The following is a 72,089-nucleotide window of genomic DNA, read 5'->3' as shown; positions in this document are numbered from 1 at the left end:
CTCCCACTCCAGTTTATGAGATGAGGGTTGGCCTATTGGCCCATATTCCTCTAAAGCAGCAGTGTCACCACAGAAATAAATAAATGTAGAAATAACATCAAATAATCAGGTTCTTCTGACAACACCTGGGTTGTCTTTTATTCCTCAATTGAAGGATACTTTCTAGTAGTGTGAGTGGGGTGACAGAGAAGCAAAAGAGCCACTTCTTCTCTGTTTCCTGACTGATAGACAGAGGGGTCTACTGGTTGATAGCCATCCTTCTGTCCTTTGAGCTGGAAATAATTTTGAACTCAATATTTGACTAATGGGGAACTTGAAAAAGTTAGTATTATTGGATGATGCTTCGTTGCCCAGAAACTCTTCATTTCTTTTTTCTCCTCCATTCCTCCCTTCTTTTTAAATGTTGGCTGTAGACACTTCAGAAGCTGAGTCATGGATTGATACAGATGAATATGTGAAGGTGTAGAAATTCATTAGTTTTTACTCTTGGAAATCTGGTCTCCCTACTTCAGAGGCAGAGAGACATGCCTTTTATTTTCCACAGACATTTGCAAAGTTTTTTTTAAAAAAAAGCAGCACAGATGTCTGCTGCAAAACAGGATGATGAACGGAAATAACAAAATGTTCATCTCAATATAGCAAGACATTCTGGTGTGTCTTCTGCTTGTGTGGAACATCAAGCACAAAATGCGTTTGCAAAGATCTGAACTCATATGCGCTACATTTCAAAAGATTGGTTTTTTTCAGGTCAATAATCTATTTTGTCACACCATCACTTGAAACGTATGTTGTCATCCTATGTTATCATCCTTTGCTTTCTCAAATCTGAGGGTAATCTATCTTTGGAGCGGTGGGGAGAGAGAAAGAAAGAATATTGTGTTTTCCCAACCCAGAACAATCCCAGCACATGCTTTCTAATACAAAAGTATTATTGTATTTCTTGCATGAATCAATATTTCTTGCATTATTTTTTTGCATGACAAATGCTCAATCTGGATGGGGTGAGAAAAACAGAATAATGGAATAACAGAGTTGGAAAGGATCTTAGAGGTCTTCCAGTCCAACTTTCTGCTCAAGCAGGAAATCTATACCATTTCAGACAAATTTGTCCAATCAATTCTTGAAAACCTCCAGTGTTGGATCACCCACAACTTCTGGAGGCAAGTGGTTCCACTGATTAATTGTTCTTTCAGAAAATTCCACCTTAAGTTCAAGGAGAGATCTAACCTAAAACTAAGGCAGAATTTCTTGACTGTTAGAACAATTGATCAGTGGAACAACTTGCCTCCAGACACTGTGGGTGCTTCAACACTGGAGGTTTTCAAGAAGAGATTGAACCCTCTCATGCTAATTCTCTGCCATTACAGAATATATATTTACTTAACATTCATACGCTTCTGCCCAAAAAAGACTCATTCTCACTCAGTGACGTGCTGTGAGGTTTATGGCTGGTGAGGCTGGTGACGTCATCAGGAAGGCGGGGAATGGGACCACGTGTGCTGGAAGCCTCCAGCACACATGATCCCATTCCCCGCCTTCCTGAGCGTGCTCTGCCGGTTCGCGCTCCGCAGTCCTCGAAAGCGACTGGGGAACGACTAGAACCTTTGCAGTCCAGCAGAGGCAGGAAGGTTCTCGTTGTTCCCCAGTCGCTTTCGTGGCTTCGTCATCCAGGAGCGCCGACAACATTTCTGCCTCTGCAGCAGAAGGTAGCCAGAGTGGCGCCGAGGCAGTCCGGCAGGCGAGCGACCGAGGATCTCCATCGCTCTCTCGCTCGCTCTTTAATCCGCCCGGACCGCCTCGGCGTCGCTCTGGCTACATCCGTCCGACCGCGCCCGGGAGCTGGGGAGACAGAAATGTTGTTGGCGCTCCCAGATGATGAAGCCACGAAAGCGACTGGGGAATGTGGCTTTGTCATCCGGGAGCGCTGACAACATTTCTGCCTCCGCAGCTCCCGGGCGCGGCCAGGCGGATGTATATAATATTATAATATACTACTATACTATATACTATTATTTCATGAAGAGAGGTGAGGCTCTGCCTCCCTTGCCTCCCCTGACCGCACGTCCCTGTTCTCACTCATTATCAAATAACTACTGAGATGACTGAAAGGAATTCACTCTGTACATGGTCAGTATTGTCTTCATGCTTCTATGTAATATAGCTCCCCAGCACCCACCCTCCCATGTTGTGTCTTAATTTTATTCCTGCTCCTAAGAGAAAATATTCGAAAAAGAAAAGATGAGGGGCTGTATGAGAAGAGGAAGAATAAACAGATTGCTATTAATCCATGTTCATCATATTTATATCCCATATTTTACAAGAAGCTCAAAGTAGTATCCACTAAATAATTCTTGTTTCCCTGTTCTTATTTGAATGGCATAATCCTGACCTTGTGAGATGTTTACACTCAAAGTTAGTACTTCAGCATGTCAAGAGTAGGAGAACCTGTGTTTTCTTTGTCCACATCCAATATTCACTCTATTTATATTTCCTAGAAAGAAGCTGAATCTACTGAAAGACAGTGAACAAGAACAAGGCAATAGAGGGCTAGGGTGGGTAAAGAGAAGGGTTCAAGAAAGGTGTTTAAAAGATGGAGAAATTAAGACAACCAGGAGAAGATCTCAGTCACCACTGTAAGTCAATCTCCACTCAGCAAAGCAATAGTCTAAGCCAACCACACTCTAATTTGAAGCCTTCCATATCTATCAAAATACAACTTCCACATTGCCTGCACATAATGCTTGCTGCTGATTCAAATGTTATGAGATGTCCCAAAGGTGCTTTTTCAAGAGGCAACTGGACTTTCTGGTTTTTCTTTAAAGACGTTTCACTTCTCATCCAAGAAGCTTCTTCAGAAAGTCCAGTTGCCTCTTGAAAAAGCACCTTGACCTAAATGACTGAGAATCTCCATAGACAGTTGGGAGATGTAACAGAACAGGATTTTGCTAGATTTGGAAGGATCTGAGATGTAAAATAAGCCACCTACTTGTTCTGGGTTTCATCACCTCCAATTGTTTGGGATGGCAAAGTAATGAAAAGTATAGTTCAACATCTCTAAAAGGCACCAGAATGAGAAAATCTGTGCCTGTGTTCTATTGAGCAACACAGGTGCCAGGGCCAAATCTCACATAGTTGTCATGGAATTTCATGCCTTGCTTTGCACTGGGTGAACAATTCCATTGCTTCCTCAGTCCATTTCTTTCAGAGTTGCCCTACTAGAAACTGTGGCAGAATCTGTATCTGAGTGAAATTACAGCAACGATACAAAGGTGTGTTGTCAATTATCAGTCTCTTACTTACCTATATCAATGGATCCCCCCTGCTCTGGCACCAGGCTGATTTTTGGCAATAAACCAGACCTCCAGCCCAACTGAACATCAAGGATAGTCAACCAGGATTGTTTTGTTTCAATGTCTGTAGCTTCTAACATGAAGCCAGCAGGATCTCATTTAAGGATCAGCTGCAGAAGCCACCAGGGACATTTCACAGGCAGTTAAGCAAGTCAACAGGAATTCGTATCTGGTGAGTGGTGGTCCTGTGGAGACCACAGAGAATGGTTGTTATTAAAACCAGGAGTAAAAATGCAGAAAAGTACCATTCTCTAGCACAAGTAGCACACTCCAGAAATTGGAGGAAGCAGGATGAGCTTTGAGAGAAAACTCTCTGGGGAGAAATAAAGAAAGTGTTTGGAGGCCAAAGAAAGACACAACAATGCAGAGCTTTCCATGAAGGTTGGCAAGCTTACTAAAGCTAAACTCTAAAGAAGCTAAACACCTTTTTCAATTCTATCAGGCTCTTTTAACTATGATACCTCAAAACTCAGGAGTTGCTGCCAAAGCTTAAGTTCATCTAGAAGATTAATATGTTTCTAGGGCAGATGCATATGGTGCCTTAACAGAGAAGACCAGATTGAGAAACAATTTTAAGATGCATTATGTAAGAATGGGTCTAATTCTCTTAATGGCAGGTTGGCATTTTGAAGAATATGAAGCTCGAGATAGCAGAACTGTAAGAATGAGAGGGAAGGAATCCTTAAATTAGACAGATGATAGATAGATAGATAGATAGATAGATAGATAGATAGATAGATAGATAGATAGATAGATAGATGATTGATAGATAGATAGATGATAGATAGATAGATAGATAGATAGATAGATAGATAGATAGATAGATAGATGATGGATGGATGATGGAGGAGAGAGAGAGAAAGAGAGAGAGAGAGAGAGAAAGAGAAAGAGAGAGAGAGAGATTACAGTATATACATAGAAGTATGGAGACCATGTACAGAGTGAATTCCTTTCAGTCATCTCGGTAGTTATTTGATAATGAGTGAGAATGAGTCCTTTTGGGGCAGAAGCATATGAATGTTAAGTAAATACATATTCTGTAATGGCAGAAAATTAGCAGGAGAGGGTTCAATCTCCTCTTGAAAACCTCCAGTGTTGAAGCACCCACAACTTCTGGAGGCAAGTTGTTCCACTGATCAATTGTTCTAACAGTCAGGAAATTCTGCCTTAGTTCTAGGTTGCTTCTCTCCTTGAACTAAGATGGATTTTTTTGACAAGACAATTAATCAGTGGAACCACTTGCCTCCAGAAGTTGTGGGTGATCCAACAACCCCCCCTCAAACAGGAGCACTCCTGATGTATTCAGCTCCCATCATACCCAACCAGGCTTGATACACCCAGGTTTGTGAGGGCTGTTATAGATTAAAAATCAGAGTAAATAAATATTTGAACATACAGCTAATCATAAACTGGAATGCCTATGCCAACAACATATAACAAACTTAGGGGTTCAGGGTTCTTTTTGCTCTGCTGGAATGGATAGTGTGCAATGTATATATGTTTCCCAAAAAATAAGACCAGGTCTTATTTTCTTTTGAGCTCCAAAATAAGCCCTAGGGCTTATTTTGGGGGTTGTCTTTTTCCATGTATGGGAAGCCTACTTCTGCTTGCTCATGGCAGGGCAAGAGGCCACACGACACACCAGTGCTGCCCCACAAGGTGAGGGTGGAGCTGCCCCATGCACCCTGCACTGGCTTACCTCAGGGTGCCCACAGCCAGGCCAGGCAGGCCCCGACACCTGCCTTACCTTGCAGCCATGGGTGGGTAGGGGGAGGGAGAGAGAGAAAGAGGTAGAGGTAGAGATAGAGACAAATAGAGATACTGTATATAGATAGAAATGATAGCTAGATAACTAGATGATAGCTAGGTAGGTAGCTATAGGTAGGTAGGTAGGTAGGTAGGTAGGTAGGTAGGTGTGTAGATATGGCACATAAACATTTGCATCACAATATGTCTGTTACAATTTTAGAGGATATGTTTCTTGAAATATTATTCCTGGGAAAATGAAAAAAGATCTTCGAAATATTGTGACTAAGATTTGACAGAATAAGCACAATTCATCAATTTAGCAAGTATTTTTGAATTTGGGTATTGCAATTCAAGAGTTTCAAAGAACTTCATATATTTTAAGTTGGATAGTGTTTACATTGGTTGGAATGTGCTCTCAGTTTCTGCATTTTTCTTTTTTTATATGATTTTTTTTTTCATTTTGCAAAATCTAGGTCAAAAACACAGAACTCCTAGGATGCCGAGGACTGCACGTTATTTTGCCCATATGTGACAAAATGTCCAATGTTGCTTTTGCCAACTAAAACCATTATATATAAGTGGGTATGGCCAAAGTGGTTGAAGTGATTAAAATGAAATACCAGTAGGTATAAACACATAGACACAAACAGAGGGGCACATGTGCACAAATGCACAAATTTAATCAAGGATACTCTTTAGTGAATATGTAAATGATTAGGGGGATCTCAATGCCAGGTATTAAATTCAAGACCACATCCATGTGAAATATTTTATTCATTCATTTGTTCATTTATTTATATTAGTTATAGCTGTCCAGATTTGGCTTACCAAAAAAAAGGCAATAAAAACAGTTTAAAACATACAACAGTACAGACGGTCTGGGTGAAACCAGAGGTGGGTTGCTCCAGGTTCAGCCCAGATTGGGCGAACCGGTCGTGGTGGTGGTGGGAGGCTCTGCCCACCTGCCTGGACACTTCTGTGCTTCTGCACGATCACAAGCAAACGGGTAGCCCCAGGATTTGCAACCTACTTCTGGGTGAAACCACCATAACAATAACATGCCAGGGGCTCACAAACACATTAACCCCAAAACAGAGGGTTATCTCACTACCCTGGGAACTGCAGGAGAGAGGGTGCTGTTCATATGTCAATGGGATGCAGTTACAGAGTCAAGGGCTGTGACGGAGAAGGCAACTTGCTGTTTTTTTTAAGAGGACAATGTTTAATAGAAGGGACCTCCAATGTACCCATTCTGCTGGAACATATCAGGTGAGCAGATAAAGTTGGAATAAGGTGGTCTCTCAAATATCCAAGCTCTATGCCTGTAATGGTGAACCTATGGCCCATGTGCCAGAGGTGGCACGCAGAGCCCTCTCTGTGGGCATGCGCACCATTGTCAGCTGGTCTTCACGGGGGCTGGAGCACTGGAAAATGGCACAGAAAGCAGCGAAAAATAGCCCAAAAAACGGTCCTTTTCAGACCATTTGGGGGGTATTTTCAGACTGTTTTGGGGCCATTGTCAGGCTGATTTTGATCCAAAAATGGCCTGAAAATGCTGCGAAAAATGGCCAAAAAACAGGCATGCGTGTGCCGGCCAGCTGGTCTTTGGGTTTTCAGCACTCCGGTGTGTGCAAACGCATGTGCATGCACACGACTTCCAGATTGGGCACTCGGTGCCAAAAAGGTTTGCCATCACTGCTCTATGCCATACATGGCTTTATAGATAATGACAAGGACCTTGAATTGCCTTCAGAAATTGACTGGCAACCAATGCAGTTCATGTAGCAGTAATGACACACGGCCATACAGGTAGTTCACAATTAGCAATGACAATTGGGATCAGAATTTCCTTTAAGTGACATGGTCATAAACTGTGATGTCAGGTGAAAGCAGTTCTGGCACTTCTAGTTGCCATTGTTACGAGTCCTATACCATTGTTAAACATACCGTGTTGAGATTTAAAGCTAGGTATCATCAGAATACTGATAATACCAAATCCTGTATTGACAACTGCACTGAGAGGTTACCTGTAGATGTTAAACAGGGCTGTTGATCCCTAAAGCACCCTACAAGTGAAGGGCTGCGGAGATGATCTCTCCCTCCAATCAACGATGACCGAAATCAGACTCTGAGCAAAGAGACAAATTACTGTAATACAGTGTCTCCCATGCCCAACCCTTGCAGTTGGTCCAGAAGAATATCATGGTTGACAGTATTGAAAGCTACTGAAATCAAGGAGCACCAACATAGATGCACCCCCATCCCCAATGCAGACTCTGCCAGAGGTCAAGCTGGCTCAGCAATGGCTCCATACTACATAAAATATATATTTCAGGTGGGCACACATTTATGTATAAAGTCTAGGACAGTGATGGCGAACCTTTTTTGGCTCGCGTGCCACAAGTGGGGGGAGCGCAGGGGGGTTGAGTGCAGGCATGCTGCACCCATAATGCAACGCGTGACCCCCCCCAGTGCGCATGCGTGCACAACGCGCGACACCCCCCCCCCCATTTTTACATGCTTTTTTCGCCCTCCCAAGGCTCCAGGGGCTTTATAGGAGCCTGGGGAGGGTGAAAAGAGCCTCCCCCGACCCCTCGGAGGCCCTCCGGAGGCTTCAGGGACCGTCCGGAGGCTTCCCTGAAGCCTTCGAAGCGCTTAAAACCGCCCTCCGAGCAAACCGGAAGTGACTTCCGGGTTGCTCGGAGGGTCGTTTTAAGAGCTCCGAAGGCATCAGGGAAGCGTCGGACGGTCCCTGAAGCCTTCGGAGTGCTTAAAACCACCCTCCAAGCAAACCGGAAGTGACTTCCGGGTTGCTCGGAGGGTCGTTTTAAGCGCTCCGAAGGCATCAGGGAAGCCTCGGACGGTCCCTGAAGCCTTCGGAACACTTAAAACGACCCTCCGAGCAACCTGTAAGACACTTCCGGTTTGCTCGGAGGGTGGTTTTAAGCATTCCGAAGGCTTCAGGGACGGTCCCTGAAGCCTCCAGGGGGACGGGGGAGGCTCTTTTCGCCCTCCCCAGGCTCCTATAAAGCCTCTGGAGCCTGAGGAAGGCGAAAAATAGCTTTTAAAAAGGTGAACTAAGCTGGCCAGCACGCACATGCGCGCTGGACAGCTGACAGGGCAGCGCCTCGCGTGCCCTGACGAATGGCTCCGCGTGCCACTTGTGGCACACGTGCCATAGGTTCGCCATCACTGGTCTAGGATATATTACCCTATTAGCCCCTCCACTCATGAAAAGGGCCCAGTATTAAGCCTCCACTTTATGGTTACTCAGCTGCACTGTGGTTGCCAAGAGATGCCCAGTATTAAATCCAAGATCATTTATGTGTGAAGATTATGTTCCATCAATATGGGCAGCCCTTCCTCTACTCTCACCTCAAGCCAGCTAGAAGGCAGCTCTATGGTAGAGCCAAGTTCACTATCAGTTTTGAGAAAATAGGGATCTTCTCAAGAGATTTCTCATAGCATCTTTCACTTCTTTATTCCTGAGGCTGTAGATATAGGGGTTGGACATTGGGGTGATGACTGTGTACACCAGAGCAAAAACTGACCCTCTCTGAGAGGAATAGCTTGAGGTGGGCAAGAAATAAACAGCAATAATGGCTCCATAAAAGAGGCCCACTATAGTAAGATGAGAGCCACAGGTAGAGAAAGCTTTGCGCCTCCCTGAAGAAGTGAACCTCCTTATAGCTACTACGATACGAATGTAGGTGAGGATGATGAAGACAAAAGGTCCAAGGATGATGATGACACCTTCAAAGAAGATGACTGCCTCGTTGACACTGGTGTCTGAGCAGGACAGCTGCAGCAAGGGCTGATGGTCGCAAAAGTAATGGGCCAGGTGATTTTTCCCTTGATAAGTGAGACGCAGGAGCAGGCCGGCATGCAGCATGGAGTGTAAGGTAGAAACGATACAACACCCGGCCACTAAATTCCCACAAACCTTCTGATTCATCACTGAGGCATAGTGGAGAGGATTACAAATGGCTACATAGCGATCCAGGGCCATGACACTCACGAGAAGGAGATCAGTGACACCAAAAACGTAGAAGAAGAAGAACTGAGCCATGCAGGAATAGAAGGGGATGGTCCTGGAAGCAGATACGATGTGGACTAGCATTTGGGGCACCGTGACTGTGAGGAAGCCAAGATCAATGACTGAGAGGCTACGCAGTAAGAAGTACATGGGGGTTTGGAGTCGCGCGTCCAAAGTGATGAGAAGGATCATCATGGAATTGCCCAGAAATCCAGCACCGTACATCAGCAGAAAGAGGAGGAAGAAGAGATATTTGTTTTCGGGCTTGTAGGAAAAGCCCAAAAGAACAAACTCTTTAATGTCTGTCCTGTTTTCACAGCCCATGAGACCTGAAGAAAAATAACTTCATAAAATTAGAAATCAACATAATCACTAGGAAGAGCTTTGCAAACAAATCTCACCAAATGATTTAAGTATTAATTGTCAGCTGCCAAATGTCCAACTGAATTTGAAAATTTCAGTATTTAATGGCCAAAGTTGTTTTTATAGTTGTTAGGGAGCAAAGTTTTTTTTAAAAAAATATTTCAGATAGGCTCTTGTTTATTTGAAATGAGTACACAATTAGCAACGGGTGTGTGTATGGGAGAAAAATTCCAAGGATTCTTGTAAAACTGAGTTCATTCAATTTACATTTAATTCAATATAATCCAATTCCTCTTCAGTTAAGTGCAGTTCATCCTGATCATATTCAGTTGTTACCTAGGATGCATTTAATCCAGAGTTATTCTCCCGACCCTACTGCTAAGCCAAAAAAAGAACAACTGAAGAATTCTTTTGTATACCTTGTTCATTTCTTGAATATAAAGGCTTATGATTTGTGCTGAATAGAAACTTATTAATCTTTCACTCAAACCTGGCTCGTGATATCATCATAAAAGGACAGTCTTTTCCAACTTTACAGTTTATCCTAAGCAGTGATCTCTAATATCCATGTATTGGCTAGATCAAACTCAATTTAATTCCCAAGCCCAGACAAACTCAGCCAACATCATCAAATGAAGTCAACAGGCCTTAAGTGTTCACAATTTCAACAGGTCTGTTTTTCTTCAGGCAAGAAACTGGGCAGTGGCGAAATTCAAATTTTTTTACTACTGGATCTGTGGGCGTGGCTTGGTGGGTATGGCAGGGGAAGGATACTGCAAAATCTCCATTCCCTCCCCACTCCAGGGGAAAGATACTGCAAAATCTCCATTCCCACCCCTCTCTGGGACCAGCCAAAGGTTGCATTTGCCGGTTCTCCAAACTACTCAAAATTTTCACTACCAGTTTTCCGAAATACTCAAACTTTCCGCTACCGGTTCTCCAGAACCTGTCAGAATCTTCTGGATTTCACCCCTGAAACTGGGCAATCGAAACATTACAGAAACAAAAATTGATTTCATGTAACCTGAGCATCAGAATCTAAGACTGGCCAAATTAAGGGTGTTACTCAGTTTAAGGAAGCGACAAGATTGAATGTATGGATTTATGTTGTTGTTGTGGGGAAAATAGAAAGAGGAGCATTATGTATCTTACCCATCTTGAATTATTTGTAAAAAGAATAAAGGTGGGATGAAAAGAAACAAACTTGAATGCTGTCTTTCTAGCCAAATTTCTTGATGTTCTTGTTAACAGATCAGGGACATCTACTGTAAGTTCTTTCATCATCTCCATGATTGGGATCAGAATCTCTTGTAAGATTTGAACAGTTTCCTTTCTTGAACATTTTAGCCAAGGAGGATATTCTTTAGATTCCAGAGGTTACTCAATGAAAAAGAAGAATTAAATGGAATGTACCTGTTCCTCGAAACCCAGTGTATCTATTTTCGTAGGTTTGCTGTTGGGGTTACCAATGCACCAGAATGAATAGAAAAGATGAACCTTCTCTAATCCTTTCAGGCTTTATTTCAACTGAAGTTACTACCAAACACAGAACTTCAGCACTTCAGAGTATGTCAATGGTATAAAGTTCAAATTATGCCTTTCTTGCATTTTGTTATCAGTGAAAAAAAAGAGCTGATGCACTCCATGAAAGTGAGTTCTAAATCTGGCCAAGAATAGCCATTGGCCTCCATATTCTTTGTGAAGGTAGAAGACCTTCCCCACGGTAACTCTTTCCAAATGCCAACTTATTTTTCAAAATTGGTAGAAAAAGTTGGTTTGCAGTGGGATCTTTGTGTGCAGAAAATCCCAAGTTTAATTCATGGACTGTCCAGATAAAGCTTGAAAAGGCTCTTGTTTGAATCCTGTAATGAAATTAAACTAAACAGAAAACAGGGAGATAGATGGACTCAAGCCTGGTTGGGCCCAGTTCCTACTTTAAATCTTTTTTTGCAGCAATTGAGGAATTTGTAAACTTGTGGAAATTGTAAACGTTATGAAAATGCTGGCATTGTCTCCAAATACCAAATGAGAAGCATCTAAGACAAATGGTAAGGTGTGCTTTTCCTGTGGGATGCTGTGTACTTGCATTACATTACAATCACTCCAGAAATTCCTGCAGATGACCCCTTTCCTTTCCCATTTCTCCAGCCTTGTTCTATGTCCCCCATGGTTCCCATCTGGATCCATAAGGAAAAATAATGTGGCCTCTGAGAAACAGTAGTTTGTTTTCATTTCTTAGGCTTGCAAGTCAGACTGTCAACTGAAGTAAAAGGCAGCCAGTGGAGGGAGGGGTGGCCCATGTGGGGTTTTTAAATAGGTTGCATGTGCTTTGCTTGCCTGGGTTGGGATGAGCAGTAGAGAAAGTCTTCTTGCACCCCATTTAATTGTTAACGAACTAAGGACTTGTAAAACTGAATCCAATCTGATACTCTTACCTGCTGCAATCACATCCTCTGATGGGAGACCACTCACAGATCTAACTTCAAATCTATCTTTTCCATCAGTCTTTTCTAGCTGCTGCCATTTATGCCCCAGGTCCTTCTCCACAAACTTGTCCTTGAGATGAAAGTCCGCTGTTAGTGGGGAGATTATGAGCTTTCACCTGCTGAATTGTTATCCATTGGACATCTCTTAAAAGGCATTGCAATCTGCCTGGAGAAAGATGGCACCCTTTTCCAAAAGCTACCTATTATCCCTCTCTTAAAAGATGTGAGAACTGATTGGGGCTGATCTTCATCTCACTGCTCCTGCTTAGAAAGACTCCTTGGGCTTTCCCCCATTGCTTCCACCCATGGCCAAAGCATGCAACATATTCTTTGTTTCATGCTGGTCCCCATAATGGTCCTTTTCTCATTGATAGCCAGTTAGACTGCCTTAGTTTTTCCTTGACCATGCCAATACTAAAATAGTGTTTTCCTGTTACTCCAACAACATCCAAGGGCAGCTTCAAGGTGTATAAGAACTTGAGGCTTTGTTATCTGCTATTTGGATGGAAATCAGGGGATTGCAGAGTCAGTTGCGGCAGTCCATTTCTGGCTAGTACTGTCTTCTGCTGACTACAGGGCGGCTGAAGAGCACCATAGCCTCTTTGTCTTGTGTTACCATATGCTCCAAAGTTTTCTTAAGGGGACATTCTTAAATTTCCATCAGTACCTGTTATAAGACTTCAATGTATGATTATTGTTTCAGGGACAGAGTAGCCATCCAATGTTCCACACATAGTCTTTCAATGCACCCTCAAACCACAATGGATTTGCTATTGCTAATACTGTCAGTCATGTCCTAGTTTTATATTGCATTTCTAGTGTATAATGCCTCTTCCCCTTCTATAACATGCTAAATCATAAAAGTCTGACAATCATCTGTTTTCCTGTCTCCTATTATCTGGGCTCTAACAGTGATTCTCAAATGGTCTACCTACAGCAGTGCCTGGGGAAGAAGCCAAGGAAACTGTGTATTGTATTGATCTCTCTCTTTTGTGGGGAGGGGTGCGTTTTAGTTATTCTTGAACTTTTAATCCCATGAACAAGTCCATACCTTTTTCTTGGCAACATTTTTTGCAAATGTTTTGCTATTGTCTTCTTCCTAGAGAGACTGACTGGAGAAAGTCACCCAGCTGACCTCTGTGCCTAAATAAGACCAGAACTCATAGTCTCCTGGTTTCTAGCCTGGTTCCTTTAACCACTACATCAAACTAGCCTTCATGTGGGCCACAGTTATACTGAAATCCCAGGTATAGCCCATAAAAATGATCATAGCAAAATCAGCAATCTCTACCTTGTAATTGGCTAATCATCTCACAGAACAAAGTCATCTGTCTCTAGACCAGTTACTGCTAGCTTGGGGTACCCAGACACGCATGCACACACATACACATTTGAAGGGGTCCATAAGCTTGAATGGTAAAAAAAAAAGTTTATCTTCACTAACCTCTAACTGAAATTAAAATTTTCAATTATTGTACTGTAAGTATGAACACAGTCAAATTCCAATCATGTCCATTACTTAGTACAGTATGGTATTAAATGGTTATTAGTTTAATAATTTAATAAAAAATAATAAAGCTATTATATTGATGTATTTTCATATTTTGATAACTATTGTGGATAATTGGTTGTGTGTCTGGGCACACAAATATATATTTGTGTGTGTGTTTGTGTTTATGTGTGTATGTATATCTATACATACATACATACATACATACATACATACATACATACATACATACATTTTATACATTTAGGTGCTTTTTCTGAGAAAAGATACATAGGATTCATCCTTCTCTCAAAAATGTCCATGTCACAAAAAGATTAAAAACTCCTGCTCTAAACATGAAGAAAAAGTCATCTACTGTTCTCCATATGTATGCAAATCAAACATTTTTTATCGTCATGCAGATCTAGATGCATACCAGCCATGCTTTGGATTAACTAGTAACCCCAAAGCAGATACTCTTATTCATGGCAAAAGTTCAAGCATTATTCTTTCTCATCTTTCATGCTAGGTTATCCTTCTGTTAGAATTATGGCTACTCTTTTTAGTCATCTTCAAACACATGCAACTTCTCTGTCTACTTCCATCAAGATGGATATGGCTTTAGAGCAGTGGTTCTCAACCTGTGGGTCGGGATCCTTTTGGGGGTCAAACGACCCTTTCACAGGGGTCACCTAAGACCATTGGAAAACACATATTTTCAATGGTCTAAGGAACCAAGACACCAATTTTATGGTTGGGGGTCACCACAACATGAGGAACTGTATTAAAGGGTCGCGGCATTGGGAAGGTTGAGAACCACTGCTTTAGAGGTAAGACAGTGTTGGTAGCATTATGTACAAGCCAAAACATCAGAGATTGCAGCAAACCTTAATGATAGCAATTCTACTCGTGTTTACCTCTATCCAGATGCTCTTGGTTTTTCTCCTGGGTGTGATCTTCAACAGTGGATCAAAGCACTGGATAAAATAGAATAAAGCCAGGTGGATCTGACTTGGTTGAACAGCTCAAGCTTCCAGCAACAAGCAGAAAGAATTGCATTAGAGGTTTTATACTGAAAGCCCTAGAGATATTTGACAAGCAGTGTGAATAGCTCCTGGGATGCTGGTCTCTAACGCCAAAACTTTGGAATCATGTCCTATGAAACAAGTACAAAATTGGCATCCCAAATCACAAATGAGTTTGTTTATTTTTGAGGTGTCCTCATATATTTTTAGATGATTTTGCTGCAAGAAAAATTAATAAGGCTATCGCTCTTTACACCTTCCATCTCTGAATGATGTCATATGTTGAAATCTACTAAAATATAAGCCCATCATGGGCTGTAATATAATACAAATTACAACTGTATTAGAAAGCAAAGAATAAAATATAGGTAAAGGAAATGACTTAGCTGCAGATGATAGAACAATACGTGAGACTACAACAGCAAAGATCACAGGTTAATTACCAACTCACAAGATAACAAAAGAACTTTTTAAAAATGCACTCCTTTTCTTTTATTATTCTTTTCCTGAGTTGTCTACCTTACTACTGAGCTTTTCCTGTTTTAAAAAAAATCAGATCATTGAAGAACAGGAGAAATTTTGGAGCTTCCTTTATATTATTTTTAATTTAAACCTGATCAATGTAAATAACAAGTATTTTTCAGTACTGGCTCATCTGGATTTTTGGCAGTGAGGTGAAATCTCCCCATCTGAAGTGACAGTCAATATGATGAAGCGGTACACCAGTGAACCATTCTTTTTCAATAACTTTTTTTTTTATTTTCAAAACAAACACAACACATCCTTCTTTACATACTGTAGAAAGTGTATCAGTTGGTTACAAAAAGGCTTTCATGCATTTCTTCCACAGTCAACAAACATAATTCATATTAACCCAAGTATTTTAACTCAGATATTTATACATGTTACCATCATCATACCTCCATTTTCATTTGACTATAATTGTTTAAACGTCCTTCATAAAATATACCAAGGTTTAATACATAACCACATACTGGCATTTCATTTACTATTTCTAAAATCCTCCAATAACACTGAATCATTATGTCCTATTCTAGCTAAACATTCACAATATTTATAACAAATTTTTTCTAATCCTCCTTTCCAAATCACTGTTTACAATTTACCTCCAGTTTCCTTATGTTGTACACATACCTGTACTCGTTATCATTATCCTTCCTCTATTTAACTATATCCTGTATCATAATATTTTCCCCCTAATAATCAACACTTAACTGTATCTAACTTAGTTCTTTTTTATTAACCTTTATATATAATTCAAAAGGATTTCTAATCTTCCTTTCATGGGTACCATTCAATATTCATATCCAATTATTACTTATCATAACACTACACATTGTACACATTATTATCATTATCAATTATTATTTAACTATATCTATTGTCACTAAATTTCACTAAGTTTAATTAGTTTTAAATTATACTCTTCCATCTATCAACCTGTATCTTTCCAGTAGCAAAACAGTCTCATATCTTCTGCCATTTGTGGTGTCAGTCCTCTGATCATCTCCTTAATCAACTTTGTATGGACTCCTCTTAGCAATTCCTTGCTTATAAAATCTCTCATGTAATTTCAATGCCCTTCTTCTGTTTCCTTAATCAGCTTATCTTTGATAGTCGGTAGTGTTATCAATGATATTGCTAATAAAATTTCTCTCTTTAAATCCATAAATTCTTTTGTTTTTTCTTATTCTGTATCTTGCCATCTGGGGTAGATTTCCCCTCCATTTAATTCCTCTTTCAGTATTCCACCCTTTCCATTTTCAGAGACAAAACAATCACCATAAAAATCAGCAAATTTAATTTCTTTATATTCATTTTCCTCTTTGATTTTTAGGATTTTAACCACCACTTCTTCCTCTTGATAAACATCTCCAACTTCTTCATCATATTTTACTGTTAGATGCTCTAAGTCTTCTAACTTCTTCTCTATCCTCTCATATGTGTTTAATAATTTCTGTACTTCTAAGAATATCTTTTGCAGACTTAAAATTTCTTTCTGCTGTTGAAATTGTGCCATTATCTACAGCTAACAAACACTGCTGCTCTAGCTTGGAAGGTTTTAATGTGCATTACGGAGACCTGGGTGGCCATGAGGGGTGTGTGCCCCTTAGCGAACTATGCCTACCAGGCTTCCGGGAGTTTCACCAGCCGAGAGCCCAGGGCAGGGATGGGGGGGTGGCGGTGGTTATTAGGGAAAGTCTCAGACCTCAGGAGGTCACTGTGCCTCAGATAGGCCGGTGTGAGTCCCTCTTTGTGAAGTGGGGCCTTGGAGCTCAGGTGGGCTTTTTTGTTACATACCTGTCTCCCTGCTACATTTCATCGGCCCTGCCGGAGCTGCTGCATGTATTAGCTGGATTGGCGGTTGATTTCCCCAGGCTCATGGTCCTGGGGGATTTCAATCTGCCTTCCATTGGTGAGACATCCAAGTCAGCTCGGGAGTTCATGGCTTCCATGACAGCTATGGACCTAACTCAGTTAATTCAAGACCCCACCCATAATGGGGGACACACGCTCGACCTGATTTTTGTCTCTGGGCAGTGGATGAATGATCTAGATTTAGGGGATATTTCTATTCAACCCTTGTCATGGTCTGATCATTTCCACATCAGGCTTGACTTCCATACCGCTACCCCTCCGCCCCAGGCACCTGATGGACCCCGAAAGGTTCCTGATGGAGCTTGGAACTTTTCCTGAATCCCTTGCTCTAAACTCGACCGAAGCCCTAGTGGAAGCCTGGGATAGGGCTGCCGCTGGGGCCTTGGATCGCATTGTGCCTTTGCGGCCTCTGACCCGGTGTTGATCCTGGATGGCTCCCTGGTTTACTGAGGAGCTCCGGTAGATGAAACGCCATAAAAGACACCTAGAGAGTGGTTGGAGGGCCAGCCGGTCCGAATCTGATCAAACACTAGTAAGAATTCATATTAAATCCTACTTAGTGGCGATAGAAGTGGCAAAACGGCAATATTTTTCCGCTCTTATTGCATCTGCAAATAACCGCCCAGCCGTCCTATTTAGGGTGACCTGCTCCTTACTTAACCAAGGAACTGGGGAAGACCCCTTGCAGGGTAGGGCTGAAGAATTTGTTCAGTATCTGCAGGATAAAATCGCTCAGATCCGGACAGGCTTGAACTCTGACTGGGTAGATTCAGGCGAGCCGACGGGGATGAATCTTGAGGAGACAATCTGGGATGGGTTTGACCCTGTGACCCCCGAAGGCATGGACAGGATTATGGGGAGACTCAGTGCTGCCACTTGTGTGCTGGACCCGTGTCCCTCTTGGTTAGTTTCGGCTTCCCGGGAGGTGACACGAGGCTGGCTCCAGGCGATTACCAACGCTTCATTGAGAGAGGGGTTCTTTCCCACCGCCTTGAAGGAGGCGGTGGTGAGGCCCCTCCTCAAGAAGCCTTCCCTGGACCCAGCTTCTTTATCCAACTATCGTCCAGTCTCCAACCTTCGCTTTGTAGCAAATGTTGTTGAGAGTGTGGTAGCACGTCAGCTTCCCCAGTACCTGGATGAAGCTGTCTACCTGGATCCGTTCGAGTCAGGTTTCAGGCCCGGGTACAGCACAGAGACGGCATTGGTCGCGTTGGTCGATGATCTCTGGCGGGCCCGGGGCAGGGGCTGCTCCTCTGTCCTGGTCCTATTAGACCTCTCGGCGGCTTTCGATACCATCGACCATGGTATCCTACTGCAATGACTCAAGGGGTTGGGAGTGGGGGGCACCATTTTACGATGGTTCTCCTCCTACCTGTCGGATCAGTCGCAGTTTGTGTTGACTGGAGGGCAGAGATCGACCCCCAGGCGCATCACTTGTGGGGTGCCCCAGGGGTCGGTTATCTCACCCCTCCTGTTCAACATATACATGAAACCGCTGGGCGAGATCATCCATGGTTTTGGGGTACAGTATCATCAATATGCTGATGATACCCAACTTTTCATCTCTACCCCAAACCACCCAAACGATGCCCTCGACATGATGTCCCGATGCCTGGAGGCTGTGCGGATCTGGATGGGGAGGAACAGGCTCAAGCTCAATCCCTCCAAGACTGAGTGGCTGTGGTTTCCATCATCCCGACTTGTACATCTTGTCCCATCTTTGACGATAGGGGGAGAAATTTTAGCCCCCTCAGAGAAGGCTCGCAATCTGGGAGTCCTCCTGGATACGCAGCTTAGTTTAGAAGAACACCTGACGGCCGTGACCAGGGGGGCCTTTTACCAGGTTCGCCTGGTACGGCAGTTGTGCCCCTTCCTGGATCGGGATGCTCTGTGTACAGTCACTCATGCCCTCGTCCTTTCTCGCCTGGACTACTGCAACACTCTCTTCATGGGGCTGCCCTTGAAGAGTACCCGGAGGCTTCAGCTGGTCCAGAATGCGGCCGCACGGGTTGTCATGGGGGTACCTAGGTGCTCCCATGTTACACCCCTTTTAGGCGGCCTGCACTGGTTGCCGGTTGTTTTCCGGGTGCGATTCAAGGTATTAATTATCACCTTTAAAGCGCTCCATGGCTTAGGCCCAGGGTACCTGTGAGACCACCTACTGCCACCAGTAGTCTCCCAACATCCAGTACAATCCCACAGAGTTGGCCTCCTCAGGGTGCCGTCGGCCAGACAGTGTTGGCTGGTGACCCCCAGGGAGAGAGCCTTCTCTGTGGGAGCGCCTTCCCCCCTGACCTCCGGTCCTTCCGACGCGCCCTAAAAATTTGGCTTTTCCAGCAAGCCAGCCTGGCCTGTTAATTTTAACTTATTCTAAATGCATTGTCTTTTAAATTCGGTTGTTTTTTTGGCTATGTATATAATTTTTTTAACTTTGGGATGTGTGTTTTTTTAATGTTGTATGCCGCCCTGAGTCCTTTTGGAGAAGGGCGGCATATAAATCCAAATAAACAGAAACAGAAACAAGATTAAGCATAGATTCACAATAACTTTTTATTTTCACTTTTCTTTTGTTAAAGATGTCAAAGGGACATCTGTATGCTTTTCTTCTTATCACTCTCTATAAACAAGCAGTGAGACCTTGGAGTACCAAGCCAGGATAATCAGTGAGAAAAGTAACAGTGTTTCATTTCCAATACACAAACCTCCAGCCTCCAAGTAGCAGTGTTATTGTTGCAATTTTCTTTGTTTCTTTTTGTATCTTTTTTGTATTTCAAGTTTTTAAAAAAGTCTGATTTTTGAATGAGTTAGAAGAAACGCACAGTAATGAAAGAGGAGAATTTTAGTCCAAAGATTACAAAGTATAATAAAAGAAAAAAGTAGAAGAAGAAAACTTAATCCATTCATTTTAAAAGGCTTGCATAAATTCCATCCATGAAGATAGCATTTAAAAAGTAAGATAACCCACTGTCCAAAATCATTCCAAACTTAATTCCGCTGCTTATTTATTCTGTTCTCCAATTAAAATTAATTTTAAATTTTTTATAGGCAGTCTCTTTTAAAATGGTAAAAATTCCTGACCAGCTCGAAACACTTTCTCTTTCCGTATCCTTCCATTTTGGAGCCACCCCAACTTCATCAGCCTAATGGCTGGATTTTTTGTTGCCGGCTTGATGAACTTCTCTTGGATCGATCAGGGACTTTGCGATGTCCCTGAGACCAGCAAGACGTATTCTTCCTGTTCACTGTCTCTGCGGGACAGTTTAGGTCTGATTGGACCACAAAGCGGCAAAGTATCGGCTGCGGTTTCGGAGCATCGAGACCACACGTCCGTATCATTGCGACGTTGGCGCCTCCTCCTGAACCATTCTTTAAAGGCAGTGAAGTGGGTTAGCTCAGGGAAAAACAATAACATTAATTTCAGAAATATGATATTGTGATAGAAAGTTACAAAACTGACCAGAGCAATGCATGCAAATGCCTCCTAATTTTCAATTTTTTAAAAAAAAATCCCTATTCTCTTCTAACTGCAATTCTTTCTGTGTCCTGGTTCCTTCGGATATGGATGAATGGATTCAACACAGATGTCACAGTACAGACAAAGGTTGCTTTCTGGGTTGAGAAAACAAAAGCAAGCTAGAAACCAATACTACCAGAGAACAAGATTATGATAATCAAGTCAGTACTGATGGGGGGGGGGGGGCTTGTGCTTCCTAGGTTTTAAAAATGAATGTTGATAATTGTAGAGAATATGTCTTCACAGGAGATAATGATGATGGCTAAAGGCCCTAGTACCTTCCACCTCCAGGGACACAGTGGCTCAGTGGCTAAGATGCTGAGCTTGTCAATCAGAAAGGTAGGCAGTTCAGCAGTTCGAATCCCTAGCGCCGCGTAATGGAGTGAGCTCCAATTACTTATCCCAGCTTCTGCCAATCTAGCAGTTCGAAAGCATGTAAAAATGCAAGTAGAAAAATAGGGACCACCTTTGGTGGGAAGATAACAGCATTCCATCTGCCTTCAGTGTTTAGTCATGCCGCCCCATCACCACAGAGACGTCTTCGGACTGCGCTGGCTCTTCGGCTTTGAAATAGAGATGAGCACTACCCCCTAGAGTCGGGAACGACTAGCACGTTTGTGCGAGGGGAACCTTTACCTTTGCCCTCCATCTCTTCCTCCTCCCCCCAAAAAACCCCCCAGCAACTATGGAAATGTCACTCTGTTTGTTCTCATGTTCTTAAGAAAGCTCTCATCCTGCCCAGAAGTCTCACTATGGCTGACTTTACCTCCTGGTTCCTTAGTGTATAGATGAAGGGATTCAGCATTGGTATCACCATTGCATACAAGAGAGAAATAAAAGTGCCTTTTTGGGCTGAGTACGCAGAGGGAGGCTGGAAATAAAGGCAGCTGATAGTGCTGTAGAACAAGATCACCACCGCCAGATGTGAGCCACAGGTGGAAACCGCTTTGCATTTCCCAGCTGCTGAGGGAATTTTCATGATGGTGGAGAATATTAGTGCATAGGAGATAATGATGACAGCTAAAGGCCCCAGCAAATCCACCACCCCTTCCGTCTGTGCCAAGAACTTTATGTGCCTTGTATTAGAACAGGAGAATTCCAGGAGAGGATAGACATCACAGAAAAGGTAAGGGATTTCCATAGAAGTACAGAAAGAAAGGCGTGATATCAGAAGGGTATAGAGTAAAGAGTGGAGCCCGGAAATGATCCAGGATCCAGAAACCAAAAATAGGCAGCACTTGTGGCTCATCACAGTGACATAATGCAGTGGGTGACAGACGGCCACGTAGCGGTCATAAGCCATGCAGGCAAGGAGGAAGTTATCTGTGTTACCAGAGGTGAGAAAGAAATACATCTGGGTCAAGCATTCACAGAAGGCGATGGTCTGAGTCTGGGACATCAGATTTATCAGGATTTTGGGAACGGTGGTGGAAACAAAAATGATGTCAGCCAAGGAGAGATGGCACAGAAAGAAGTACATCGGGGCCCGAAGGAGATGGTTGTCTAAGCAGATAAGCAAGACAATGAGAAAATTCCCTAGAAGGGCCAGCAAATAAATGGACAGAAAAAGCAAGAAGAAAAGACTCTGATATTCAGGTCTACTGGAGATCATCAAAAGGGTTATTTCTGAGTTGTCTGTTTGGTTCTGGTTGGCCATTTCACAGCTGAAAATGAATGAGAAAGAGATTAATATCTGACTTAACTGGTATCAATGTACATGACAGTTTTATTTCTAACATGGGTCTCATCTTGGCTGTTTTTGCTTCTTTCCTTTGGCCTTATTTATTTCGGGGGTGACATGGTAATGTTCATACAGACACACACATACCCTACAAACCTACACCCACAGATTTTAAGCTAGTATATTCTTTCTTTTACACAATATGTCCCAATTGTCCATAAGATTCCAAGCACATCTATGAATATAATTATCCAATGACAGTGATTCACTGCCTTATAAATTGACAATTTCAGCAAATAAAGTAAGCGCTCTTGAGCTTTAGATGTCAGCAATAGCTCAACTTTTTTTGTAAAGTTTTTGGGGAAATGTTGATGATGCACCAGACTTTCTGCAAGGCAGGCAACCAAACAGAATTGCTGAAAAGCCTGATCTAAAATCAACACAACTGTTCTTTTGACAAATTTCATATCCTGGGGTTAACAAGTGCGCCTTTGTTAATGTTTATGGGACTCTGCATTGATCAGACCCACATCGTTTGGATCAACATCAAATTCCTCCATTTGTATTGCTCTACAAATTGTCCGAAATGAATCTCTTCAGGCAATGGTTTCAGGTATCTTTATGCCAAATTCTTTCTAATATTTGATATATTTAATTTGGGAATGGTGTTTACATTATGATAAAAAATAACAAAGCTGTATTTACTGGAGATGAAACAGATGCCCCTGTTATTCTGGAGTCTAGTACTAAAATTGCTTTATCATCCACTATATAGAATATGAGTGCCATTTTGAATGTTTGTAAATAGATTCACAATAGTTTTGTTTTAGATTTATCAATGAAATTATAGCCCAGTCTATTTCTATAAGGTCAGAGTCTTACTTTTTCCTTCAAATGCTGAAGGGTCGGTTGGTTGGCATACCTTGCATCTGTTTGAAAGTTGTTGCATTTCAGATTTACTCTGAACAGATTTTTCCCTTTATAGGGTTTTTAAAACATCCCGGTGTTTCATACATTGTCTCCTAAAAATGTTTCCCATTTCTTCATGTTCTGGTAAAGGAGAATTTCTTGAAATCAGTTTTGCTGGGTTGCTGTTACTGATTAAGAGCTGGAAACATATGCTGCTAAAACAATATTAAATTTTGTCTGAGGGCTGTAGAGGATCTCATTTACATTGCACAGAGTGGAATGTGATCTGTAATTATTACCATAGCAGGATCTGTCAGAGATGATTTACGCTGTAAAAGAGATGAAACAAATTTGCCTGTGCATTTTATGGGCTTGTGAATCATATGTGCAACCATAATCATAACCAATTTTTCATCCCATCCTTTCAATAATTTCAACTTAAAGAACAATTCCTTAAGTTTACCATTTAGCTTCTTGAATATATTCTTCTTAGGTACTTTTCACTGGTCTAGAATTCTAATTTGGATCATCCTTCCCCCAGTAATTTTACATTCTGCAAGATTTATGAGCTTTACAAAAAAAATGACTGTAAATCTGAAATGTATACGATGCTTAGACCCATGAGAAAAAAATCCTTTAATAAAGATAAACCATCTTTTTATCACCAAAATTGTCTCACTTTTAGAGACTGCACAGGTATAAAAGATAACCAGATAACCTGTGACTCATTGGGACCCCATTTTAGAGATATTTCCTTACCAAATTGAATCCCTTCAACAATGGTAGAATTTCTAATGTACGTGAAAAAAATCTTTGAAATTCACAGAGATATTCAGAAATGTTTCTGCCTTGAAAGTAGCCTATGTTGAACTGTATGGTACAGTCAAACATTAGCAACTGATCACAGGAAATGTTTGATGATATTTTGTATTATGTGATAAAATACTTTATGACAAGTTTATTACTTTATTACAAGTTTAATTCCATGGGACTCATGGGTCCTGAATTTTGGACACATTCCTGAATTTTGGACACATTCTCTAAGTTAGCCCATTTGAAATTCTTGATTGAAAAAAATGCCCTATAGAGCACTGTTTTACCCAGTTAAAGGTTACAGACATCAGATGTATGCAGATCTATAGATCTATAGAGCCATGGTGGTGCAGTAGTTAGAATGCAGTACTGCAGGCTACTTCTGCTGACTGCCGGGTTGACTCAGCCTTCCATCCTTCTGAGGTTGGTAAAATGAGGATCCAGATTGTTGGGGGCAATATGCTGACTCTATAAACCGCTTAGAGAGGGCTGTAAAACCACTGTGAAGCGGTATAAGTGCTACGGCTATATAGATAGCTAACTCTCTAACTTAGAAGAGCTGTTTTCAATACTTCATCCTAAACTATAGCATTTTAACAAAAACATCTTTCTATTTAGTTTGTGAATTTGTTCCAACAATCATCACATTTAAATTGATTTCCCTGAAATGTCAAGTCTTTTATGTTTAATCCCACTTTCTAAGCCTTGACACAAATAAAACTCTGGTTTTAATTTCTTCAGCAGTTCTTAAGCCAGTTCTCCCTGTCTATGAAATGTCACCTGCATTTTCCCAAAGTCTGATACTAATGAGCCTAACCAGCACTTGAAAGTGGGAGGGGATTTCCCAAATACTTGGTAAACTTGGATCTAAATTTATGCTGTAATAGCAATAGCAACAGCTCACTTATAGCCTTTTCTATCACTTCACAGTGCTTTTACAGCCCTCTCTAAATGGTTTACAGAGTCAGCATATTGCCTCCCCAAAATCTGGGTCCATGTTGTATTGACCTCGGAAGGATGGAAGGCAGAGTCAACCTTGAGCTGGTAATAATATTCTTTATTATTTGTTTACCTTATCCTATCTTTTAAAGTATATGTGTAGGTATGTGTGTATTACTTACACAAATACATATGTATATATACTGTGAGCACCATCTTCCCCTCAGATTTCTTATTTTTCAGAAAAAAAATAAGCGGAAGTAATATATGCAGATGCCACCACAAAATTGTGTGTGTGTGTGTGTGTGTGTTGTATTTGTGCTGATAAATAAATTAAGGGAGACTAGTATAGATCTATTTCAAAATAGATCTATACTAGTCTCCCTTTATTTATTTATCAGCACAAATACAACACATATATAAAAAGGCAACATTAAAAATAAAAATATGGTTTTCTGCCTGGATGGTCTTCTGTAATGAGCTGAAGGACAGAAAGGGGGAGTAGTAAATATATATCACTTTTTTATTTTGTGGTGGCATCTGCATATATTACTTCCGCTTATTTTTTTTCTTATATATATGCACCCAAACTGTTTCTTACACAAACAATACATTATTTTTTCTCTAAAAAACCATGTTACTAACATAGCTTCTGAAGGCTGGCTTCATGTCAAAGACAGCTCACAATTGCTGGCCTGATGCCTTTTAACTACCACTGGCTCTTTAAAGTATTATGATGGTGACCAATCTACACTCACACCAACGCAAACAACAATGGGATGTACAGGAAGATAACAGCTATCTTAGTTATATAAATACAGTAACTGGTTTCCGAATGCTCCTTGTCTCCCTCCTGAGTGACAAAACACAGTTTTCAAAATAGTCTCAGCTTCATATGTGGAACTTTGCTGCCCTCTTTTGCACCTGATCATCCTAAACAGAAAAGATGAAAGACAGAAACCAAGCACTGTGTTATCTAAACGGAATTCTACGGTGCAGGTGAAGATTAGAATCTGTGACTAAAGCTATCTGTTTATAAATTACTTCCCTCTCTTAGTCAAAGCAACAATTTGGAATCTAAAATCCTCTTGGATTGCAAAGGAATTGATGGGTATAGTGGAAATCATCTTCTGGAGGCTTTCAAGAAGAGACTGTACTGCCATCTGTCAGAAATGGTGTAGGGTCTCCTGCTTGGACGGCGGGTTGAAATAGATGATTTACAAGGTCCCTTCCAACTCTGTTAATCTGTTAAATCTATTAATCCATCTAATTTTTAAAGCAAAAGAGCTGAGACTCACCTCATCAGAAGCTGCTAGTTCCACTTCTGAATCTATGGGTGAATAGTCTGTTTTAATCTAGATTGAAAATGAATTGAGAAGATCTTGGTTTCTTTTTCTTTAGATTCTGTAGGAACCTATTCTGAAGCTTTATGAAAAAGAAAAGGATCCCAAAGCAGATGGAATTGTAGTTTTAAAACCAGCCAGATTTTTTTATAGTTCTTATCCTTCATGGTTTGACTGGAGATGAAGTTTCAATTCAGTTGTTAGTTGATTTGTCCCCACCCCTCAAAAAAACATTTTTCCCAATCATTCCTCAGTAGGGTTTGTGCATTACTGTGACTCTTTCTAGATTATAAGTACAGTATCTTGATAATAAAACTGCAAACATTTCATTGGTCCAGGGAATTGTCCACAGGAGTTTAGTCAATGGTGCATACAATTCTAAGGAGAGCTTATTAAATAACCAATTGTTGATTTGTCATGGGGTTCAGCGCTACATATCTCCCACCCTAATCAACCCTACTCTGAACAGGTAAATCTAGCTATAGCCCCATCTTCTAGAAATTCTAAGAATTACAAAGGAAATCCCAAATTGGGTGTGCATTTCAAGGGGTTCTTTCAGTATTTCTATAAAAAATGTGTAGAATAAGAATTGACAATAACGACCAATTTTCCAGATGTCTAATGGCAAATTTTGGTACAAATTTCTATAAAAATCGTATCCCATCGGGTATTTTTTTCAAGAGTATTCTCATCAAAGAGGCCTCCATCAATAACCAAGAAAGAAAATTCCCAACTCCATTGTTTATGGAATTGAAATACTTTTACTGGTTATGAAAAGATAGCAACGAAAGTAAACCAAGATCTGAGCCAGGAAGGCACGAACAAGTACATATCAAATGATAACCCAGCCCCCTCCCTCCAATGACCCCACCCCAGTGTCCAATCTGCAACTCCCTTAGGTCTCATGTGGATTGCATCTCCAAAATGCATCATCATGTTGGTATGTAGGACGGTTGACCTTGATCAAGTCCAAACACCAGCCACCAACATGCGCAGAAGATGGTGAGAAGAAAACTCCCTTTTCCATATCACCTCCTGTACCATTTATTCCCATCCCAAATACCATGCCCCCACCCTCCCCGTTTATATGGCAGCCGATAGCAAGTAAGCGAAGCAGAGGCTGACAGACTATAATTTATGATTACATTTCAGGCAAAAAAAGAGGAAGCAAATATGCCGGCTCTCTTTTGAAGTTTAGGGACTGAAGAATGAATCTTAGAGATTTAAAGAAACCCAACATTTCCTCTTCCTAGTTCGGTGACCATCATACAGTTTTGATTGTGGTGTCTGGAGCTTATGGCAGCTATAATTCCCCTGCTCTGGGCATCCTCTTAGACTGTTACATAGTAGAACTGGCCCTCACCAAGGCTCTGAGAGTTGTCCTTATAAGGCTGTTGTTATTGTTTTAGACAGTAAGATTCCAATGAAAAGTTCTCTCTTAGGTGTATATAGATAACGGCAATATATTCCATGCAAAAGTACTGATTGTTTTAAATGGGCCAATAAATGCAGTTATGTTCTTGTTAAAACCAGATCTGATATGGGGCAAAGAAAGAAAAAAAGATCATTCCTTGCTTGAAATGGCAAATCCTTTTTGGGTCTAATGAAAAAAGAACTGGGGGAAAATTTTGGAATTTTGTTAGTATGTTGACAGCAGCAAGACTATTGTATACACAAAAATGGAAGGACACTGCGATTCCTACCACAGGCAAATGGCTGCAGATGCTGATGGAGTTGGCTGAAATGGCAAAATGGACTATCTTGATTAAAGAAAAGAATGTAAGTACTTTTATTTCCACATGGAGACCTCTTCTGAACTTTGTGCTTGAAGTGGAAAAGAATGTAACTTTGATTTTGGGTTTTATCGATTAGACTGATAGATCCTTATAGAAATGGCTAGTTTATATTATTATGAAAAAAAACAAAAAGTTGTGATTTGATGTTAATGCCTTATTTTACTGCAAAAGTCGGAAGTCAATGCTTCTTTTTTCTCTAATTCTCCCTCACTTCTCTTCCCCCTCTTCCTCCCCGCCGTTTTCCTATTTTCTTTCCTATTTTGTATCTTATTTTATCTTATAACTCAATAAAAATGTTAAACGACAGAAAAAAGAAATGGCAAATTTGTAGGTGTAACTGTAGCCATCCCTCCAACACTACCCCAACAACCCACTTCTTCTGATTCCAGGTCTAGTTCCTCTACTTTCCTCCACCTGAAGTTCTGAGGATGATCAGAAGTCAATTTCCAGGGATAAGTAAGGCATTCCATAGCTCAGGGGTGTCCAAACCTGGGAACTTTAGGACTTGTGGACTTCAACTCCCAGAATTCCCCAGCCAGGCTGGGGAATTCTGGGAGTTGAAGCCCACAAGTCTTAAAGTTCCCAAGTTTGGACACCCCTGGTCTATGCAATCAGCTACTATCAAAATTGTAAGACTCAGACCAAATTAAAGAAAACAAACCACAGAGGGTGGTCTTGTTGTTTGAGACATTAAGAAATGTGTTTTCAGGCCTATTAAAACCATTTTTTAACTAGCCTTTGGGGTTATTCTTTTTTCTTTTGCCTCCTTGAAGAGGCATTTTTCTTCTTCTTCCACATTCAGGAAGTAAGAATCTTCTAAAGTGGTGTCTGTTCTGTTACACAAACATGTATAATTATAGAAGAGATCTCTCTGTCATTCAAATGATTACTTTTTGTAAAATGTCATTTGATGATATTGGCGGCCCTACTTTCCTCCACCTGAAGTTCTGAGGATGATCAGAAGTCAATTTCCAGGGATAAGTAAGGTATTCCATAGCTCAGGGGTGTCCAAACTTGGGAACTTTAAGACTTGTGGACTTCAACTCCCAGAATTCCCCAGCCAGGCTGGGGAATTCTGGGAGTTGAAGTCCACAAGTCTTAAAGTTCCCAAGTTTGGACACCCCTGCCATAGCTCATCAGACTGCTGCACTTTCTATTTTAAAAATGGTCATGCCTTGTTTTAGAAAACCCACTGTCCTCTAATGCTTGAGACTCTGATTCTTTCTTTATGGCAGTGTTGAAGAGCTCTCTGTTTATCTTAAAGTACAGCTAGCCTCTGGCTTACAACCCTGTAATGACTGTTCAAAGATACAACAGCCTTGTAAAAAGTGACCTTACGACCTGCACATGGACTTATGTCTGTCCCACTACCCTCTCAGTCACGTGATCTCAACTTAGGTGCTCGGCAACTGTCCCACATTTATGACCAGCTGCCGTGTCCTGCAGTCACGTGATTGTAGTTTGCAATCTTTTTTTGCTGATTTCCAGTAAAACTATGTCCATGGGGGAAGCTGAGTTCACTTAATGACCATGTGATCCAGGGTGACTTGCTTAACCACTACCATAAAAATTGTCCTTAAAATTGGGTCTGACTCAAATTATGAGTGGAAATTCTGGCCCCAATTCTGGCTGTAAGTCAAGGACTAGCAGAAAATAATATTGCCATGAAACCTGTTGTTCCTGCTACCAATCATCCTATCGTGATTGTACTTTTCCCAGTTGTTGCATTGTATTCATACAATACAATAGCAGAGTTGGAAGGGACCTTGGAGGTCTTCTAGTCCAACCCCCTGCCTAGGCAGGAAACCCTATACCATTTCAGACAAATGGCTATCCAGCATCTTCTTAAAGACTTCCAGTGTTGGGGCATTCACAACTTCTGGAGGCAACTTCTGTTCCTCTGATTAATTGTTCTAACTGTCAGGAAGTTTCTCCTCAGTTCTAACTTGCTTCTCTCCTTGATTAGTTTCCACCCATTGCTTCTTGTTCTGCCCTCAGGTGCCTTGGAGAATAGTTTGACTCCCTCTTCTTTGTGGCAACCCCTGAGATATTGGAACACTGCTATCATGTCTCCCCTAGTCCTTCTTTCTATTAAACTAGACATACCCAGTTCCTGCAACCGTTCCTCATATGTTTTAGTCTCCAGTCCCCTAATCATCTTTGTTGCTCTTCTCTGCACTCTCTCCAGAGTCTCCACATCTTTTTTATATCGTGGTGACCAGAACTGAATGCAGTATTCCAAGTGTGGCCTTACCAAGGCATTATAAAGTGGTATTAACACTTCACGTGATCTTGATTCTATCCCTTTATTTATGCAGCCTAGAACTGTGTTGGCTTTTTTGGCAGCTGCTGCACACTGCTGGCTCATATTTAAATGGTTGTCCACTAGAACTCCAAGATTCCTCTCACAGTTACTACTACTGAGCAAGGTACCATCTATACTGTACCTGTGCATTCCATTTTTATTGCCTAAATGTAGAACCTTACTATTTATTTATTTGTATTTATTTATTTAAATGTATTAGCTGCTTAATTTTAAAGAATTTCTGACTTCCTCCAAAGTGACAAGCCTGAGAAAAGTTATACTCTTCAAAGTTGTCATTAGACAGTGTTTGAGCAGGAAAAAAAAAACCTCTATTTCAATACCAGTATAGCTAAATATGAGTTAAATCTATATCTGGGTTTAGGGGTGTAAATGAAGGTAATGTGATTAGCACAAAAAAAATGTTGCCATCTTTGTGCCATAATTAAGTCCAAGTGAGGAAGGGCTTTGGGCATGAGACTTCTATGGCTAACTTCAAATGGAAACACACTTTCCCACCTTCTTATTCTTATTTGGACTAGAAGACAGACCTTCAAGGTCCCTTCCAACTCTACTATTGTATTGTATTGTATTGTATTGTATTGTATTGTATTGTATTGTATTGTATTGTATTGTATTGTATTGTATTGTATTTCTTCAGCAGCTTTTTCTTGACCTCTTCCAAGGATTTGATGTAGTTCTGTTTTTCATCAGCAATGATTCTCTTGCTTGCCCTGCAGCTCCTCTTGATAACCTTTTCTTCCACGGCCTAGGTTAGCTTCTTCTCCCTCTAAGCTCGGAGGTTTTGGCTTAAACGGTTCTCCAAATGGATAAGCAAGAGGATGAGAAAATTCCCCAGTAGAGTCCACAGGTAGATAGACAGAAAAACCAGGAAGAGAAGCTTCTTAGATGTTCACCAATAGATGTTAGGATCTATTGGAAATCATCCAAAGGCTTCTTTCTGAGTTGTCTGATTGGTTCTGGTTGGCCATTTCACAGCTATAAAAAAGAAGGAAGCAGAGATGAAGATGGGACTGAGTTGGTGTTAAGTTGGCGAGTTTTTGAAACTGCAAGAACAGAGGAGAAGAGATATACTTGAACAAGGTCAATTACGGTATTCTTTGCTAGAATCTTTCAGTTTGGTCTTGTCAAGTGGAAATTCAGTAAATAAGGAGATGTTCTTTTTAGATATGTTTGTGCAATAAATAAACATAAGTAGTTCTCAACTTATGACCAAAATTGAGCACAAAATCTATTTTGCTAAGCAAGACATCTGTTAACTCAGTTTTGTCCCATTTTACAACCTTTTTTGCTATAGTTGTTAAATGAATCACTGTAGTTGTTAAGTTAGTTAACAGCTGTTAAGTGAATCTGACTTCCCCATTAACTTACTTGTCAGAAGGTCGTAAAAGATGGTCACATGAGCCCGGGACACTGCATCTGTCTGCATATATATATATATCCTGTTCTTGTTGTATTTGGGTCTTTTCCCATGTAAGATTGAGATTGTCTTGGCAATGTTTCAGCGAGGTCTCACTCGCCATCTTCAGGCTGGGTTTTGGGCTTAAAGTGTGATCGGAGTTGCCGTCTTTCTATAAATCTTGTTGGGGTGTGTGTGGAGTGCTGGCTTTGTTTCAGTAAGTGGAATGATTAGTTGTGTGGTTGTATCATGATTGGGAGATTGGTGCTGATTGGTGCTGGCTGTGTGTCTATTGTTGTTTCGTGTTGTTGTAATGGCCTGAGTGGTGGGTGGGGCTCATTTGTTGACTAGGGCTGGTTTCCAGATGTCTGGTAGGCGGGAGGTATCGTCACGTTTATTCATGTTGTGGGGGTGTTTCTCTATTTCGATAGCTTCCATAATTATTCTCTTGTTGAAGTGTTCGGTTTTGGAGATTAACCTGATTCCTTCAAAATTAATTTCATGTCCTGTAGCTTTAAGGTGCTGGAAAAGGGAGAACATTTTTTCTTTTTTTCTTACTGCCTTCTTGTGTTCTGCGATGCGTGCATTTATTCTCCTGTTCGTTTGTCCTATGTATGTTGCAGGGCAGATTTTGCATGGTATTTCGTAGATTCCTTGGTTTTCTAGCTGGATTTTGTCTTTTTGTGGAGAATTTTGCTGGTTTTGCTGATAAAATTTTGCTAATTTTATCTGTGGACCACAGATAAAATTAGCAAAATTCTCCACAAACACAATATCAAGAGAGCCTTCAACACTGACCAAAAATAGCCAGCATCTTAAGAAACCCCAAAGACAAAATCCAGCTAGAAAACCAAGGAGTCTATGAAATACCATGCAAAATAATTAATTAATAATTAATAATAATAATTTAAATAATAATTTATTAAATTTCTAGACCGCCCCCTCTCCCCGGAGGGACTCTGCCCTGCAACATACATAGGAAAAACGAACAGGAGAATAAATGCACGCATCGCAGAACACAAGAAAAAAAGAAAAAACTTCCTCCCTTTTCCAGCACCATAAAGCTACAGGACGTGAAATTAATTTACTGATAAATAAATAAAGGGAGATTAGTATAAAACTATTTCAAGCTATTTAGCTCTCATCAGCTAGCCATACCCTTACTGGGAATTTATTTATCAGCACAAATGCAACACAAATGTAACAAGGCAACATAAAAAAATGACTTTCTGCCTGGATGGCTCCTACCTATTTCCCTGGCTTAGCTGATAAAGGAGGAGATCCTGTGGCTTAGTGCCTAATGCAACTGCCTAATATGTAATACAGCCCAGGTTCAATTCCCAGTAAGGGTATGGCTAGCTGATGAAAGCTAAATAGCTTGAAATAGATCTATACTAGTCTCCCTTTATTTATTTATCAGCACAAATGCAACAGACAGACAGACAGACAGATATAGGTGTGTCTGTGTACATATAAATACACACAGACACACATACACACAGACAGACAGATAGATATAGATTGATAGATTGATAGATTGATAGATTGATAGATCGATAGATCGATAGATCGATAGATCGATCGATAGATAGATAGATAGATAGATAGATAGATAGAGACAGACAGACAGACATATCCAAATCTGATGATAAACACTTCTTATCATTTGGAGTACGCAAATTATGTCCATTATCCCCAATATGATCTTTGCAGCAAGATCTCTATCTACCAGTTACCCATCATCCACTGATCCAGACTTTCAAGGCTAAATGATTAGTTTTCTTCATTATGCAGGAATTTCCTTTCAATTCTTTCCAGTCTAACTTTACCTATAATATTATAGACTTTTCATTAGTGCACTGGCTCATCTCACAACCATTTGAGATGATGAGATGTTTAAAAAAACCAATTGCTTCTGTGAATTAAGTAGCAAATTTTATTTTAAGAGGCACTTTCCTCAGCCTTGAGAGTTTCCCTCTCTAATGAAATTGTTTTTTTCTATACAAATAAAAACTTAACCTTTTGTTTCTGTTAATTTTAGAAAGATAAAAAAGGAGACATATTGCTGGTAAGAACTAACATTTACCGTAATCTGAAGTCCTAATTGTTGGTGAAGGCACTCATTCTCTCCATCAGGGCAATGCAGCATGAAGTAGTTAGGGCTCATAGCTAAATGAATGGGAGGAACAGATGTGATCTGCCTCTATGTTCGATCCTGACTGACTCAAGTTTGACTCAGCCTCCCATCCTTCCGAGGTGGGTAAAATGAGGACCCAGATTGTTGGGGACAATATGCGGACTCAATATGCGGACTCTGTAAACCGCTCAGGGCTGTAAAGCACTATGAAGCAGCATATAAGACTACATGCTATTATTATATCCTGAACTCTTAAACAAAATGATAGAGACTCACCTTCATTCCACAAAATCTTCTTTTTAACCCTGAAATGTGTTTTGTGATTGGAAGATTTATTCCATCTTGAAAACTGAGCCAAGGATGCTGGTTTCTTTTCTTTAGTACTAGAGATCCATATTATTGCATTATTATCATACATAACAATAATAATTAATGTATTAAATTTATACACCGCCCGTCTCCCAGTGAGAATAAAGCGCCTCTTGCTTTTGAAACAAACTGGCAGCTTCCCCCATAACTGGAAACCCAATACCGAGTCTAATTTAGAAAGATTACTGGTCATTGAGATTGAGCAGGTCTTTTGTTTCACATAGCAATAGCACTTAGACTTATATACCACTTCACAGTGCTTTGCAGCCCTCTCTAAGCGGTTTATAGAATCAGCATATTGCCCCCAACTATTTGCGTCCGCATTTTACCCACCTCGGAAGGATGGAAGGCTGAGTCAACCTTGAGTCAGGTGGGATTGAACTGCCAGCAGACATAACTGGAATAGTTCTTCATTCCACCAGGGCAAGGAAAGGCCACAGGGACTATGTAGTTGAAAATGCACAGAGGAGCTCATCTGCCAGCCTTAAATGCCTTAAAACAAGAGGTGTCCACTATATACCTGCAGCACTCAAATTATTTGAACTCAAGCCAAAGGTACAACTTCTCTATGATGCTCAAAAAGCCCCGTCTCCAATTTTGCACCTTTAGAACTTGTACAATCCAAATGTCTACGATCAGCCCCAAATTGTGACTCTAATGACACCCTGGACCTATTGACAGGCTTTATGATGGTATAGTGGGAGGTAGAGTGGGATGGCCATACTTACCTATTGGCTCAGAGTATTTTTTTTTCCTTTTAGCCTTGCCCCATTAGCTATGAGTGATGGATTTTTTTCAATTCACATGGAAACAGTGCAACTAATATCTCAACCCTGGTTTCTCTCCAGATCTTCTATTCAGCATAGAATATGGTCAAAGCACTCATTAAACAGTATGTAGCAGACACAGAGGGACAATTGGATCTAGTCAAAAGATCCCAAATTTATTGGCAGTGAACAGGTACTCTAGCTCTCCTGTGGCACATCCAAACTCTGGAGGGGTTTTACTCATGCACACTGTCATGCCTCCCCTCAGCTGTCCTTGAAGACCAATATAGGAAAATTATTGGCCCAGAGAAACAATGCCCCTGTACCTCTGGACACATAGAAACAATACAGCATGTGCCTCTCCATTTCTTGTACTACATCCATATTAGTCTCATTTCACTCTTTGTTCTTTTTACAACCCTGTAGTCTCTTAATTGAGGATAGAGTCAGGGCTACTGGGTAGAGCTGAGCATTTACTAGTCGAATGCCCTTCCTGATGCCTACGTGGAGTACACAGCATATGGTCGTACGCCATTTTGAATGGTATACAAATGTGGTTATATTTCTATCTGTCTATCAATAACAGATTTGTCTGAATGCCAAGCTTCTGGGAATTCCCTAGTATTTTTGGATTTTGCTTGATCTAGGAAGCTTACAGTTTCTCAGTTGAACCTATGGTTGAATCGGTCCGTGTGTTATGAGATTAAGGAGTTTTCATTCTGTCTTCTAGCTGCTGGTTGATGTTCATGTACATACATTCTGATCATTTTCTGTCTGTCAACCCCAGGGGTGAAATTCAGCAGGTTCTGACAGATTCTGGAGAACCAGTAGTGGAAATTTTGAGTAGTTCAGAGAACTGGAAAATACCACCTCTGGCTGGCCCCAAAGTAGGGTGGGAATGGAAATTTTGCAATATCCTTCCCTCAGGAGTGGGGAGGGAATTGAGATTTTGCAGTATCCTTCCCCTGCCATGCCCACCAAGCTATGCCCACAGAACCAATACTAAAAAAAATTGAATTTCACCACTGGTCTACCCTATGTAGTGGCTGTTATAGTTCTTACACTGAACACTGTTAGATGTCTCCTGTTTTTTCTTCTTGGGCTATTGGGACTTTCGGTTGTATGCGTGGAAATGCTGTGCTTTCTAGATGCTACATTACAGTCTCTGCTGTGAGTCCTGAGAGGGTAATTCCATGGCTGTACTTCTGATTTCTTGGTATACTTGTCCATCAAAGTAAAGTAGGTAGTGAGGGAGAGGCTGATGAGGTCCATTATTCTGGTATTTTAATCTTAGTATATTTGGCTAGGTTGGGTATATTATGTAGTACTACTGCCATGGATTCTTTAGCTAGTTCCAGATCTACGGACATAAAGAATGCTGCAATACTGCATAAAACCATAATTTTATTTTCTTCTATTTTTAGGTCTTTGATTTTCTTGAGGTCCTGTGGGAGAGAGTTGATAGAATATTCATTTCCCTCTGTGAGATGTTCAAACTTTTTTGTAAGTTCAGGCTTTTTGTAAAAAGATTAATCAATCATTTTAGAATTTGTCAACCCAGCAGAAAGAGTTTTACCTTTACATATTTTGAGGCATTATTGATTGCTCTTTGAATGTACACTTTTTGCAAATTTTGAAATATTATAGATTTTAAAACAGTTTTATTGAAAGTTCATTTTCTGTGCATATATTTTTGTAAGAAAATAGTTCCATGCCTATTTTTCTTCACACATATTTTTACTCGTGTGTGTTTGTTTGTGTGTGTGTGTGTGTTAGGAAGTGCATCGCAACATTCTGAAGTCAGGGTCTATGATACATATGTATTCCAAGTCCTCCTATACCTTCAGCATACCCATCCCAAATCAGCATATTAAAATGCCATTCATCTCTGTTTGAAAATTTGTTGGGACTTGTTGCTATTAACATACAGTATCTGGTTATGTTAAAACTTATAAATGAATTATCCCTTGAATGGATTAATTTCTTCTTTCTTCTGTCCTAAATAAATTTCACCTCAATTTTATTAAGTTAGACCAGTTGCAGTCTCTCAGAACATTTTCCTTGTGACTGTAATATTTCCAAAAATCATCAGAATACTTCCCAAATTATTCTATAATTAAATACATTTTAAAAATTAATCACTACATTAAAAAAATTAACACTGGAAATCTGTGTGACTGCTTACTTCAGATCTTGGAATTCAAATAATCATCTCCATTCACAATACCAATCAAATCTATTTGTATGATTCCTTGTATTACATTATTTGTATATATTCTTTTTAGTTTTAAAAAAACATAATTTGCAATGTTATTCTACTATTTGTAAATATGGTGAGTTCTACACTGTTCAGTTTGCAAATAAAAGAACAGGAATATTGTTGTCATTATTATTTTTTTGTAAAGAGAAAGGTAAAATTCTTTAAAAATTAATACCAATACCAATTTTTACTAGTTTTGTAGAGTAAGTCTGAGGAAATGGTTTTATGGAGTGATAGTTACAATTTTCACTCCACAGAAAAGTTACTGGAAATTTTACGTATTAACAGCAAATTCATTTTTTTGATTGCTAAAACTTTAAATAGCAAGCATTCACCTCACCTTCACACAATAGGGAAGCATCAGCAGCCCAGGAAGATCTGTATGGAATAGTTCCATGTTCATTGGCCACAGGAAGCTTGCTAGTTGATGGATTGGGAGGGTGGAAAAACAGAAGGAGAATGGAAACAGGCTGGGCAAACTGGCTGGGATCCTGAGCAGAATAGTTCAAGATGGCATTTGCAACATATTCCATTTCCCTCAATTGTCTAGTAAATATTTGAATACTGAAGCAAGGAAAATTTGTTTAGATAGAATTTCCCACACACACAATTATTCAACTTGCAAACTTGCTTACAGATCCTACCCACATCCGCTGCAGCTTGAGCCCAGATTATACCAAAGATTGGTGGGGATATGATAATAATTAGATAAGCTCCATTATTGCAACCACTTATTTATTTTTTTATAAATGAAGAATAGGTATCCATTTACCAGAGATGACAGCCTGTCATGTAGCAGTAGTTTCAATTCATGCCTTCAAGTTTCAAAGCTAGTTCCCCGTCTACCAACCCACTTTAATTCTCATAAACTGTTGTTCATCACTTACCATTAACTATAACCACCCAACAATCAACCCTTCGATTTTGTTCTCCTTATTGTTTCTATATTCATTAAACAAGCATTTAACATTTTATGTGATTTCTGCAGCAGGAGTTTATAATTCTTAGTATCATATCCCAGGTACAAACTCAGATTGGGGCATATTCCCGATTCACGTTGCCGAGATTTTCTTTCCCTCTCTCAGAGAAAGCCAGATTTTGAGGAACAGAGAAGGAATTGAAATGAGTCAGCCGTTTTTATCCTTCCAATAAATCTTTTCAGAGCAGCTTTTATCTCCATGTTTCTAAGCGTGTAAATGAAGGGGTTGAGCATGGGAGTCACCATTGTGTACATGAGAGAAGAAATCATGTTTTGTTCTGGACTCCTGGAGTTTGGCTGCAGGTAGACCCAGCAGAGGGTGCCATAGAAGAGGGCCACCACACCCAAGTGAGAGCCACATGTGGAAAAGGCCTTTTGTTTCCCCTTTGTGGATGGGACTCTAAGAATGGTGCAGAAAATGCAGGCATAGGAGATCACAATGAGGATGAATGGGCCCAATACATCTATGTAGCTCTCAATTAGAGAAATTGTTTCTATAACACTTGTGTCTGAGCATGCCAGTTGTAACAAAGGGAAGAATTCACAGAAGAACTGGGGGATCTCCTTAGAGGAACAGAAAGAGAGAGGGAACATTATCAATGTATACAGCACAGAATTAAGGGATGCCAGGAGCCAACAGATGGCCACAAGTAAGAGGCAGCGCTTGTGGCTCATTCGTGTGGCATAAAGCAGTGGATGGCAGATGGCCATATAGCGGTCATAGGCCATCACAGCCAAAAGATAGTTGTCTGTGTTGGCGAAAGTCATGTAGAAATGCATTTGCATCAAACAACCACTATAGGAAATAGTCCTGACCTGGAAGAGAAGGTTTTGCAGCATCTTGGGGACAGTCACAGAGGCAAAACCCACATCTGCCAAAGAAAGATGCCTGAGGAAGAAATACATGGGGGTCTGCAGAAGGTGAGCATCTGAGGAAATCAGCAGAACAATCAGTAAATTCCCCAGGACTGTCAGGAGGTACATGGATAGGAACAGCAAGCCCAGAAGGTGTTGATGCTCTGACTGGAAGGATAAATCCATAAGAATGAAATCGGAGGAGTCCGTATGGTTCTGTTTTGCCATTACTCAACTATGGAAAAGAATAAAAGAGATACACAGATAGCAGCTCAGTTCACTCAGAAGGATACCAGGTTGAAGGTGACAAAAAGTAGAAACAGAGGAAAGAAGCAAGGCAGGCCATAACGTGTGTGTGTGTGGACCCCCTCCTGCCTCATTTCAATAGGTAAGGTAAAGATTGAACCAGGGGCACATCTGAAGGCACACGATGAATCCACCTTGCCGAAACAAAGCAAATTTGAATTTGGCTGGTACTTGGAAAATTGCTTCAGATTTTTTTTTCTGAAGACTGCAGGGTGGCAGGGAAGTTCTCACTCTAGAATAAACATTAAAAACTGAGTTCACATCAAAGTGATTTTCACATGTTTTGCTTTGAGGTATATAATGAAAGACAGGTGGGTCAGAAAAGCCCTAAATAAAGCAACTCAAAGCTGACTTTGTTTCTGTAAACATTCAAACCCACATTACAGGAGTATACTTTAAAAGCATTTGTTCTTGTTACTGACGCCTAGTTACATTACTAAATAACTTCATGTGATCTGAGAGCTTCGCTTATGTACCAGCCTGCCTTACACTTGTCAGTATTATCACTGAAGTCTTTTGTTACTTGAGTCCTCCAAACTACAACACTGTTGCTTCGTGGAGGAATTTACCTCTGGTTTAACATTTACATTTAGAAATGAAGCCATGGAAACTTTTAAGGAGGAGGGGGTTTTAGGGAAGGGGGGGGGAGTTTAAAAAGGAAAGGCATGATGGCTTTGTTCCTGCTACAGATCAAACAGAAAATGACCTTACCTCATTCATTCCTGCTCAACCTGAGAATATGTTTCTTTGAATCTTCTTTCCACAAATTACATCCACAATATTGGATCTCTCATTAAACTATCCAAGATGTTTCTAAATGTAATTTTCGACCCTTGTGTGTCACCTGGATGGGAAAAATATAAAAGTAAATACATTTAACAATAAATAAACTTGGATATTTTCTACCTAATTTATTCCTTTCCCTTCTTTTGGAGACAGCTTGTTTTCTGTGTTGTGTTTGATCTATGCTGGGATAATGCACAGTTTGTTTATTTACCATTTATTTATTTAGAATTCATATTTATGTATTCTATATAACTATAGCTATTCTATAGTTGCTCTCAACAATGACACTTCCCATGTTAGAGCATCAAACTGGTTGAATTATTCTACCTCTCTGATGGAATATATGAGAGGCAGGAGAGCAGATCAAACCAGTAGTTTGCAATAAAGTCACACCAGGCACATTTAGAATGTTATAAATTTTACATAATGGTATATCTATGTATCATATCACAAGAAGCAAAAAGAATGCAGAGACCTCTATGTAGAAAAGTCCAGGACATTTACAAACCTTTTTTCCTATGTAGTAAGTATTCAGGCTTCAGACAGTCCAAAGACTGCGGGTACCCACTAGATTCTAACAAGTAAAATTCAGTTGCTAAAAGAGTGGTATGAACATGGGTTAATCCACACATATAATTGTTCCTTTCAGTTAGAGGTTCTATTGTCTAATATAGTGCTATTACCTCTTTGCTTTATTACCTCTGAAAATACTATATAACAAGGAGAGAAGAAGAGAGAGAGAGAGATGGGACACAATAGTGGCAAAACAGCTGCGTTTTCTACATTACAAAGAATATTCCCTTCCTATTCTGCACATCACATGAGCTCCAGGTTGGAAGAATTACGCATATCTAAATGCCAATGGATATTTCTATGGATGTTTCCTATGTAATGGCTTAGGCCACTGGGATCTTGTTAACTCTGACATTGTATCTCTTAGGATTCCTCCATTTAGTCAAGTCAAGATTGAGCTATCAGAATATTCTAATCTGATACAAACGAAACCTGTAGTAGATCTGAGTAGACTTTGATTGATTTTGTGATTTCAGACTGATGAGAATAGTCCACATTACAAAATAAACTAGTATGCTAGCAATGTAACTGGGCTAAAATCTATATCTTAATGTATAGATTTCTATGTGAAAGGGATGCTTTCTTATGAAGCAGAATTCTACCATACAAACATCCATTACAGTCTACAACAATATATGACCTACATGGAGTGATCTCACAGTAAATTTGGCCCTTTTCCAGTCTTGCCATACTTAGGCTTAATTTTTGTAGAAAAATAAACTTTGGAAGCAGTTCTAAATCAGGTAGGTTACAAAGAGCCTCATAGAATTTGGTAGCTCGGACAATTCATTTTAGCATCATCAGAATAAATGATCTGGATTTGCTAATAGATACCTTTACTCTCATGGAATTGAGATACTTATTGACAATAGCAATGATGTTTAACTCTTTAGAACTTTCAAAATAGTTACATTCATAATTAATCTCCTGAACCTCTAAAATATTGGGGTTTGAAGCTGGAGAAATATCTTGAGAATATCTACAGTAATTTCTAAGAATAAAGAAGTGGTTGATGAAACAAATCATAGTTCTCACTTGGGGCATACATGACCAGGTTTATATTATCCTATTTCAGTCCTAGCTTCCTGGAAAAAGCTATAATGCTGGAAAGGTAGAAGGAAAGGGAAAAGGAGGAAAACAGAGATAGTTTATAGCATTGATGAGGGCACCATTGGAAAACATGGAAATTTGGGATAGATTGTCATGGAAAATATTTATCTATGTACTGTAGTTACTAGTAATGAACAATGACTTGATGGCATATAAACAATCAATTGATCAATCATAGATGGCCATTAAAAAAAACAAAAGCAAATGGGCCATCAGACAAATAAACTCAGAGTCCTTACTCAAAACATAAATGATCAGGCTCAATTTTTTGTACTTCAGAGAAGTTATGCAAAGATCAAACTCTCTGGAAAAGTCTATAATCCTGGGAAAGAGCAAAGGAAAAAGAAGAGGACAATTAACAATAAGATAAATGGACTCAATTACAATGGTGATGAGTTTACTACTGAAAGACCTGAAGGACCAGACCAGGTTGGGATGGATCATCCTGGAGAAAATCCATCCTTGTGGTTCCTAAGAGTCAACACCAACTTGATGACATATTAATCAATCAACCAACCAATCAAGGCATTAATGGGAATCATCAGTTGCATTCATGATTAGCTCCGTGTTCACTTTATTTCCATGTCCAACAAGAAAGCCTTTCAGAATTTATTTTGAAGGAACCAGGTTAATCTCCAAAACTGAACACTTCAACAAGAGAATAATTATGGAAGCTATCAAAATAGAGAAACACCCCCACAACATGAATAAACGTGATGATACCTCCCTCCTACCAGACATCTGGAAACCAGCCCTGGTAAACAAACGAGCCCCACCCACCACCCAGGCCATTACAACCCGAAACAACAATGGACCCACAGCCAGCACCAATCAGCACCAATCTACCAATCATGATACAGCCACACACCTGAGGATGGTAAGTGAGATCTCGCCACATTGCCAAAACAATCTCAATCTTACATGGGAAAAGACCCGAATACAACAAGACCAGCATACCTACACCTGTGGAAATGTACGAAAACAAATACACACACACACACACACACACACACACACACTGGAAGAAATAGTAAGGAGGTGCAGTTGGCTCCCAAATGGAGAGTAGTTACATTAGGGACCTTGATAGTATATTTCAAAAACCCAAGTGACATAAGATTGGAGGATTAATGCAAAGCATAGATCTTGGGACAAATAATATTTAATTTTACCCAAGGAATAATACAAACAATATCTCCAGCAACTGGGGGGAATCTCCCCAAATTTTCTTTATTGTGACATATGACACTAGTTATCACAATTATTTCTTTCTACCTCTGTGAGATGGGAAACTGGTACTTGGACTGTTTGTGGTGGTGAAAATTGTTAACTAACAAAAACACTTAGAACTATATACCGCTTCATAGTGCTTTATAGCCCTAAGCAGTTTACAGAGTCAGCATATTTCCCCCAACAATCTGGGTCCTTATTTTACCAACCTCAGAAGATGGTAGGCTGACTCAACTTTGAGCTGGTCCGGATCAAACTCCTGGCTGTTGACAGAGATAGCCTGCAATACTGCAGTCTAACCACTGCACCATCCCAGCTCCTCATATCTAGAAAATTCTCTGTCTATCACTTTAGAAATGTCTTGGAAGATAAAATGCTTAATTGATATGACAAACAGCCTTCTACACCCATTAAGCAGCTAATTACTCTTGAAGTGTCTGCCTGAGCTATGGCTTTATGGTATACCATGGCAGAACTGCAAAGTGAGCAGATCAACGATACTGACTTATGAGCTAGGGCTATGGGCTAGAACTCCAAACGAAAGATACACAGAAAGCCACTCCAGAGGAGAGAGGTTTCTTCCAATGTAGTAGTCTAATGTATTTGAATAAAATGATTATGTGATACTGGCTGCTAATGGATCTCTCTTGGAATATGTTGCAAAAATAAATATACAGGGATGGATGGATGGATGGATGGATGGATGGATGGATGGATGGATGGATAAGAGGGTTTCTGCCGGTTCAGCCTGAATCGGGCAAACTGGTAGTGGTGGCAGGAGGAGGCTCCGCTCACCCACCCAGATGCTTCTGCGCATGTGCAGAACCATCACATGCATAAGCAAACCAGTAGTAAAATAAATGGAAACACACCATTGGATGAATGGATGGATGGATGGATATATAAACATAGAGGTTTTTAATATAAAGGTAAGGTGACCAACCATCCTCCTTTAGGGAGGACAGTCCTTCTTTTGTAAGTTCTGTCCTCCCTCGAAAAGTGTCCTACATGTCCTCCTTTTCGATATTTGAAGACTAATCTGTTGCATGTTATGTGACGTATTTGTATTTGACATGACAATTCGTCAAGGCTCGGTATAGTGCTGTATAAGATGCAATTATGAGACGCATGCACTCCGCACGGGAGACCTTGAGAGAGAGCGCCATGTGCAAGTGGCTTTGTTTACTTCTTACCGAAACACTACACGGCACATACACCCGCAGTAGACTCACGGCACATCGGCAATTGAATGACTCACGGTAATTATTTCTTTCTCAGTGAATATTCAATTATACAGAGGTAAGTACAATTCATGTTTTATTAATTCATTATCTATTTAATAATTTCCAAATACGTATAATTTTATTTACAAGTTTATACAACCCTGTTGTCAACAGAAGTGTAAAATAATTTAAATTTAAATTTTAGTGAAGTTTATTCGCTTATGTTATTAAAGTTTCAGTTGTAATAATTAATTTTATTTATTCATAATGTGCTTGCATTGTTCGCGTAGCTTTATATTTTATTTTTAATTTTAAGTTTCATTTAGGGCTGGAAAAATAAAAAAAGAGGAAATGCCATTTCAACGATCAATTGAAAAAAGAATTTCCATTCCTCATATCAAAGAAAGATGCCATTGTTTTCTGCAATATTTGCAGAGGAGAATTTTGTATTGCAGTAGGGGGCAATTCAATGGGAAAGTACTCATTTAAATAATAATTAACAGGCATGTAAGCATAATTACAATATAAAATGTTACAAATGTTTTTATTATGCATATATCATATTTTAGTGTATTATTGTTGCAATGAATAAAATATTTTTTTTTTATTTACGATATTTTTTCCAATTTATTTGTCCTCCTTTTCATTGTAAAAAAGTTGGTCACCTTAATAAAGGACATAAAACTTTTTGAATTATATGAGAAGCTAATCAAAAGTTTGGAATAACCTGGAATAACTAGACCTAACATGAGAACAGTTGTTGGCTTAGCAAGAAAAAATGGATTAGATTCAAGCAGGTGCGGGGGAATGTGTTATGAATTTTCTGTACTTGAAACATCAAAAATAGTCTTCTCAAGAGTTGTTCCAATTAGACTATATTGTAATAATTTCAGTAATAGAAAAGGTTTGGCAACTTCCAAGTAGAAATCTTTACAAATCCTGGAAATCCTGTTGTTTTGATTTTATTTTTGCAAGTTCTGTATGCAGTAACAAATTGCAGACTGCCAGGAAAGCAAATGTTTTGAAATAGGAAGGCAAAAATCCACAGTAATGTCATTTCCAGAACTGCCTCTAAGAATGGTAAAGGGGTATTAAGAAGTTAACTAAGCAGGTGTCTTGAACTGATGACAAGATATAACATTTGTTGCTATTGCTATTGTTATATCCTGCAGTTTTAGATCTAGCTGGATTGTGCTATGAGGAAATTCTGTAATCAAGAAATGGTTAGTCATTATTTCGTATAAAGGATTCATAGACAGGAACATCACTACAGCCCGCGGAGAAATTATTTCTTTAGTGACAGAAAAAATTCAGAAGAAAAGATATAAGGCATATAAAAAGAAGAAAAGGAGAAAAATCTTTTAAACTATTGTCTTCTCATTTGACACAATAGGACATGAAACTTGAATTTGTTGAACCTGTTCCTTCATGAATGCTCCTGTGTTGAAATAATATAATAGTAGTATAATATTTACAAAAGATATGCTTTGGGATCTTATATTTAAATTATATGAAATTAATCCCCAGTTTACGTAATTTTACACATACCTATATTCTGCTAATGTATCCATTGAACAGATAATGCTTTCTAAAATGGAATAAATTTTCCAGAATTCTTGGATATACTCATTTTTTAAAACACTAGTAAATCAATGAAATCTAGAAAAGCCTCTTGGTTGGATGGGATACTCACAAAGTGATATATAAAAAGAAAAACTTGGCATTTATTTTGTGAAATAGAGGCCCTTCCAGCATTATCTTATGAGGCTTACATTATGGTTATTATGAAGGGGAAAGGACCTTATGAATTCTGTAAACTATCATTAATATTTTTGTTAAATCTTGTTGCCAAGATTTTAAGAGCCACTTTGTTACAAAGTTTACAGAAAGCAAATTTCAAAAATTCATCTATCAAAATCAGCTTTTATGAAAAGATGTCACACTACCGATAATATTAGATTACTGGTGGGCATATTAGCATTGTAAGCTAATAAAGATGAAATATCTGTTCTGGCTTTATTAGATTCATTAAAAAACCATTGATATGATGCAACGTTGATATGGTGCAAATAAAGTTTTTGGCACAAGTGATGACCAAAAAAAATGAATTTCCTGCTGAATGCATATCTTGGATTACCATTTCTTCTTCTAATCCTTCTGCTAAAGTATTCACTAATGGGATTATATCATCAGCAATCAAAGTGAGAAGTGGAAGGTGATGAGGATTCCCCATCTCCTTTAATGTTTAATTTAACACTGGAAAAATTGATAAATTGTAGTGGTTCTTTTTAGCTGTCTCCTCCTCCTCCTTTTTCTTTCCTTTTACATACTGTCTCACTGAAGTCACTCATAGTATATTTTAAGAGGCTAAAAACCAGGAGACCATGGCTTCTAGTCCCGCATTAGGCGCAAAGCCATGTGGTTGATTTTTGGGGGGGCTAGTCTCTCTCTCTCTCACTCTCTCTCACTCTCTCTCACTCACTCTCTCTCTCTCTCTCTCTCTCTCTCTCTCTCTCTCTCACTCACTCACTCACTCACTCCTCGGAAGATGGTAATAGGAAGCCAATTGCCTTTTTAAAAAAATGTTTCATAGAAAATGCACCAACTGGTCCAGGCCGTTTCCAGGAGTTAAGATTGACAAAGACAGAAACAAAAGGGGGGGGAAGTATAGTAAGGATGGGTAGGGTGAGTACTTTTCTGCATATCTGTTATGAATATTAATTATTTTAATTGCCATTTACTTTGTATCATAACATGAGGACCATTTAGCATCTTCTAAGCACAGGGAGATATTATTTCAAAGGAATCCGAAATTGGTTTCTTCCAGGAACCTCTGTCTTTCAACAGAAAAACAGATTATTTTTTAACTTATGGGCCACAATGTCTGTGAAAGATATGACCCATTTACTGTGGGGAGGCACAATTTTATTTTTAAGCAGATCAACCTTGAATGAGCAAAGTAGTTGTGTAGTCAAACCACCTCCAAGCTTTTCCTGCGCCGAGAATCCCAAAGAAATCAACAATTTTATTCATGTGAAATTCCTTTATCCTTGTAGTAGGGAGTTACAATAGGACAAAATCTGAGAAGCTTTGAATTAAGTGGCAGAGATGTATGTCAGTGGTAATATCAAATGTATAAGAAGCATTGCGATTTTTATCAGTTGATTTTCCAACTTGATGTTGAAGAAGACTCTCAGATAGTCATTTATAGGGTCACTCAGGATGATCTTCAATGTAATATTTCTTTTGGATTATAACGTATTCCACTAACTAGAATATTTAAGGCCCTGAGATCTATCCGTTGAGAAACAAACAGGTCAATCAAACTTGAAGTCTGAAATGAGGTGGACACACAATCTCACATGGGCTGTGGTAGGCTAATCCCCACTGGCTCCCACAACTGAGTCTTTGAACTCACTACCCACAGCACCAATATATCTCTCCACAACTCTGGGGAATGAATTTGGTAATGCTGCCAATCAGATATTTTATTCCAGAAGTTGATAATAGCAAGCCAATTGCCTTTTTTAAAAATGTTTTTTTTAAACCACTTCCTGTAATGTGGAACTCATTCTATGTGAGAGCTGCACCATTTCTCTAGGAATTAGATGCCTACCTAGTATTTCATATGTTTACATCATAGAAATCTCACCCAAAAAAAGTCTAGTTCTTTTTCCTACAATGACCCTCGTTGATTTGTCAAGTCCTTATTGTACCTATTGAGATCCAAAAATGACAGGTTAAAAAAAAACAAGATGGAGTGGTGAAATCCACAAGAATAAATCTGTAACTCTCTACCCTCAGCCACCTGCCTGTTGTGATCAATATGCCATCAAGGGTTGAAGGGTCAGCCGCATTGGTTTTGTCCTCCTCATCTCTCGCCACACACACCTCAGAACACCTTAGCATTGTTGACTTCCGGTTCCGGCTGTTGAGAGCGACGGGCGGGTATCGCTCACCCTGCGCGCTCTTGGTGGGCCCCCCTCGATCCTAAAAATTTTGTAAAACCAATAAAAAATTTTGTTCAAAAAAAAAAAGAACACCTTAGCATTGTTGAGGGAAGAAGTAAAAACATTTATTAGACAGAAAGCAGAACAAATCACAAAACATAGCAAGGCCTCCTTTCAAAATCGATCACCCTTTGATGAGAATTTGTCACTGACAGGCAGACCTGGAAGTCTATGAAGGAGTTTTAAAAGTTTTAAAGAGAGGCAAGAGATCTGGAGGAAAGCATTTCCAGGGAGAGAGATTCATGCCTCATAAGCATGCGAGAGAAAATTGGCTTCATAGCAGTAAAAACATGCAAATTGATAAAATAAATTCATATTGGCCAAGGTGTAATCCCATGCTATTGAGTATAATTCAGGCTTATTATTTCATTCAAATATGAAAATTAAAACCCAGAATGTAAAATATGAACATTCTGGAAATTCAGGCAATTTGGAGATTATACAGGATACACTGAGATTACAGGTAGTCCTCAATTTACGACCACAATGGAGCCCAATGTTTTTCTTGCTAAGTGAAACATTTGTTAAGTGAACTTTGCCCCATTTTATGACCTTTTGTGCCACAGTTATTAGATGAATCATTGCAGTCTGTGACGTGCAGTCAGGTGAGGCAAGTGAGGCACAGCCTAACCTCTCATCATCAGGGCAGCGAGTCATTCGATGGGAAACTTGCCTTTTGGGAGGAATGACCCAGCTTGGCTCCCGCTTTCGATCTGCCACCCAACGACCGAACGGAGAAGCAAAGAGGCAGGAGAGACAAAGCAGGAGCCAAGCCGAGTCATTCCTTCCAAGAGGCAAGTTTCCTATTGAATGATTCGCTGCCTTAGACTCAAGGGGGGGAGGCTTCCTCCGCTCCATCTGCTCCCCATCTGCACTGCCCTCACCCGACAAGCGCGCCCCGGATTCCGCGCAGCTCTGGCAGGCGGTGCCATGGCCGAATCCCAGGGCAGAGGGCGGCAGGTCGCAACTGAGCATGCCTGACTGTGGAATTCTGGGAGTTGAAGTCCACAAGTCTAAAAAAATTGCTGCCTCACCAGGTATAAACCTCACCGCACATCACTGATTGCAGCTGTTAAGTTAGAAGCACGGTGGTCAAGGGAATCTGGCATCCCCATTGACTTTGCTTGTAAGAAAGTCACAAAAGGGGATCACGTGATGACCCCAGGACACTGCAACGGTCATAAATATGAGTCGGTTGCCAAGCATTTCAATTTTGATCACATGACTGTGGGGATACTGCAACAGTCGTAAGTGTGAAAAATGGTCATAAGTCACTTTTTCCAGTGCTGTTGTAACTTTGAATGGGGACTAAATGAACTGTTGAAAGTTGAGGACTACCTGTATTAACATAAGATTAAAGATGTATGAAATGATCATTAGAATGGAATAGTATTCATCACAGGAACAATACAGCATAAAAATGCCATCTTTCAGAATCACAGTAAGAACTGCATTTCAGAATGAAAGAAATAATATATGGAGTTTATAACCAACAGAGAATCCTTGAAGGAATCTTTGAAGGAAAGAAACAGGGCTTCTATTTTCAATCTGGAACAACAAAAGTTATATAAAACATCTCAACTTTTATCCGAATGCCTTGTTTACTGGTTTTACAGTTGATTTGCAGTTTCTGTTGAGGCAGCATTGGTTTCATTACAGCTCAGTTCTTCGGAAACCAGCCTCTTAATATTCTTTTCATTGCCTCGTGCATTGTACTGTTCCTCAGGCTGTATATGAAAGGGTTGAGCATGGGAGTCACCACAGTATATAGTATTGATGCAATTTTCAATTTTGACCCAGCATAAGTGGAGGATGGGCGGATATAGATGCCTAACAGAGTCCCATAAAACAAAGCAACGGTGGTGAGATGGGAGAGGCAGGTGGAGAAGGCCTTGTATTTCCTGTGGCCTGATGGTATTTTCAAAACTTTGAATACAATGAAAAGGTAGGAAAAAATGATCAGCAAAAGGGGTCCGAGAAGAATAGCGGTACCTTCACTGACAAGCAGCATTTCAACAGACGAGGTGTCAGAGCAGGAGAGCTTCAGTAAAGGATGGAGGTCACAGAAGAAATGGGGAATCTTTCGGGAAGCACAAAACTTAAAATTACACATGGAAAGGACGTACAGAAGGGAGTGGGCATAAGCCAGGAGCCAACATACAGCAGCCAGTTGTATGCAGAATCTGTAGCTCATGATTGTCGCATAATGCAATGGACGGCAAATGGCTACATAGCGGTCATATGCCATGGAGGCCAGGAGAAAGTTATCCGCTGCACAGAAGCTCACAAAGAAATACACCTGTGTCAGGCAGCCACTAAAGGATATGGTGTTTGTGCAGGACAGCAGGTTCTGCAGCATTTGAGGTACAATGGTGGAGCTCAATCCAAGATCAGCCAATGACAAGTGACAGAGGAAGAAATACATGGGAGCATGGAGGAGGCTAGCACTGGAGAAGATCAGCAAGATTATCACGAGGTTTCCTAGCAAACAAAGCAGGTACATACAGAGGAAAACAGGAAAAAGTAGTCCTTGAAACTCCGGAGAGGAAGAAAAACCCAGGAGGATGAATCCAACAAAGTTGGTTTGGTTCTCCTGATTCTTTTCCATAAGTCAGCTGAAAATATTGATCTTTGCATATTTTTATTTACATATCTGGTTTGTTCTTCACCCTAAGACACGAAGGAAAAGAAGTACAGTACTTGAGGACATGGGGAAAATTACTGTATTTGTTTTGATTTGTATTCCCAAAATGGGGCAGGTGGAGTACATTTATTTCAGTATATGTCTGGCAATGGTAAAGGCATACATAAATTTCTTTGAATTCACTTTACGGAACATAAACTTGAAAGAAGATTGATATTGGACATTTAGTATTCTATTGTGATTGCTCTTGGACTCACTGAATATAGGTTGTTGTTATGCTGTTTTATTTATGGCTTAGGCGTGTGTTGTTGTGAGTCAGATGTCTAAATAACAGATGTTGCTTAATTATTTTAGGACACTTAAAACAAAAGAGTTTTACGTGGCTTCTCCAGTTTGGAGGAATGACATTTCAAATTGGGGGTGGTAATGAAGGTAATCCATTCTAAAGTGATGTATATTCAGTTTAGAAAAAAATATCCCCATTTCTTTATTCACTCTTGAGGTCTGATTTAGAAATAGTTGAAATGAATGATGAGTGGCTTTTCTCAACCAGGATGTGTCTGGCTAAAGAAGCTAACCAACTTAGAGTGTACTTTTATAAATAGCTATTGGAAAATATAATTGTGATGATATAAGGTATTACAAACAAAATTATTTCATTGTTCCTTGCCCGTAAGATAGTCCCTTCTTCCTCTGAAGTGATAAATACTCAGGCTGAAATGGCCCATTTAGTACCATTGAGACTATAGCAAGAAGCAATGGATGGAAACTAATCAAGGAGAGAAGCAACTTAGAACTAAGGAGAAATTTCCTGACAGTTAGAACAATTAATCAGTGGAACAGAAGTTGCCTCCAGAAGTTGTGAATGCCCCAACACTGGAAGTCTTTAAGAAGATGTTGGATAGCCATCTGTCTGAAACGGTATAGGGTTTCCTCCCTAGGCAGGGGGTTGGACTAGAAGACCTCCAAGGTCCCTTCCAACTCTGTTATTCTATTCTATTCTACTGCAATGGATCGTTCATCTGTTTCATCCATCCTTGTGTGTCCTAACTGGCAGCCGCATCGGCTCTTTGTTGATGAGCAAGGGTTGTGTTTAGGAAATTCTGTATGCAAAGCAGTTATGCAACAGCCTTTCTACAGATTCTGATTGTTTCCTGTGTTATTTAGCTACTGTAGGACAAACCAAATTCTATTCATAACAGTCCTTTTCAACTTCCTTTTCTGGACTGCTTTCTCACCTACATCTTCATATACCATTCCTATCTCTATCTTCCAGTTTGCAAAAAAAAAAAAGGCCATTTGATGAGGATAAATTGAGCAAGAATGGCAGATAGAGGAACCACACAACACAATGGTCCTTTGTTGCATTTTTACAATACAAAATATTGAGAACCCTTTGTATATAAAGTTGTCTCTAAAAGTTAGTGTGCTGTGTAAATGATCATATAGAGGCCTTCTACTGAGGCAGAGCTTTCATCCATTACTCCCCAATGCCCTGATTGGTCCTGGATGGGCTCCTTCTGACAAGCACTTTTCCCAGCCCAGATCTGAAGAGGGAGGAGGAGTTCTCTTGTGATATACAGCCTCTTCTCCCGGGCTGAGGATCTCCTACTTAGCCGAGGAGTCTAAACAAAAGAACTGAACCCTTCCATTACAATGTCTTCTCATTGCTGCATCACCTTATTTCATGGCCTCTATATGTACCACAACTTTGCAAAAGTGCAGTTCGTATGCAGGTGATTGGAAGGGGAAGAGAGAAAGCTGAATAAGGAATTATCTTTCTCCTGTGTTTCACTCAAATACAGGGTGCTGGGTAGCAATATTGCGGAAGGATGAAGTGCAATTCTATACATTTTTGATGTAGAGAGAGAAAGAGAAAAATAAAAAGCTTACTGGCTTGTGTCCATTAAAAAAAAAAAATCACGAAATATTATACTGTACCTCTGGCAAAAAGTTTTGATGTCTCCACTGAGGCCCAGTTTCTATTCTTTTCTTTTTTGTGTGTGTGATGATGAGATTCTTCATACCTTTCTCAGTTCTGAACAAGAAGTCAGGCTTCATGGGGCAGCATCTTCTTTCTCAGAGCAGATGTGCACAGACAATGCTGGAAACTCACATGCCTGTGGTGAGGAGGTAGGGATAATGTCTAGTTTGTGGCACACACACCCCTCCCCAGGAAGAGACGTTGATGCAAAAGCAAGGCTCTTTGCGGAACCTGTTAACCAAGGCTAGAACATTCCACAGGGATAATAAGTGGTGTGAGATTTGGGTTGGAAAGTTAATGTCAAGAACAGGTTTCTGAGGAAAAAATGTAGCCAAAAAAGAAACAAACAAAATTATCTGTATTAGGCAGACCTCCCAAAATCTACTTCATAGCGGCATCTGAGACTGGTTCAAGTGCATTGTATTATTAACATCTGTTTACCACGCCTGTATTGGAGATATTGTCAGGATTAGGATTCTTTTCCTCCACCCCATGGTCCTCATGAATATTTTCTCTTGTGGAAACTCTTTAGAGCTCAGTTTCCCGCATAGTAACTGGGCAAATGCAATCACATACAACCCTGTGACTTCAGTTCATTTTTTTTTTTCCTGGTCATTGCTATGCCATTGTTATGCCTCCCCGGAAAAAGGAGACAAAAAGCAAAAATAAATGTTTTGTTGCATTAAGTTTATTTAGCAGATTTCACCACTGCTTCCAGTTTAATCCTAGCTTCTTCTGATTTTTTTTTATTGCTTTTATGTTGCTTAGAATCATGACTGTAGGTTCTTGGTTACAGAGGAAAGAAGGGAAGGGAAAAGAAGGGAAGGGGAGAGAGGGGAGAGGAAGAAAGAGGGGTGGAGAAGGGAGGGGAGGGGAGGAGACAGGAGGGAAGGGAAGCAGAGGGGAGTGGAGGAGAGGGGAAAGGAAAGAAAGAAAGGAAAGGAAATCCAATACATGGAGGACCAAACTAGTTGCTTTATGTTTAAGCAAAAATTGCCCCACAGCAACTACATGACTTGCAAACAAGCAGTCTTTTTTCCTGAAAAAATGTTTATTCAGGCACTTAAAGCTTATAGATTGAAAGTGATCCAAGGCAAGTTCAGCCCATGAGTTGATTTTCCAGGTATAACTTTTTTGTGATTGGTCAATTTTCTACTATGAATGTTAGGTCATGCAGATAAAAACTAATTAATAATAAGTTTGAATTTAAGTTTGAATTTATTAGCCGCTCCCTTTCCAAGTAGGACTCGGGGCGGCGTACAATGGGGCATATAAAACACAAAAAATATATAAAAACACATAGGCGTACATACAGAACATACATACAGATACACAAACACGGACTCGAACTCGGAGGAGGTAGACAATTTACATCATATAGACAGTTAAAAAACCCGCATTAAGATACCCCAATTATAAAAAACCCATATAGAATTAAAATTTTAACGTTTAAAATACAATTTAAAACCAGTTAGGAGGAATAAGAATAATTACGATTGAGCCAGGCCAGATAATTGAAAGAGGTGGATTGAAGAAATTCGTGTGAAAAAAAATCTAAAGTTTGTTCCCCTCCCATTGTTTTGCTGTTTTCAAGCTAAGCAGGAGGATCTAATTCCAGTAAATTCAACTTCTACAGAGTTTTCTTTAGCAAGATTTATTGAATTGAATTGGATACAGTTACAATTGAATTCCAGCAACTGAAAAGTTTCCAGTTTATAATCAATATATCACCATATATATTTAGGATAGAGACTTTTTGATTTTCTCTCTTATAGCTTTTCTATAATTCAACATGTTTCTTCATTGATAACAGGAAACATAAGAATCATCTGAATTTCCATCAGGTTAGGAACCAGTTCTTACAAACTGGTGAGGCCCTGCAATAGGAACCCCAATCAAATCCCTTTATTATACTTACCTCTGGGGTAATGTTTTAAGTAAGAAGTGATTGGCCAAGATAAACTTAATGTTTTGATAATGCCATTGTTAGAAAAACAAATGATACACCACACATTCAATTTTAATAAAAAAAAGGTAACAGAAAAGTTTGCTAGTTAGATAGAACACCAGGAAAAAATGCTACAGAAATGATGATTAATCTACTGTGAAGTTTAGAAGCAGCTGTAAAAGGAAGTCAGAGGCTGCTGCATAGTCATAAATTTCAAAGAATGACTGCAGAAAAGTAAAATTATAACTCAGGAGATATTATATCTCTCTCCTGGAGAATATTGATCTTGCAGCTGTTAAGTAGGAATTTACCAAATTATATTCCATCAAATTTGTATTAAACTTTACCATAGTATGGGAAAATTGGAGTATGTAAAAATACTGAGGAGAAAAGTTTTTGAACAGTGTGTGCTGCCTGCTCTAACATGTGCCAGTGAAACATGGACACTAACTTCACAATTGATACAAAAGCTACAAGTGGCGCAAACAGCCAAGGGAAGATACATGCTCGGCATTACGAGACAAGTTAGAAAGAGCTGCTCATGGATTAGAGAACAAACAACAGCTTATGATATCATAAAAAGAGTAAAATAATTGAAATGGAAATGGGCTGGTCACATAGCAAGAAGACCTGATGACAGATCTTCAAGGCAGTCATAGAATGGATCCCACTTGATTAAAAAACATCCACAAAAGAAACCTAAAACATGATGGATCTAATGACATCAGCAAGTGTTGCAGGCTCAATTGGGAAAAGAAAGCTCAGGACCATATTGGTTGGAAACATGTGGAAGAGGTGCAGCGGATATCCGCTTCATCCTGCAGCGGATAGACAATGACTAAAATGATGAAAGAATGCATGGAAAAACATGAAAGACCTGAAGAGCAGACAGAATTGAAGAATGAAACTCAGAAGAGGCGGTACTTGACGTCGCTACAACACGACATGCAATCTTGGGGTTCCAGGATTGCTGTTGATATCTTTGTTGCTGGACGATCTTTTTTGGATCTAAACCGTTCTGAAGGAATGGTGATAGTGAAGGGCATGTCCTGCTGATCTCAGGGGCATCGCAAAGCCCCTGATTGATCCAGCAAAAAGCTCTTTTTGTTGGCTACAAGAGAAGCAGCCAATATGGCTGCAGAAGGTTGGGACAAGTCCCTGAAATTGAAGCAGCGCAGGAGAGACAGTGTGTCGAAATGGTCAGAAAAATCTTTATTATTAGAGAAGAGAAAACCCAAAAATCTCAGAGTTAAAATAAAATTGAAGACAGAAGGAAACAAGTGGCGAATTTACCCAGGTTTAAAACTATTGTGTTATTTTTTTCACTTTTGTTTGGTTTTTATGGATGGACTTTTTACAAATGCCTCTTACTTTTAAACTGGACTGGTCTTTCTTTTCCCTTCTTCCTCTATACTTTTTCCATTTTTTGTGTTTGTGGATTAAAAGCCTCTTTCCTTGCAAGGCTCAGCCGGATCATAATCTTAAAACAATTTTGTTTTCTCTTTCCCGAGAAAAACCCTTTCCAGAGTTCGGAGTTTAGAAAAGAGAGCCAAAAACAGAGGGAAAGGATGTAACACTGCCATCTAGTGGCTAGAGGCTTGGCAACATCTGATATTACAAAGCGATCAGCTTGATTTACTGAAAGGGTCAGTGGAAAAAACTTCACTGAATTTGTTTGAAACCTAGCAAAAGCCTTGGATTTTTTAGTGGCAGTGTTTATAACTTGGGAAAATGGCACTATATGAAGAAGAAAAGGAATTAACATTGCAAAAAACTATGTTAGAAATTCAAAAACTCTTAATAACTACAGAGAGTCTTGAATTTATAGATCAAAATACAAAATATCAAAATGCAGAAAGAGAAGGGAAGAGTTGAGAATACTTATAAAACAACAATGAAATTTGAGGACAGAGTTCAAAAATTACAGAGACATATGAAAGTGGTAAGAAAATTGTTGACATTGACAGCAAATCGAATGTGGAGGGAAATGATAAGTGCGGAATACGGAAAGGGGAGATTGATGAACTGGAACACTATCTCAGATATCAAAACATAGATGAAGAAATTTGGCAGAAACAATGAGAGTAATTTCGGCAGAAGTGGTATGACCAATGATAACACAAGTCAAGCAGATGAAAGGAATAGATGGAGGGTTTCGAATTCTTTTAAGATATCCAATGAACAACAACTTGTCAAGAGAAGTCCACATAAGACTTATCAAGAAAACACTTAGAATACAGATTCTACAAATGGCAAGAGTTATTGGAGTGCACTATTTTTGCAAGGATACAGGATGATGAAATGAAATGTCACAATAAAATTTAGAAAATGTAGTTAAACTTTGAATATTATGTATAAGATAAAGTAATAATAGCTATAGTCAAATAAATGATCAGAACACTCAGCACATCCAGAAACTTGAATGAACATCTAGTTTGGAAATTCTAGAGGGGTCTGCACTGGAATAGATTTAGTCTGTCACATACTAAACATTATGCTCCCTTATACCCATTTAATGCTCCTCTTTTTAGATACATTTTAGACTTCTGATTTTTATATATGCTTCTGTTTTATATTTTTAACTTTTTATAATTATTATTTTTTAAATTCTGATGTATTTTCTATACTTTTTAATACTGGTCTCTAATCATAATAAAGATTTCATTAATAATAAACTGCTTGGTTAGAAACAAATATCATAGGATTTGAAATCTATACAGATCAAAAAAGAAAGACAGAAAGGATTAGATTTTATACTGTAGATACCTTCATCCCTTTATTAATTACAACCAAAACAATAAGAACAACTGATGGTACAGTTACTGATTTGCATTATATTTAATAAATATAAAATATATAAACATTTATTTTCAAACGTTTGTTTTAACAAAACAGAAATAATATGATTTACTACTCCTGCTATTTTTGGAATAACTATATTGATATATTTAGGGATGAAGAAAGGTGATTTGTTTCTTTGACTTATATCATATGTTTCATACAAGAACTCAAGACAATATAGAATCTAGATAATGCTCCACCCATTTTCCCCACAACATCCCTGTGAGGTAGGTTAGACAGAGAGAGAACTTCTGGCCCCAAAATACAAATTAGCAAAAGACAGATAGTTTTAAATTTGGAGATTTAATTCCCAATATATGGTAAGCAAATCAAAGATAGTTTTTAGACATTCCTGTGATTTCACCAGCAAATATTTGGCACCGGGAGATGGTTCTGATTGACAGCAGGGAAATCAAGAGCTATGATTTAGAAAGACAGAAATCTGACAGAAGAGGAGTTGACAATTCACTGTAACTGATTTCAGACTCTTGTAACATAGAAATCTGACAGAAGAGGAGTTGACAATTCACTGTAACTGATTTCAGACTCTTGTAACATAGAATTGAAGCTGGTTACCTGGTATTTCATATTGATGCATAACAGCCATGGTTTTAAAAAAAGAAACTTATTTAAGGGCAGAATAAAAGCAAACAAAATTAATCAGAAAAATTGAGCCAACTCAGTAAACTTGTAGAAATATCAACTGAAGGATAGTTAATTATTCATACTCTCTAATTTCTCCTGTAATCAGAATATACATTACCAGCAAATTTTTGTAAGGAGAAACTAATGGAAATTTACGGATTTGGTGTAGGGGCTGAAGACACCAGACTGGAAACCAGGAGTCAATGAGCTCTATCCTGCCTTAGGCCCAAAGGCAGCTGGGTGACATTGAGCTGGCAATAGGAAAACAGAACAATGTAGCCAAGAAATCTACAATAGCCAATAATCAATTGAACACCCACAGAGACACACAAACATTTACACAGTACTTTAAACACCCTTAAAGCTCCTTAAAAGCAACAATAAACATCCATTACTTCAAATGCTTCGCCCAAAATATTCCCCGTTAAATAAATAATCTTTATTTTTGAGCAAACGCAACTTATAAAAACCCTGCCTTGTGATGAAAGCAACAGCTCTGATAGCCTGCAGAAAACTACCAATGTGAAAAGTCATTGCAGAAGTTCTTTCAGACAATAAGCTGTCCAAAAGCAGGGTATTTTCTGACAGTTGAATTTTATGTCCTGGAACAAAATGGCATATAGTGTTATTGACAGATTTGCAGGCACCTTTTTATGTTGAGAAACAGCTAATATAAAAAGTAAGCTTGATTACTTTTGCTATGCTTTTAGAGACAAGAGAACAACAGAAAAACTGGTATGCTGTAAATGCTAGAGAACATTGGCCATTAATAGCCATGCTTATTTGTACCCATGGTGGCTCCACTAAAACCAATTCCTCACCTGTCTCTTGATGGCTGCATGTATCTCGCTGTTCCTTAGGCTGTATATGAAAGGGTTGAGCATAGGGGTGACTACTGTGTAGAATATTGAGGCCACTCTCAGGCTCGAGACAGAATAGGAAGATGATGGGCGGAGGTAGGTGCCTATCACTGTGCCATAGAACAAAGCCACAGTGGTGAGGTGGGCACTGCAAGTAGAGAAAGCTTTGTACTTTTTGGGCTTAGATGGAAGCTTCACCACCTTCAGGACAATGAAGACATAAGAGAAAATAATGAGCAGCAGAGGCCCAAGGACAATTGCTGTCCCTTCGCTGACAAGAAGCTTATCAACAACGGAGGTGTCCGAACAAGAGATTTTCAATAAAGGATGGAGGTCACAGAAAAAATGGGGGATTTCTCGGGAAGCACAGAAGGTAAAATTAGATACCAACAGGATGTACAACAAAGAGTGGAAATGAGCCAGCAGCCAGCAGCAAGCAGCCAACAGAAGGCAGCACTTGAAGCTCATGACTCTGGCATAGTGCAATGGGCGGCAGATGGCTACATAGCGGTCATACGCCATGGAGGCCAGGAGAAAGTTATCTGTTGCAGCAAAACTCACAAAGAAATACATCTGTGTCAGGCAACCATTATGGGATATTGCTTTTGTCTGGGTCGCTAAGTTGTGCAGCAATTTAGGTATTGCAGCAGAACTAAATCCAAGGTCAGCCAGTGACAAGTGACAGAGGAAGAAATACATGGGAGCTTGGAGGAGGCTGGCATTGGAGAAGATCAGCAAGATTATCAAGACGTTTCCTAGCAGACAAAGCAAGTACATGCAGAGGAAGATGGGAAAGAGAAAACCTTGGAGGTCTGGTGAGGAGGAGAAGCCCAGAAGGATAAATCCAGCAGTGATGGTTTGATTCTTCTCTTCTGTGTTCATCCTGCAACTCAGGCATTTAGGACCAAGTTCTTGTCTACTTCTCTGCTCTGTATTTCAGCTGGCTCCAAAAATACTAAACTAGTTTGAGAGAGAGAGAAAGAAAATATTTACAGCTGTTAAATATATTCATAGGAATTTCTCTTGTGAAAGACATGCAGCTTATTTTAATTTGCATTCCAACAACTGAAAAAGCCATTCCCTCCAAATATGGCCATTAATCTCTGCATAATTCTCTCCTCTTTCATTTTTTCCAAGCAACTGAGAATATTTTTGATATGTTAGAAGTTGTTTTCAGAATGTACAATGACAAATTATTTACGAGTGTTAAAATAGGGGATTAGACAGTAAAATAAAAATTTGTGCAATTGGACTGATCAGTTAAGGATATTTTTTTAAATGACAAAAGGGCTCCAGGATTCCTTAGCCAATCACCCAGTTCCTTCTTCCTATGAAGTGGTAACTATTTAAACTGAAATGGCTTAATTTAGGGGAATAGAGCAGACTGCCTCCTTCTGTGCAGAACATTTATCCATCTCCCCATTACTGTTTACACTGACAGGTAGGAACCAAACCCATATTTTTCAGGCAAACTTTTTTCCCCACATGTTAAATTTCAAAGGCTGCTTTTGTGACTTATTATGTGCAAAGTTTCCACTAAGCAATAGCCCTTGTAATTATGTCATTTTTTCTCCCAGGCTGTTTCCCCACCCTATCTACACTCTGAACAAAGAGATAACAATCCTTTTCTAATTCAAAGTCTCATTCTCCAGGCTTCTTTTTCACCAGTACCTCCATTATGCCACCCGGTATGTATCTCCCCATTTGCCAAAGGGCAGTTTGCATAGGGAAAATAGAACCACAACAATGACAGAGAGAAGAACTTTACAACTGCATTGCTCTATGGTTCATTCAGATACAATGTGCTGAGAAAGCACTGAGTTTAAAGAATGTGGCAGCAAGGTGTGCACAGTTATATGTTGTTATATATACAGACACAAAGGAAAATGGGGAATAAAGCTGAATAAAGCACTAACAAGATCATATGATTTGCCCATAAAGTATAAATGGATACCCTACCATATCTCTACAGGAGCCAGAAGTCTTGATGTTTTCATTAAAAATGGATCTCTTTTGTTATGCCATCATATACCTAAGAACAAAGTCTTTGCAGTGTAACCTTTTCATTCCTGAAGCAGAAATGCCTTGGCACTGGCACAAATAGGACCCTTATTATAATGAGATGAAGATAATTCATCTTCATTGAACTCCCCAAGGAAAGAAAGTAAAAGTTATGAGGACATTCTTCAGGGAACTTGTTAATCAAAAATAAAATATACAGCAGGAATACCAAGCAATCTAAAATTGGTTGGGTTGATGGATACCAAACATAACTGGCTTTTTTTTTAGTAAATAAGACTTTATTAAGACCCAACATATTGAGAGAAATACTGTTTGTCTTAATAAAGTCTTATTTACTAAAAAAATCTCCAGAAATTTACTTCCAAGTGGCAAATGTCACCAGTTGTAATGTACAGACTTATATTAGAAAATCCCTATCACCAGTATATTAACATTACAGATCAGAGTAGGAGTTGCTTTTTCTCATCTGATACAAGGATTATCAATATACAATACAATAATACAATAGCAGAGTTGGAAGGGACCTTGGAGGTCTTCTAGTCCAACCCCCTGCCTAGGCAGGAAACCCTATACCGTTTCAGACAAATAGCTATCCAACATCTTCTTAAAGACTTCCAGTGTTGGGGCATTCACAACTTCTGGAGGCAAGCTGTTCCACTGATTAATTGTTCTAACTGTCAGGAAGTTTCTCCTCAGTTCTAAGTTGCTTCTCTCCTTGATTAGTTTCCACCCATTGCTTCTTGTTCTGTCCTCAGGTGCCTTGGAGAATAGCTTGACTATATATCACTAGCTTTAGAAAAAGTCTCTTTGAAAGCTTAAATGAATAAACAGCAACAACACCCAGTGGGCAAATCTGCATAACAGTTTCATCCAGTTGCAAACACTGAGAACATACCACTGCAGTCTTAATATTGCTTATTTTCCATTCAGCTATTTCAGTTTGCATTTCAGAATAGCTGAATTTGCAGGGTTAAATGTACCATTTTATTCCTTTACTGTAAAAAGTTTTGGTTGATCATTCCTGCATTTAAATTATTGTGAGAGGTTCAATTACAAGGACCATTTTTTTAAAAGAATTGATTAGCCTTTCCCAAGTATTTTATTCCTCCCATGGAGAAAGCATTTTCCTCTTGCACACTTTAGAATGGCTCTCCTTCATAACTTTCTCTTTCAGAGAAATTTGCCTGTTGTCAGGTTTCCTGCAGTTGCCACAAGTTTCCTCTTCTGCACAAACAATATCCATGAAGCTTCCTATTATTGGTATAACTTTGCACTTGCTTGGCAAAAGTGTGATGATATGTTCATAACATAATCCATATACTGGATTACCTATTATAAAAACTGTGAAATGTCAATATTTCTCTTTGTGTCTGCCAATGGCCATCCAGCCACCCTGTGTTGCTTGGCGAAGGGTGGACCACAGGGTCATCTAAAGGGCTGCTGCGAGGAATTTTCTAGCTGCCAGGATTATAATAAGTCATGCAGATCCACTCAGAGGTGGACTATGAACCTCTGGCTAAAATGCCTGGGTCTTGCATTGTAACCTGGGATGAGTTTGAATTGTTGACTCTTGAGGAAGTGGGCAGGATTCTCCAAGCTGTCCTTCCCAGGTTATTGAGACCACTCAAGAGGGGTCCTACAATTGGGTCCATGCTGTGGAGGTGGCCTGTTTCAGGGAGGGAGTAATGTCTTTAGCCTTGAAGGAGGTGGCAATGAGCCTAGAACTAAAAATGTTTATAATTATTGTCATGTCTTCAACTTTCCATTTAAAAATGGAACCTTCTTTGTTGTTGAGATGATGGTCAGATTCCAGTTACAAAGAAGTTTGGAGGAAGCAAATTATTTGTAACTGTTCCAGCCAGGGTTCAAGGATTTAGTATGGAGTCAGTAATAATTATGCTTGTCAATGACTTTTGATGCTGTTGGGAGGGGATCATGCATCCATTGACCTCTCTTTGATTTCTCAGCAGCTTTGGATACAATCAGTCATAATATCTTTCTGGGCTGGCTGTGAAGTTTGGGAAATGGGGGCACCATGTTAGGTTGGTTCTCCTCTTACCTTCATGGCAATTTCCAATTAGTATTGACAGAGAGTTAGCTCTCTGCCCCTACATCTTCAGCCCTTCAATATGAGGTGCCACAGGGCTCAATAATCTCTCCTCTCTTGTTTACCATCTACATAAAACCATAATATATCAGTTAGGGTATGGTATCATTAATAGATTGTTGATACCTATTTATACATATCAACTCTTTATTGTTCAAGTTGATGTTCTGTCTTAATTGCATCAAGATTGAATGGTTGTAAATATTGGGTGGGGGGGCTATATCCTAGAATGAAGGAATGAGAGGTAACCTTACGTAAAGACATGCGTAGGACGCTACCATGATCTCAGTAGCTGGTTATCTTGGATACCTACAAGCTCATCTAATTAGCAGAACCAGATGTGGGAATAAAGGAAAGGTTACGCACAGACATACGCATTTCAGCTATGGTCTCAAGTAGTCTGTTATCTTTTAGCCCACTATCTCACCGAGCAAAGGCAGGAGTTAACCTTGGCCTGAATAGCATTCTGGATTCACTACGAAAAAAATGGGGGAGTAAACCAAAACAATATATTGTTGCTCTGTGCTTTGCTTGTTAAAACTGTATAAAAGCCAAATAAACTCTGCGAAGGCAGACAGATATTTTGGACACAAACTGCCATGATTGATTTCTGAAACCTACACTAGAATTATTTGTCTTTAATCTCTTTCTCTGCAAAGAGTTTCCTCATTCAAAACTGGTGTGCAATCTGAGGGGAAGGATGGCAAGCAGATACTTCTCCATGGAGAATGGAGATGATGGTCTTCCTTCTCCATCTGGACATGGAGAAGATGGGAGAACACCTATCTCTGCCTTGGATGGCTGCTCTTCCCATGTTTTGGAAAATGAAAGGCTGAATCATCAAGCTCATAACCATTGCACAGTCTTTTAAAGGCACTTGATTCACTAACCTAATCACTTTCAGAAATTGCCTATTTAGTTACCTTAAAAGTATTGAAGATGTTCAAAAAGATGTTTGAAAATCTGCTAATGAGTTTGAAGATAAACCAAAGAAAAGAACTATATATTTATGAACTTTTTAAAAAATTAAATAAATAGCAATAAGATAAATAAGATTTTGATCCAAGAAAGTTATAAATTAATTAAGTATCCAGACAAATTTGGAATATTGAAACTTTTACCTCAGTTGGAATTAATTGTATAAAATAAACAGCTTTTTGGGGAACCAGATTTATTTTGTCTACTATAGGTCATAACTGAGATTAGAGACTTTATTATTTAAATTAGACACTAGAAGAGACTAAATATTATAGGCGAAAAGAAGAATAAAAATCCCTGCCTAGAGTTGGGATTTACAAAATTACACCAAGAGAATTACCTGAATAATGTCTTTTAATTGGATTTACAACAGAGGCTTGAAGAAGTCTATGCAATGGGATAAAGAAGAATGGAAGAGGGATTAAATCTTACAGTATTTATTTACTTACTTGATTTGTATTCCATCTTTATTGTTTTTACAAATAACTCAAGGCAGTGAACGTATCCAACACACCTTCCTCCTATTATCCCCATAAATACAACCCTGTGAGGTGAGTTGGGCTGATGACTGATGTGACTGATGTGAGTGTCTGATGAACTTTAAAAATTAAAATTTTCAAAGTAAAAATAAGGAATGTAAAGTTGGTTATTTGGTCAAAGTTAAAATAAGATATTTTTTTATGAGATTCTGCAATGTATATGGACATTACTGAAATGGATAAAGGTTTTCTTTAAAAATGTATTTGCATTTCTTTTTGAAAAAATTGGTTATGCAAAGATCAGATTCTCCTTTATAATGTCTCTTTATCTTCCATCTTCTTTTAAATTTTGCTTTTTAGAGCTATTTCTAGTTTTGTAATTTGCTTTGTTTGTTGTATACAGCCCTTTTAGCAGAAAAATAATATGGAGAAGGTAATAAAAAAAAAAATTCAAGATCTGAGAGCCGGATCTCCAGTTCAGCAAAAGAATGGAGCTGTCCAGGGTCCTGTAGTTCTTTTCTCTCAGTGTAGTTCTAGTCGTCTGCACAATGCCTGAGGTTAGTGATAAATGGTATGTAATTACTTCACTGTTGGTGTCTCAGTTGCCTGCATTTTTTATGAGGTCAGAATCTTCTCCAGGGTTTTCTCTACCCTTCACATTACATGTCCAAAATGTTCAAGCTTTTGTGATTAATGCTTCCAGTGAGTAACATTTTACTCCATCTCCATTGAATTATTTAATTATTTTTGAAGTCCAAAGTTTTGCAAAATGCCATCAGGGTTAAGGAATATCAAATATAAAGAGCAAGGAGTTTGGGAGGACTACTGCTGAAAAGAGGATTATCCATGTGCATTTCATCCAAATTTTTCAGGATGGGGGTCAGGAGCATTTGCTCCCAATGTGATGGTGTAAGATGTGTAAATTCTACCTGAAGTAGACAATCCCAGACATACTAGAATAAGCACCTGAATATGTAAATATAAACTGCCTTACAAAGGTCATCACATTTCCAAACACAACAACAAAATTCCCGTTTTTGGAAATGCAACAATCTCAGTTGTGATGGAGAACATGCCAAGGAAGAACTTGACTGTGGATCAATACCTTTGAAATTAATCTTTCGCATGGTGAATAAGAAGCCAAACAGTTTGGTATGATGAAGTGCTTTAGGAAATTATTTTATTTTATATTCCTTGAAGACAGCTGGTCATTTGCATCCTTTTAGCAGGTCATTGAAGCATTTGGAGGTTTATCTGTGTCCTCAGGGTCTCCTGGTTCCTGTAGTCTTTAATTTTTTTTCTCTGGAAATCTATTCCTACTCCCACACCACTCAAAGAGTGTTCATCTCAAATTGTATAGCTAAAAGTCTGTAGAGATTCTTAATCATCCAGGTCATTTCCAGAGGAAAAAATTGCAGACTACAGGAACCAGAAGCACTACTCAGGTGACCTTGAGGACACAGATACACCTCCAAGTGCTTCAAGGACCCTCTAAAAGTATGCAAATTACCAGCTGTCTGACTAGAAGACCTCCAAGGTCTGTTCCCTCTTCACATTTTAAGCAAGCAAATGAATGAGGAACCATGGCATCTCAAGTCCAGGAGGAGAAGGAACAACAAAGCAGATACAAGCCACTTCAAAGGTACTGCAAAGCTCCACTATTTCTGATTTATCTAGTGTTGTGGCTGAGGTAAAAATAAATTGGCTAAGCTGCCCAGTATAGATATTAATGTGGGAACAGCATTAAAGATCTGGGTGAAAATATGGCAAATGTGTGCTTTTAAAAGAAAAAGAAAAATACACTCTTAATCAAATCTTATTTTAAATATAATTCAGACCTTCTTCCCGGGGCTTCAAAATATAATGGTAGTTTATTTCTACCCTCATGGTGACTTATGCAATTAATCAGTTTAAATCGAAAAGGGCAATGCCGGGGAAATGCATAGAAGTACAAACCACTTAAAGTAACCCATACTGTACATAAATTATATTACGGCCATGCAGCTGAACCTTTAGCATTTCAACATTCTCATTTTATAATGGCACACATCTTTGGGAGATATTAAGAGATTACATCCTGCTATAACTTTATGCACATGACATAGTAAATAGTGCAGAATGTTACAAAGTTAAAGAACATCATATATTATTTTACTGGCAACCATTGTTTTCCAAAGTGGCTCCAGGTTTCTTCTGAGGTACTCTTGATTCTGCTCTGATTTCCCTCTTCTGCACCCAGATCCTTAGTAATTTCCTCATGGCCTCATGAATCCCACTGTTCCTCAGGCCGTATATGAAAGGATTGAGCATGGGGATCACCACAGTGTAGAATATTGAAGCCGCTCTCAACCTAGAACTAGAATAAGTGGAGGATGGGCGGATGTAGGTGCTAATCAGAGTCCCATAGAACAAGGCAACAGTAGTGATGTGCGCAGTGCAAGTGGAGAAGGCCTTGTACTTCCCAGAAGCTGAAGGAACTTTCAACACCTTCAACATAATCAATAGGTAGGAGAGAAGGATGAGCATAAGGGGCCCAAGCATGGTTGCAGTCCCTTCAATCATGAGCAATGTTTCAGCAGAAGAGGTGTCTGAGCAGGAAAGTTTGAGCAAAGGATGGAGGTCACAGAAGAAATGGGGGATCTCTCGGGAGCCACAGAAAGAAAAATTAGCTATTGTAAATACATATAATAGACCTTGGGAAAAAGAGAGGAGCCAAGATCCAGCAGCTAAGATCAGGCAATGCTTGTAGCTCATGATTATAGAATAATGAAGTGGTTGGCAGATAGCCACATAGCGGTCATATGCCATGGAGGCAAGGAGAAAGTTATCACTGGTACAAAAGACCACAAAGAAATACATTTGACTGAGGCATCCACTATAGGATATGGTGTTTTTCTGGGAGACCAAGATTTGCAACATCTTGGGTACAGCATTGGAACTAAATCCCAGGTCAGCCAATGATAGATGACTGAGGAAGAAATACATGGGGGCATGAAAAAGGTCACTATTGAAGAAGATCAGCAGCATGATCAAGAGGTTCCCCAGTAAGATAAGCAGGTACATGCAGAGAAAGAAGGGGAAGAAAAGGCCCCTGAACTCTGGTGAGGTGGAGAAACCCAGGAGAATGAATCCCGCAAAGTTGGTGTTGTTCTCCTGTTCTGTTTCCATGGCTCATCTGAAAATGAGAATAAGTGGCATTATATCATTGCTCCTTCCATTTCACGAATGTAATACTGAATAATCTCATGGGCTAACATTCCTCACTGGATATTGCTGGAAATGACACTGACTGTTCAGCACCTCACAACCTGCTGATCCCAAGGGGCAGTCAATTAACAATTTACAATTCACTCTGTGTTCCTCACCCTACTGGCTTTTTCTCGATGAAGCTGTAATCTCAGATTACCTCCTCCTGCTTTTGCTTTCAGGTATGCAGGTACAGAGCATTTATTCTCTGATTCTCCACTTGACATGGTACAGTTAGTAAGATACTGGGTTTTGCCTACCCTTATCACTGACTTCCTTAAATCTCATTTACATCACTAACCATCACTCAGGCTAGATTCCTGCTGCTCCACAAATACTGGTGCCCTACTCCAGGTCCTGTAATCTATGTAGAACAGTGAGCTGGTGTCCTTTTAATTGAAGTCTTTTTATAGGTACCATGTATCTAAAGAGCCAGTCAGTCTGAGCCAGGATGATCCTGCTGGAATGACTGAAGATGGGAAAAAGTTAGTAGAACATATATATATAGAGAGAGAGAGATAGGCTAGGCATTGAATTCTAAACCTATAATGTGACCTTTTGTAGATTTCAATGAATGCATGATATGAATTGGAAGAAGTTGTACATCATTAGGTTCTGTAAGGAGCTCTGGCTTGCATGGTGACTTTAAAGGAGAACAAGTGCAAATTGGAATCAGGTAGATAACCTTAGTTTATTTCAGTCAATCCGCTGAAATAAACTAAATGCTATCAATGGGTTACTAAAATCAAATTCATGATTGGAGCTCAATAGATGAAGTTAAATCATTTCAGTCTTGGCGAAATGCTTCAAATTTGCAAATGACCCTCTATTTCCCTGTATGTCTGATTGATCTAACTCCATATAATATTCTTCACATTTTTAAATGGGGCATTTTCATTTTGAAAGAAAATCAGGTGCAGATTTTGCCCCAATCAGGACGGTGTTTCTGTTCCATAGGAGAGGGGAATGCATGCCAAGCTTCCTCCTTACAATTGCTATAAAGTGTTTTTCCTACCTGTTTCAAACCCCATCTTTATAGATACAGTAAGGAGTGCATTTTAAGAAAATCAGTGTGAAGTTTCTATCCAGATGAGGAGCATATTCCAAATTTAAATAGTTATTTTATTTTCTGAAAACTAAAAGCTCACATTTAATACTATAGTATGTGCAGAGATTTGACAGAGACACAATGCCAAGTTAATTCAGCATGATACCCCTAAAATACAGAAGGGGCTTGAGCATCCTGAGAAAGACAAACATTAAGGTATTTATTGAAAAAAAAAGCCTTAGGGATTGTAAACTTCCCGGGCAATCTTGACTAAAGATAACACTCACTGGATCTCAGTTCATGAAAATTAATCATTGGTTTCTGAAAAATAATATCTGGTTGAGAATTTTATTTGCTGCAAAGCTTTCATTTTGTATCATTAAACAGTCAACGTGAACACATCTGAGAAAATTACTTGAAAGGTTTTGTCTCACTTTGTTGAATCTCAGCAGTCTGACAAAGCCAAGCCTGGATGCTTGCTGGATGGTCAAATGAAGTACAGAAAAAGCAAAATCATTAGTGCTCTCCAACATGGAGAGCAAACATGGAGGCAAAACATCAAGAGATGGTAGAAATGGTCAGGTAAGAGGATTTTGGTTTCAATCTGAAGCAAATGGTCAAACAGAAATGAGAGTTTCTTGCTATCTGTAAAAGAAAATGGACAAGAGAGGGGAAAAACCATGCCAAATCAGAAGACCATCTTTCTTAGCACTGAAAGTCATGCAAAATAATCACCAACCATGGAGGTGTTCAAGGGATAGGAACATCTTGCACAACTGAACCTCGGTTTCATTCATTGCCAAAGAAAAGAAAACAGAAGAGAATATAAAGGTGGTATGAACCTGGGTGAGGATGTCAGTGGTATGACCTTTGGTTTCCATGGAAGAAAACATCAAGATCTGCAGGGATCTCATTAAAGAAACATCTACACGGTTGTTGAGGTTCTGTAACATGAAATCCCCAGACCCACTGTGACACCACTAGCTGAATTCTCAATCTATGTCTTAGAAGATGAAAGCATATACTGTACTGTAGCTGGGATAGGAGGGTAACCCTGAAGCAGAAATGGTAGAATACAATAGAGACCTTGCTTCAGTGAAGGCTTCGCCAACGTCAAGTATCAATCGGCAGACATTTCCAGGCACATATGACCATTTAAATAAATGGTTGGTAGAGGTCAGCCTACCAATTTTGAAAGGTACCAGATGGAAGAGGTTCATCTAATTAGACATAGGCATGACATAGGCTCATTCTTTAGACAATGCTGTCAGTCATTTGGTGAAGCTAGCTACTGGGGCAGTGAGGACTTGGTTAATTAGTAGACTAGGCTTTTCAAAAATAGCAATAGCACTTAGACTTATATACTGCTTCATGTGCTTTTACAGCCCTCTCTAAGTGGTTTACAGAGTAAGAATATTGCCCCCAACAATCTGGGTCCTCATTTTACCTACTTCGGAAGGATGGAAGGATGGAAGGCTGAGTCAACCTTGAGCCTGGTGATTTTTGAACTGCCAAACTGCAGCTAGCAGTCAGCTGAAGTAGCCTGCAGTACTGCAGTCTAACTACTGCGCTACCTTGGCTGGTTATTCCCCACTTCCTCTGCTCAATCTTTCCTTTCCATTTCTTGAATGATCCAAGGAAATCTCATGCCTACGGTTCTGCAAGGCCTTCATTTCCACCAGGAACCATTCAAGTACACCATAAATGCATTTTTAGCTGTTGGAATATCTAATTCTGGAGTATAAACCAGTGCCATGCTCATATAAAAAGGGAATTGGAAAAGGAGTAGAGTGGTAACTGCTACCATTCTCCCAACAGAACATACCTTTTCTCCCAGCATTCCTTAAATAGGCTATGAGGCCAGAATCCTGATTATATCTCTATGCATCTGAGCAGAAATATCACCTATATTCATTTGCATGTAACAATATGGCGCGCTCTCTCCCCTTGAAAGCCGGATAGATATTTTATTTACTCATTATTTCTTATGCGCATAGATTTTTTCAATTTATTCTTCAGTTCTATCATTCCCTGATCCTCAAGGTAATTTACACAATGTCAAACAGAATATTGACATAAATATTTACCAATTAGGAAGGTGACTCTGAATCAGTGGTGGGATTCAAAAAAATGTATTACCACTTCTGTGGGCGTGGCTTGGTGGGTGTGAAATGGCTTGGTGGGTGTGGCTTAGTGGGCGGGGCAGGGGAAGGTACTATAAAATCTCCATTCCCTCCCCACTCCAGGGGAAGGTTCCTGAAAAATCCCCATTTCCTCCCGATCAACTGGTACTCGGGAGGCAGCGAATAGATGGGGGCAGGGCCAGTCAGAGTTGGTATTTACCAGTTCTCCTAACTCCTCAAAATTTCTGCTACTGGTTCTCCAGAACTGGTCAGAACCTGCTGAATACCACCTCTGCTCTGAATATAAGAGCATGGTTCCTCGAAAGAGAACCATTAAACAGAAAAAGAAACCATCTGCCCCCATTACCCTCTTCTCAGCATATCTAAGTTGACCTTCCCCTATTAATAATGAATTATTTGCAGCAAAATCTAATCATCTTTACAGGTCAATATCATTAAAATATTTCAAAAGCAAATTGTCCCACATGATTCATGCTGGGAGGGCAGGGCTGTGCATTAAAATTAGCATTCGAGGCCCTTTTGATTTGCTACAGTGGTTTATTATTAAGCAACATGGATGAAACTTATTGAATTTCAGATGTGTGATGGGAGAGTAGAGGCTACTTGAACTAAATCTTTTGCTATTAGAAAAAAAGGTAGATATATAGCAACTTTGAGATTTAAATAAATTAAGCAACTTAATATTGAATCTATTTCTGACATGCAGACAATCCTCAACTTACAAAAGTTCATTTAGTGACCAGCCAGAGTTACAACAGCACTGAAAAAGTGACATGACCCATTTTCGCATTTATAATTGCTGCAGCATCTCCATGGTCACATGATCAAAATTAGGATGCTTGGAAATTGACTCATATCTATGATGGTTTCAGTGTCCTGGGGTAACATGATCACCTTCTGTGACCTTCTGACAAGCAAAGTCAATG

The 72,089-nt window shown here is 39.4% G+C and overlaps 6 protein-coding genes across 6 annotated transcripts; all 6 read right to left on the bottom strand.

The window, feature by feature from the left end:
• Positions 1-8,520: 8,520 nt before the first annotated feature.
• On the bottom strand, positions 8,521-9,459 carry LOC309395362 (olfactory receptor 1B1-like; the record flags this gene model as incomplete). Its single annotated transcript, XM_081959535.1, has 1 exon — positions 8,521-9,459. One exon carries the CDS (start codon positions 9,457-9,459, stop codon positions 8,521-8,523), a length of 939 nt encoding a protein of 312 aa, XP_081815661.1.
• Positions 9,460-21,121: 11,662 nt separating this feature from the next.
• Positions 21,122-22,069, bottom strand: LOC309395307 (olfactory receptor 1F1-like; the record flags this gene model as incomplete). The annotated part of the gene is made up of 1 exon (XM_081959408.1): positions 21,122-22,069. The coding sequence occupies one exon, from the start codon at positions 22,067-22,069 to the stop codon at positions 21,122-21,124; it is 948 nt and encodes a 315-aa protein (XP_081815534.1).
• Positions 22,070-38,229: 16,160 nt separating this feature from the next.
• On the bottom strand, positions 38,230-39,210 carry LOC309395253 (olfactory receptor 1F1-like; the record flags this gene model as incomplete). Its single annotated transcript, XM_081959270.1, has 1 exon — positions 38,230-39,210. One exon carries the CDS (start codon positions 39,208-39,210, stop codon positions 38,230-38,232), a length of 981 nt encoding a protein of 326 aa, XP_081815396.1.
• A 10,667-nt stretch (positions 39,211-49,877) lies between these two features.
• On the bottom strand, positions 49,878-50,825 carry LOC309395188 (olfactory receptor 1L4-like; the record flags this gene model as incomplete). Its single annotated transcript, XM_081959145.1, has 1 exon — positions 49,878-50,825. One exon carries the CDS (start codon positions 50,823-50,825, stop codon positions 49,878-49,880), a length of 948 nt encoding a protein of 315 aa, XP_081815271.1.
• Positions 50,826-59,082: 8,257 nt separating this feature from the next.
• LOC309395137 (olfactory receptor 1L4-like) lies at positions 59,083-60,021 on the bottom strand (the record flags this gene model as incomplete). The annotated part of the gene is made up of 1 exon (XM_081959010.1): positions 59,083-60,021. One exon carries the CDS (start codon positions 60,019-60,021, stop codon positions 59,083-59,085), a length of 939 nt encoding a protein of 312 aa, XP_081815136.1.
• A 6,855-nt stretch (positions 60,022-66,876) lies between these two features.
• On the bottom strand, positions 66,877-69,498 carry LOC309395079 (olfactory receptor 1L4-like; the record flags this gene model as incomplete). The annotated part of the gene is made up of 2 exons (XM_081958873.1): positions 69,454-69,498; positions 66,877-67,900 (listed from the first exon to the last, which is right to left on the bottom strand). The coding sequence occupies exon 2, from the start codon at positions 67,891-67,893 to the stop codon at positions 66,877-66,879; it is 1,017 nt and encodes a 338-aa protein (XP_081814999.1). The 5' UTR covers positions 67,894-67,900; positions 69,454-69,498.
• Positions 69,499-72,089: the final 2,591 nt, after the last annotated feature.

The sequence above is a fragment of the Natrix helvetica genome (assembly GCF_964273705.1).
Source record: "Natrix helvetica genome assembly, chromosome: 1".
Taxonomy (NCBI): domain Eukaryota; kingdom Metazoa; phylum Chordata; class Lepidosauria; order Squamata; family Natricidae; genus Natrix; species Natrix helvetica.
The sequence above is the reverse complement of the archived record's forward strand: the minus strand, read 5'-3'. Positions and strand labels throughout refer to the sequence as shown.